The 72,089-nt window shown below is 48.9% G+C and overlaps 1 protein-coding gene and 1 long non-coding RNA gene across 2 annotated transcripts; one reads left to right on the top strand and one right to left on the bottom strand.

Annotated features, from left to right (window-relative positions):
• Positions 1 to 19,948: 19,948 nt before the first annotated feature.
• LOC141073482 (uncharacterized) lies at positions 19,949 to 40,634 on the bottom strand. Its single transcript, XM_073560717.1, has 2 exons — positions 40,364 to 40,634; positions 19,949 to 30,116 (listed from the first exon to the last, which is right to left on the bottom strand). The coding sequence occupies exon 2, from the start codon at positions 22,552 to 22,554 to the stop codon at positions 21,376 to 21,378; it is 1,179 nt and encodes a 392-aa protein (XP_073416818.1). The 5' UTR covers positions 22,555 to 30,116; positions 40,364 to 40,634; the 3' UTR covers positions 19,949 to 21,375.
• Positions 40,635 to 40,783: 149 nt separating this feature from the next.
• Positions 40,784 to 57,005, top strand: LOC141073480 (uncharacterized). Its single transcript, XR_012226970.1, has 2 exons — positions 40,784 to 40,904; positions 56,789 to 57,005. It is a non-coding gene; the product is annotated as an uncharacterized lncRNA (long non-coding RNA).
• Positions 57,006 to 72,089: the final 15,084 nt, after the last annotated feature.

The raw sequence follows: 72,089 nt of genomic DNA, 5'->3' as shown, positions 1-72,089 counted from the left end.
TGAGCTCTAGACCCGAGGTCCAGTGCTCCGCAGCTCTCAGCAGTGCCCGCATGTGGTCGGTCCAGGTGTCCTTTGAGCCCCGCTGCAGGCTCCGGAACTTCCTGCGGTACGACTCCGGGGTGAGGTTGTAGTGCTGGATCAGGGCCCGCTTGATGCTGTTGTAGTCCTGCTCCTCCCCGGCAGGTAAGTCCCCCAAAACTTCCAGGGACTTACCCCTTAAACGGGGGTCAGGTACCTTGCCCACTGATCCAGGGCCAGATGGTGTTGGAGGCAGGTTCTTTCAAAGGCCAGCAGAAAGGAATCCAGGTCTACATCCTTTTCAAGCAGAGGGAAGTCCTCCGCCCGAACCTTGGAAGCCTTGGTCCCTGGTGGGGCTGGAGCGTCCAGCGGGAGCCCGTGCTGAGCCATCTCCAGTCGGTGCTGGCGCTCCGCAGCTTCACGGCGTTCAGTATGCTCACGCTCCGCTGCTCTCTCGGCCGCCGCTTGCTCACGCTCCGCTACTTTCTCTGCTGCCACTAGGAGTCTGTCATGGGCGGCGGCATTACCAGCCTCGAGCTGTGCCATAGCCGCTTGGAATAGGGCCTCCGATCTGGACAGGCTGGGGTGGGCAGGTGGTGGGCAGTCCACTGTGGGACTGAGCACAGGGGTCTGGCTCCTTGGGGAGCCCTGGCTGAGCTCCCCCTCGCCTTCATTGGTATTGTCCTCCACCACCTCCTCTGGGGGTTCTAAGATTCGTGATTAGAGTAAAAGCATCAGCCCAAGATTAAGTTTATAGTTTAATTGCCTTAAGGGCGCACTAGATAATTACAGAAGTGTACAGTAAATTTGCAGTCAGAGAAAAGATATAACAATAAGGGTACAAGACTTAAGATATTAAGCTGGAGGTCAACTTACCAGATTGTAGGGTCATGTGGGTGCTGGGGAGCTCTGCAGTCCACAGGTACAAGAATCTAAGTTGCCGGACAGACCCCCAAAGCATGGGCCGCTGCTCCCCTCGGCAGGTCTGTCCCCAGGTCCTTCTTAGATCGTCATCGTCTGGATCTTCTGTGTGAAAGTATGAATGTCTGCCAGGGGCTGCTAGTCCTTAAACACGCTAGGTTCCTCCCCCTGTGTCAGAGGGTGGGCTAATAATCCATGCTCCTAGGATGGAGCCAAAGCGTCTGGGACACACAAAGGACGTATATTCCTGCGTCTGCTAGCAAGTACATTCTAATTGAAGCCCTAGGCTTTTTTCCGGCCCCCTGCTGGCACGGCTCCGCACCTGAGCTTTGAAGCTCTGTTTTGGGCCTATCCTCATTATCACACCAATGGCCCTGGCTATTTAGCATTGGAACACTAAATCCTGCTTGTATTTACTAAGTACACAGCACCTGGGGGTATAGAAGCCGTTAGCTGCCTGTAATTCCTGAACTTAGACCAAAATGGATGCCAAGCTCAGACATGTGGCCCCATATCTAAGATGGCGGCTGCTCCTTCATCACACCTGCTCTCTGTGAGAAAGCTAAATCTCAGTTGCCTAAAGGACCAGGTCCTTCTGCCAACTAGAATTTAGCTTGCACTTCTGTGAAAAAGCTAAATCCCAGTTAATTAAAGGACCAGGTCCCTGTGAGTAGTTTTAATACTAGACCTAGCAGGCTAAAGGACCAGGTCCTTCTGCCAGCTTGGATTTAGCCTGCTCTCTGTGAGAAAGCTAAAACCCAGTCGCCTAAAGAACCAGGTCCTTCTGCCAACTTGGATTTAGCCTGCTCTTCTGCGACAGCTAAATCCCAGTTGGCTAAAGGACCAGGTCCCTGTGAGTTTTTTAATAATAGACGTAGCAGGCTAAAGGACCAGGTCCTTCTGCCAGCTTCGATTTAGCCTGCTCTCTGTGAGAAAGCTAAATTCCAGTTGGCTAAAGGACCAGGTCCCTGTGAATGTTTTAATACTAGACCTAGCAGGCTAAAGGACCAGGTCCTTCAACCAACTTGTATTTAGCCTGCCCTCTGTGAGAAAGCTAAAACCCAGTCACCTAAAAGACCAGGTCCTTCTGCCAACTTGGATTTAGCCTGCTCTTCTGCAACAAAGCTAAATCCCAGTTGGCTAAAGGACCAGGTCCCTGTGAGTGTTTTAATACTAGACTTAGCAGGCTAAACGACCAGGTCCTTCAGACAACTTGGATTTAGCCTGCTCTCTGTGAGAAAGCTAAATCCCAGTCGCCTAAACGACCAGGTCCTTCTGCCAACTTGGATTTAGCCTGCTCCTCTGTGAGAAAGCTAAATCTCAGTTGGCTAAAGGACCAGGTCCCTATGAATGTTTTAATACTAGACCTAGCAGGCTAAAGGTCCAGGTCCTTCAGACAACTTGGATTTAGCCTGCTCTCTGTGAGAAAGCTAAATCCCAGTTGACTAAAGGACCAGGTCCTTCTGCCAACTTGGATTTAGCCTGCTCTCTGTGAGAAAGCTAAAATCCAGTCACCTAAAGAACCAGGTCCTTCTGCCAACTTCGATTTAGCCTGCTCTTCTGCGACAGTTACATCCCAGTCGGCTAAAGGATCAGGTCCCTGTGAGTGTTTTAATACTAGACCTAGCAGGCTAAAGGACCAGGTCCTTCAGCCAACTTGGATTTAGCCTGCTCTCTGTGAGAAAGCTAAAACCCAGTTGCCTAAAGAACCAGGTCCTTCTGCCAACCTGGATTTAGCCTGCTCTTCTGCGACAGCTAAATCCCAGTTGGCTAAAGGACCAGGTCCTTCTGCCAACTAGAATTTAGCCTGCTCTTCTGTGAAAAAGCTAAATCCCAGTTGACTAAAGGACCAGGTCCTTCTGCCAGCTTGGATTTAGCCTGCTCTCTGTGAGAAAGCTAAAATCCAGTCGCCTAAAGAACCAGGTCCTTCTGCCAACTTGGATTTAGACTGCTCTTCTGCGACAGTTATATCCCAGTCGGCTAAATGATCAGGTCCCTGTGAGTGTTTTAATACTAGACCTAGCAGGCTAAAGGACCAGGTCCTTCAGCCAACTTGGATTTAGCCTGCTCTCTTGTGAGAAAGCTAAAACCCAGTTGCCTAAAGAACCAGGTCCTTCTGTTTCTGGATTTAGCCTGCTCTTCTGCGACAGCTAAATCCCAGTTGGCTAAAGGACCAGGTCCCTGTGAGTTTTTTAATACTAGACCTAGCAGGCTAAAGGATCAGGTCCTTCTGCCAGCTTCGATTTAGCCTGTTCTCTGTGAGAAAGCTAAATCCCAGTTGGCTAAAGGACCAGGTCCCTGTGAGTGTTTTATTACTAGACCTAGCAGGCTAAAGGACCTGGTCCTTCAGCCACCTTGGATTTAGCCTGCTCTCTGTGTGAAAGCTAAATCTCAGTTGGCTAAAGGACCAGGTCCCTTGGGGTAGTATAACACCAGACTTAGTAAGCTAAAAGACCTGGTCCTTCTGCCCACTTGGAAATAGCCGACCATCAGTGAGAAAGCTAAATTCAAGTGGCCAAAGGGACCTCTGGTCTTTCTGCCCACTTGGAAATAGCCTGCTCAAACTGAGAAAGCTAAATACAAGTGGTTTAAATGATTAGGTCCCTCTGTCCACTGGGAAATAGCTGGTTCTCACCGAGAAAGCTAAATCCAAGTGGTTTAAAGGACCAGGTCCCTCTGGCCACTTGGATTTAGCTTTCTCACAGTGAGCAGGCTAAATCCAAGTGGGCAGAAGGACCTGGTCTTTTAGCTTACTAAGTCTGGTATTAAACCTCTCCAAGGGACCTGGTCCTTTAACCCACTGGGATTAAGCTTTTCTCGGTGAGCAAGCTAAATCCAAGTGGGCAGAAGGACCTGTTCCTTTTGTCCACTAAGCCTGGTGTTAAACCACTCCAAGGGACCTGGTCCTTTAGCCCACTTGGATTTAGCTTTCTCAGTGAGAGTCGGCTATTTCTAAGTGGGCAGAAGGACCAGGTCCCTCTGGCCACTTGGTTTTAGCCTGTTCACTGTGAAAAGCTAAATCTCAGTGGGCTAAAGGACCAGGTCCCTTGGAGTGGTTTAATACCAGACTTAGTAAGCTAAAAGACCAGGTCCTTCTGCCCACTTGGATTTATCCTGTTCACCGTGAGAAAGCCAAATCCAAGTGGTTAGAGGGATCTGGTCTTTCTGCCCACTTTGAAATTGCCGGCTCACAATGAGAAAGCTAAATCCAAGTAGCCAGAGGGATCTCGTCCTTCTGCCCACTTGGAAATAGTCAGTTCACACTGAGAAAGCTAAACCCCAGTGGCTTAAAGGGTCAGGTCCTTTGGAGAAGTTTAATACCAGACTTAGGTGGTGGCTTCCATGCCACCCTTAGTGTGTACGGCAGACATGGGTAGAGGTCATGTTTTATGATGTCTCTGTGGCCTCTATGTATTGGAACCGGGGATCGTCTTGGGACATTGATGTGGATTACGCAAGACTTTGTGCATTACATTGGACCTGCAGGTGTTTTTTTTGGTAAATATATGGGTGAAAGATGGTGTCTGATTTTATATTTAAAATCCTTGTTTTTTTATCTGTGTGTTTATTTTTACTTACAGTGTTATTAATCGGGGTGTTTCATAGGCACCTCTCTTACTAACCCTGGGGTTGATGTAAGCTGTGATTTTTTACAAATAACAGCTGGAATTATACTTATAGATTACCTCAATTGCTACTGCACAAAAGCAATCAGGAAGAGCTGAGGTAAAGCACAAGAATCAGCACATCTAATAGATCATCCATTTATCGTGCAGCTGAGGACTAGCTTTATTAGTGTGGGAAGGGGCCAATATCCACGGCCCGTCATAGATTTTTAATATCAGCCCTTAGCTGTCTGTTTTGCCTTAATTGTTTATTAAAAATGGAGGGGACCCTAATTAATTTTTTTGGGGAGTCCATTCATTTTTTAATAACAAGCAAATAAAAAGCAGACAGCTGTTGACTGATTAATAGGCTGAAAAGGTTCATGTTTATTGGGCCATTCCCAGCTTAATGAGACCAGATCTCAGCCAATAGACGTCAATGTGGTCTCGAACTTTCGTGCTGCAAAATGGGGGTATTAAGGGGTAAAGCTGAAAAAGGGAACAAAATGGGGGTAAGCAGGACAATAGACCTGAAAACAAATGTGGATATTGAGATTACTTAAAATAACAGAGAATAGAATTTTTTTTATAGAATTTAGAAAAAAAGAGGCGTAGGTCCAAATGTAGGAGACGGTATAGTGGGTGGATAAGCTTGAGGTGGACGTGGCGATGAAGGTGGAAGAGGCAGGGGATGAGGTATCCAACACAGTTATTGCGTTGTTTTTTTTTATTACTTTATCTTTTAGGGACAGCACTTAAAAGAACATAGTATAAAATAAAATAAAAAAGAACAATGTAGATACAGTAGTCGGATGTCCAAGTGGAGGAGGAGGTGGTGTAGGTGGACGAGCAGTAGGTGGACATTGCGGTGTAGGTGGAAGAGGCAGGGCAGATGGTATCCAACATTATTTTTGTTGATTTTTTTCCTCTTCATTTTTGGTGAGACCCTAAAATAAATTGAGTGGCAAAGAGAGTATAATAATGTCTGGGTGCAGATGTACATATGTCTAGTCAACCAAAGGTACAGACAAGTCCTGTGTGCTCCACTTCTGGTTTATTTTAGTGAATGCGAGAGTGCCCACGTTGGCTTTGGACAGGTGGATGTGCCTATGTGTGATTACATCCCCCGCTGTGATAAACACACGTTCCGACATTACACTTGCCATGGGGCTTGCCAGGACTTACAAGTAAAAAAAAGGACAAGCCTAGGCCATGTGTCCAGTTTGGAAAACAACAAGTTAAATGGGCAGACCCATCACTTAGTACCTGCAGACATGTGGACATGGACAAGTACTCTTTCACCATGTTGTTATAACGCTGGCACCTGGTTGTACGGACACCGTATCAGATGGTGGTGGTAGATGTTGTGGCGTGCTGATTAATTTTTTTTCATATTTCAGCCATGCTTACCCTCCCTTCCAAGGTGGTTCCCCAGGTGTGTTGGCGACTTCCTCCTCATATGCCATGTGTTTCATCTGTCAGGTGGGAACGCCGTTGTCATGATTTGTAGTTTTGCCCTGTCCTGTATTTTGTATAATATATCATTTAACTTTTCTCTGGTTGTATTTGCTGTAAATTAACCATGTCTCCTTCCCCCAATACATTGCAATGTCTTATGATGTACCTGGACCATAATCTAATTTAGGCTTGTGTCAACAGCTAGTGGAACTTTGGCTATTGTTTCCTAAGCAGAAGATAACCTACAATACACATCCTGTAGACTCAGTGGAGCCCTTACATTTCTATAAATCTCGTTGGATCGTCCCTCGGCCTGTTGTCCCTTCTTGCTCTGTCGTATACCCCGTCACAAACTGGTGGCAGCGGTGGGATCAGAGCAGAAGGAATGGAGGACAACGGCCCATCAACATCTGGAACCAGCACCGCAGAGTACAAGAACTGGACTGCGGTGAACCTACAAACAAAGGCCCGTGAACTGGGAGTCAGCTACAAGGGACTCTTCAAGGAGCAGCTGATTGAGGCTTTGGAAGGAGTTCGCCTGCAAGATGACGCTGAGGAAGGATCTCCCAGCAAACGGAGGAAAGACTGCAGCCGGAGGTAAATACCCAAAAAAGTCAGTGGGTTGTGTGGTATGAGGAGGAGTTGGCATAGCTGGGAGAAGAGGCTACCATAGAAGATAAGAGGGAGGTCATGCACGGAGCTAAGGAGAGGGCATTGCTGGAGAGGCAGATGGCATTGCTGGGAGAAGATGCTACCATAGAAGATAAGAGGGAGGCCATTCATACAGCTCAAGAGAGGGCATTGCTGGAGAGGCAGCTCGCTGTGGAAGCAGCTAGAAGCTCCAGACTGTAACCCCAGCACCCACCATGAGGGAACTCCCCAGAGTGTCCCGCAAAGACTTCAAGCCATTTAATGAGGCTTCAGGTGACATTGAGGGCTTCTTCCAGGACTTTGAGCATCAGTGTCGATTAATGGAAGTCCCGGAAAGGGAGCGAGTCCGACATCTGGTGGGGCTCTTAGAGGGTGGAGCTGCCGCAGCCTATAGAGCTATGGACCCTGGGTGGAACTGTGAGTATGTGGAGATTAAGCAGACTATTCTAGAACATTATGCTGTGACCCCAGACACTTACAGGACCCAGTTCCGAACTTTAGCCTGTAATGAGGAAGTGTCCTTCAAGATGTATGCCCACAGACTCAAACAAATATGTCATCGCTGGCTGGAGGGAGAGGAGGCTTTAACTTGGGAGACCTTCCTCCAAGTCATCCTAAAAGAGCAGTTTTACTTCAAGTGCCCCGCTGAGATCCGGGAATGGGTGCATGAAAGGAGACCAGCCACTGTGGAGGAAGCTGCAGCTCTAGCTGATGAGGCTCTCACCATCAAGCCTCAGTGGAAAAAACTAATACTCAGTGAGAAAAAAACTACCAGCCCCCCAACGCTGGCGGCCCCTGGTCCTTCGGCCTCCAATATTCACCATCCCACTAGACCATCAACTCATGGTGACCTTCGTGTGACTGTGCCTCGCATTACTCCTGCTCCACCTTCGGGACTACGACGTGGAGGAAGAATCCCAGAGCGCAGATGTTATAGATGTGGGCAGCCTGGGCATCTGCAATTCCAATGTCCAGGTGTTCAGAGGCAGGACAGCTACAGACCGCCTTTGCCTGTTCATTATCTACAGACACCCTCACCAGGAGAAGAGCTGGATTCAGTGCCTGATGACTTGCCAAATGACTCTGATATCCTGGCTCCCCTACCCGGAGTCTATGGGGTGCGAGCCCCAGCCACCTGTTCTTCTGATCTTCAGCACAAACATCTACAGGAGGTCGTGCTGGATGGCCAAAAAGTTGTTGGCTTCCATGACACTGGAGCTTTTCTCACCATAGCCGATCCCCGAGTAATTCAACCAGAAGCAATTCAAAAGGGACCAGGAATTGCCATTGAATTGGCTGGAGGTACCCAGAGATATATTTCAAGAGCGAGTGTGACCCTGGATTATGGCTTTGGGGCAAAACAATGCGTGGTCGGTGTGATGAGCGGCCTCCCTGCAGATGTTCTTCTAGGAAATGATGTGGGAAATCTTCATTGCCACTTTGTCGGTGCGGTAACCAGAAGTCAAGCCAAGAGAGCAGCTAATGTGGACGTGTACAACCCATCCATGGAAATGAGGCCACCAGGACTGCCGTCACAGCCAGTGAGTGGTTCTTCTTGTGGGGACAATGTGAGTGTTACTTGGGATAAAGTTCAGTTTAGACAAGAGGTAGATACTGACCCCACCCTAGCTAGTTTTAGAGCTCAAGCTGAGATAGGGCACTTGGGGGAGAATGGGGAAAGAATTATCAGAGAAAATGGACTTCTGTATCGGGTTACCAATGCTGACTCCCTAGATAAGCCCTGGACTTATAGCAAACAGCTGATTGTTCCTCAGAAATACAGAATTCCCCTATTACACCTTGCTCATGACATTCCTACTGCTGGCCATCAAGGCAAAACCCGCTCTGAGAGACGATTGACTCAATCTTTCTATTGGCCTGGGATTTCCCAAGCCGTGGCGCATTTCTGCCGAACTTGCGACATATGTCAGCGTAGAGGGCGACCCGGAGATCACCCAAAGGCACCCCTGCAACCACTCCCTATAATAGAAGAACCCTTTCAAAGAGTAGCTGTCGATATCATTGGACCTCTAAACCTTTACTCTAAACCAAGTAAATCTGGAAAGCAGTACATCCTCACTGTTGTTGACTATGCCACCCGATATCCAGAAGCTGTGGCCTTGTCAAGTATTTCTGCAGCCAAGGTGGCCGGGGCCCTGGTTACCATTTTCACCAGAGTAGGATTCCCCAGTGAGATCTTGTCAGACCAAGGCTCCCAGTTCATGTCAGAGCTGGTCCAGTGTCTGTGGCGCACCTGTGGAGTACGAGCGATCCGAACGACCCCGTATCATCCCCAAACAAATGGTCTTTGTGAACGATTCAAAGGCACTCTGAAGAATATGCTGTCCACCGGGTTATCCCCCTTTGAACTACTCTATGGAAGAAAGGTCCGAGGACCCTTAACCCTGCTAAAAGAATATTGGGAGGGACAAGTTGAAGATACAGGAGCCCCTGTTGTCCCTTATGTCCTAAAGCTGCGAGAAACCCTGGCTCAACTTGCTAGTTTAGCCCAGAGTCATGTGCGTATGGCTCAAACCAGACAGAAGACATGGTATGATCGTAAAGCACGATATCGGGAGTTTGTAAAAGGACAACAGGTCTTAATGATTGTTCCCCATCGGCAGAATAAACTGCAGACAACATGAGAGGGTCCCTTCCGGGTTCTCAGAAAACTAAATGATACAAATTATCTTCTTGCTTTAGATGATCAGGGGCTAAGACAAAAGACTGTCCATGTGAATATGATTAAGGAGTACCATGACCGGAACCTTCCAATGATAGCAAGCTGTCAGCTAGCTTCAGAAGACAGTCAAGAGGATGAGGACTCCCTACCTGATCTCGTGGAAGCAGCAAGAGCCCCATCCACTGTGGAACAGGTTCCTCTGGGAGATCACCTGGATTCCTTGCAGAAAAACCAGATGCTGGGAGTGCTTCAACAGAGACGGGCTGCTTTCTCATCCAAACCAGGTTGAACCACCGTCACCCAACATCATGTGGACACTCAGGGTATCCGTCCCATACAACAAGCTCCTTACCGGGTACCTGAATCTGTTCGAAACACCATGCAGCACGAACTGGAGGAGATGTTACAGCTTGGGGTAATCTAGGCCTCCCATAGCTCTTTTGGCCTCTCCTGTGGTGTTAGTACCCAAGAAGGATGGGAGTACTCGATTTTGTGTGGACTATCGACGACTAAACGACCATACCGTCAGCGATCCTTACTCAATGCCCCGTATTGACGAACTTCTAGACCGACTGGCTGGGTCCCGATATGTCACTACCTTGGATCTCAGTAAGGGATACTGGCAAATCCCTCTCACGGAGGAAGGGAGAGAACGGTCCGCTTTTTTAACCCCCTTTGGTCTGTATGAATTTCTAAGCATGCCTTTTGGAATGAAGAATGCCCCGGCAACCTTCCAGAGAATGGTGGACCAGATCCTCCGGGGATGTGGTGACTTTGCTTGTGCCTACTTGGATGATATCGCCATCTTCAGCCAGACGTGGGAGGAACATCTGAATCAAGTAACCATTATTCTTGACCTGATTCTTGCAGCCGGCCTTACCATTCGACCCGATAAATGCCAATTGGGGATGGGTGAAGTCCAGTACCTAGGGCACAGAGTAGGAGGAGGGAAGCTCTGTCCTGAACCTGTCAAAATCCAGGCTATTAGAGACTGGCCTGTACCCCAAACTAAGAAACAAGTTATGGATTTTTTGGGCACTGCCAGTTATTACCGAAAATTTGTTTCGCATTTCAGCACTGTGGCCAAGCCTCTTACCGACCTGACCAAGAAAACGATGCCCCGGCTGGTGATATGGACTCCAGCCTCTGATGAGGCTTTTAACCGGCTGAAGGACGCCCTTGTCTGTGACCCTGTTCTGGCTGCTCCAGATTACAAGAGGAGATTCATTGTGCAGACGGACGCCTCTGCTTATGGACTGGGAGCTGTCCTCAGCCAGGTGAATGCAGCTGGGGACGAACACCCCATCGCCTACCTTAGCAGGAAACTGCTGGACCGAGAAGTGGCCTATGCAACTGTTGAAAAAGAATGTCTGGCTGTAGTCTCTGGGGACAATGGACGCTTACTACGATGGAGCCTGGCTCTGCAGCTCTATAACTTTAACATACAGCATAGAAGAGGCAGCCAACACCAAAATGCAGATGGACTGTCCAGGCAGGAGGAGCCCTGAGTCTGGTCAGCCATGCCTGTGTGTACTTAACAAGCGACCTGTAGAGGTCCCTAGTACGTACACAAATTGGGAGGGGAAGGGATTGTCATGATTTGTAGTTTTGCCCTGTCCTGTATTTTGTATAATATGTCATTTAACTTTACTCTGGATGTATTTGCTGTAAATTAACCATGTCTCCTTCCCCCAATACTTTGCAATGTCTTGTCATGTACCTGGACCATAATCTAACTTAGGCTTGTGTCAACAGCTAGTGGAACTTTGGCTATTGTTTCCTAAGCAGAAGATAACCTACAATACACATCCTGTAGACTCAGTGGAGCCCTTACATTTCTAGAATCTTCTGATGGACCAAACCATTGAATAGTAGGTGTGACCCCTACCCCCCTTCAGATGGGCTGATCCCAGGAGCCCTGACAATACATTCTTGTTTTAAGATCAGTTGTGATTTGAGTGCGGACGTGAAGGAGTCACGAACTGAGTTGAGGCCAGCTCGTGACGTCCGTGGGATTGTGTGGAATCCTGTGGACTATTGCAAGGATTATTGTTATCGCATCTGGCACAAGGACTATCATGAGGTGCCCGGATTTGTTTCCATTGTGTGGACTTATTGTGGACTTCTCATGGACTCCAAGGACATAATGGATATTTGATGTTGTATGCTCCGTGCCTTTATAAATCTCGTTGGATCGTCCCTCGGCCTGTTGTCCCTTCTTGCTCTGTCGTATGCCCCGCCACAGCCGTCAGTAGTGCCTCTACCAGCGTGTGCTTGTATTCACACATTTTGCCATCCCGCTCCATTGTTGGAAGTAATGATGGTAGTTTGTCTTTGCATCAGGGATCCATCAGGGTGGCAACCCAGTAATCAGGAGGGGTACGATCGGGCAACTCTGCGGTCATTGCACAGGCACAGCAGCATGTATTGGCTCATTTGTGCCAGGGTGCCCAGAGGCAAAGACAAGCTGTTACTCTGTAGGAGGTGTTTGGTCTGTGTCCTATATCCTCCATGCCATGCTCCAGTGATGCTCGTGAGCGACTTTGAGGGCCACCCTGTTGTGTTCACCACATGATGGTGAAGTGGTGTTGTTCCGCAGAGACTCACCCGTGCGTGCTGCAGTTGAAACTCCATTATTGCTTTCTTCTGCTTACAGTGTCTACAGCGTATTCAACTCTTGACTTCCACCTTGTTGATATGTCGCATATGAGGCGCTGGGCAAGAAGGCAGAAGTGATGCTGCAGTGCAGACAGGCGAGCAGCTGCAGGGTGTGAAAGCCATAAGCGTGCACAGACCTACAATTTCTGCAGCAGCTCTAACATATGGGTAATTTTTAATAATGATTTGCACCATTAAATTTAACACGTGGCAGGCAAGGGATGTACATCAAACAGGCGAGGCCTAGAGCTGCTATCAGATTTCGCACATTATCACACGCCACCAGGCCAAGACTTATGTTCAGCGGCCCCAACCATTCATCGGTCTCTTGTTTAATCATTATCCACAGCTCCTGCGCTGTAACGTCCCTGCCCGTGCTTACTGTTCCACGTATCGGTAGTTATCTGTACCTTGCCACTGTTGGCGTTGCCCAGTGCACAGGGCCAGTGGGCAGGTAGGGTATTTACTCTTTCTCTATAGGGCTTGGGTGATGGAGAGCTGAACACTTCCATGGGACGGGGTGGAGATGCTCGGTGACACTGCTGGTGGTGGTGCTGTTGTAAGGACGAAGACCGAGCTGTGGGTACCTGTACCGAGCCTGGTCCGGAACTGTTGAGGCTGCCTCCCATGTTGCATGGGGCAGTAATGAGGAGCCGGACCAACCTCATGATCCGGGGTGGCGGGGTAAGATAAAAGGAAAAGCGCGGGCTGCAGCAGTTTGGCGATAACCAGCAGCAGCGCACAGCTGAGAGCAACGAGCTCCATCCACCAAGCATCGGTGCTGCGGCAGGCTGCGTTCGCTGTCTACAGCGGGACCGCGGGAGATAAAGGTGCCTTGCGCCCCATGACAGAAACCGAGAAAGGTGCTGTGAAGAAACCAGAGTATATCTTAAGTGCCCAGATGGCTATGTTTTTGCAGGCCTGGAGGAATTGACTTTGTATATTTGGCTTGTGTTGGGTCAAGAAGACCGACTTGCACAATGATATATCATGCAACATAGTGTGTGCTTATCTGATGTTTGTTTATATTCTGGAATCAGTTTGTTGACTTTGAATGTAGATCGGTAAATGTTGTGAGGGTGTACTGAAGGAAACTGGGTAATTCTAAAAATAGCTTACCTGCCTGAGGTATAAAAAGACCCTGAGACAGAGAGACGGGGTCTCATCTCATCACAAACAGCCACCAGCCGGACATTCTGCTAAACACTCCACAGACAAGAAACTCTTCAAGATCCCAGCTGAGGGTATGTCAGACCCGGCTGGAAGAACACAGGACTGCTTTTGGTTATCTCCCTATGCCTGTTGTGACCTCTTTTATGAGTTATCACATGTGGAATAGCAGCCCTGAGAGCTCTGACATAACATCCACTAGCATCCCTATGAGCCAGCGGAGGGGAGAGACCTTGTAATGTGCACCATCTTGGGGAAAGTGTTGGAATTGTTGTTTACTAGTGGGTGTTGTGGTTCAATAAAGCTTGGCCACACTATTTTACCCTAACCCTGTGTTGTCTGTGTAGTGTTCTTCCCACAGATAGAGCGGGCGTTCAGTGTTATGAGCCCTGGTCCATGCAGTCTTGCTAATGACAGCTGGGCCAGTGGACAAGAGCACCCACTAACCCCGTTTCGCCACAGGTGCTGTGCACTCCGTCACTGTGAATACCGCACATAGCAGAGAAAGCCGAGCACCGGACATACGCTTGCGGCCTTCCCTGCACTGCTATTTATGCATCACTCTGGGAGTGCTGCATGTGTTTATGGACTAGAGCAGTATTTCTCGACTCCAGTCCTCAAGACCCATCAACATGTCATGTTTTCAGGATATCCTTAGTATTGCTCAGGGTACAATTTCAACACCTGCTCAAGCATTAATGCCATCACCTGTGCAATACTAAGGATATCCTGAAAACATGACCTGTTGGTGGGTCCTGAGGACTGGAGTTGAGAAGCACTGGACTAGAGGCTCAGCGGAAGGTACCCGAGACCGACCGCTGCCGCCAGAAGATGGACCATCATTTAAAGGACCCCATGGACTATGGAGTTTTGGAGATGTAAGATGGGGAAATTGTGGACTGAGGACATTACATGTTGGCCATCTACATGGATTTGTTGTACAACCCTGGATTTATGGAATAAAAATAGTTGCATCGGTAACCTGCCTAGGTGATTATTACACCCCACAACCTCAGATCTTCACAGGGATGATTTGCTCTCACTTCTCATTATTGTGCTAACCCAGTTTTTGTTAATCATGTGCTATTAATCTTTTACAGAACCATTTTCGTTTTCCATATTACAGAATTGTATCTTTATAAATGTCACACTGATGGGCCGAATGGCATCCAATGTTTTCTGCTCAGACCCATCTGAGTTCAGTCACATTGCAAGCGAGTCCAGATGAGAAAACCCCACAGAAGTGCCCGGCCTGATAGACTAATATTGCTCCGAGTGCAGGCCAATTTGCAGAGAATTTCACTCATCTGATTATTATGCCAGCATGACTGAGACACAAAATGTCACATATTATACAGAACAGTACTGGCAGTAAAATAAGACAAGGGAAGCAGAACTATCTATATGGAAGAGTGATAAGCAGTGGTGGCCATAAATATTGGGAAAGTTCATAGATAAGGAGTGTGAGGTTTTAGGGTCTGTGCACACGCTGCAGATTTCCTGCAGATCCACAAGATATTTACAGTACAATGTTATTCTATGGAGAAAAAAAAAACCGCTGTGCACATGCTGCGGGTTTTTTTCCGCAGTATGTCAATTCTTTGTGCGGATTCCGCAGCGTTTTTACACCCATTCCATTATAGGAATCCGCAAGTGAAAAACTGCAGGTCAAATCCACACTAAATCAGCATAAAAAAACGTGAGGATTTTGACCTGCGGATTCTGCCAAAAGATGCAAATTCCGCACAGCAGTCCGCAACGTGTGCACATACCCTTATTGTCCTGTGATTTTTAGGTCTGATCCAGGGCTGTGAAGTCTCCAGGAGGTCTGAGGAACACATTCCTTCATTGAAGGAGCAAGACATAATCCATGTCACACATTCCTTCCAGCTCTGTCACAGGTCGTCAGAATTTTGTAAACCATTAGTATCAAAAAAATAAAATGTGAATATTGCCTAACATTACAAAGATATTTTTTCCTCTAGAAAATCTGCCATAGCCTGTCCCATCAGTGGTAACAGCAGCAGTCAAACCCTCAGAGAAACGCAGCTTATGTATTTTTAAGAAAAACAATTAAGGACTAAAAAAAAAAAAACAAAAAACATACAGCTGTTCCAGCTGTATGGGCTCAATGGAAGTGCGGGTCTGGTCTACTGGTGAGGACTTCCATGTAGATAGTTCCCCAATAAACCGCAATGTGTGGACACAGCCCGATACAGATCCAGAAGCAGTTACCGTATTTTTCGGAGAAAAATAAGAAAAACATTTTTTAATAAAATGGTGGTGCTTCTTATAATCCATGCATCTTATTGCTTACCCGGGAGTCGGTGCTGCGGTGAAGCGGTGTCCCAGGGTCGCTGCTGGGGGAGGCAAGAGTTGGGTGATTTTGCAGGTCACAGGCATGGATGAGGGGGGTGCTCTGATGTGCAGCGAGCTGGTGCGGGGGTCTCTGGCAGTTGCTGGCCGCTGCTGCTAGTCTCTCCGGTGCCCAGCGGTGCTGCGTGGGTGTCCGGCACTGCCCGGGGCTCTGCCGACATTTTGCGACATGCCAGAGCCCCGATACTTCCAAGTTTCCCTGTGTGTGTGCAGTGGACTCCGCTAATTTGTCCATCCACGCAGCACCGCTAGGCACTGGAGACACCCGCAGCAGTGGCCAGCAACCGCCCCCCCCCCCCCCCCCATCCCAGCCTTCGGCCTACACCCACAGTATCAGTAAGGCATGTATGCTTTATAAGACGCACCCGAATTTTCCCAACTATGGAAGAAAAAAGTGCGACTTACAAAGCGAAAAATACGGAAATCCACTAATGTCATACCAAGCTTTATCATTCTAGAAATGAAAATTCAACTCATCTGTCAAACTATTTTATTACAAGTCAAATAGAACTAAAATATATAAATATATGTATACATACAAATGAATGATAATGAGTTTTAGAAACCAAAACAATGAATTAAGGCACATTAAAGATTAATGACAAAAAAAAAACCATTTTGTACCAAACAGGGCTGTGGAGTTGGAGTCGTGGAGTCGGTGCTCATTTTGGTGGAGTCGGAGTTGGTATAAAATGGACCGACTCCTAAAATATATAATAAATTGGGTACAGTAATTCAATGCAGAATGTGCTGAATATTTTTTCATAGGGATTTGGGAAAGTTATGAAATGTCCTATAAATGACTGTTCTATTCCTGATCTAAGGCTACATTCACACACAGCGTTTTTCCTGTGTTTTTTGAGGATACGTTTTTCAGTTGCAAAAGCAGATCGGCTTTTTAAAAAACTGCATCACCTGAAAGGTTTTTGAGCTCATAGATAATGTTTTCAATAGCAAAAGCAGATTAGAAATCTGCTCTATATATCCATATCTGTCTATTCATATCATATCTGTACCAAAAAGAATGAAAGCCGGGTAGCACACAGACTAACACTCCTTTTTTTTTTTTTTAGCACCAGTCAGGGACACCTCATAGCTGCCCAAAAGGACGCCCAGGACAGGCATTGCTCGTCTTCAGTAACACAACATCAATTGATAGTTGGAATAAATAGACTGCATTCACCACATCTTCTTAAGGTGCAGGCTTTATTTTCAAGTGTAGGGGTGTGAAGTATGAAGTTATGCGGAACAGTATGAGGTTCTGCCCTCCCCCCCCCCCCGCCAGCTTTGATCCTGGCTACGCCCATATTGTCAATGTAGCCTGAGGATCTAGGCTTTATCTTAGCTAAGTCATAGTGAGTGTGTGTGTGTGTGTGTGTGTCTCCAGGATAGGCATCCGCACCATCGCAGATACAGCCACAAAATTTGGCACAGTCACACAACTGGATCCCGAGAGCGTCCTAAGCTATGTTGTGAGGTAAAATTTTAACCCCGCGCGTTCCAATTCACCAAACAATTTTGCCCCTATCTACATACTGGGGAAAAAGTGTGTGCGCGTCAAAACCCGCCCCTCATTGTCAAAATGGTTGCCATGGCGACGCTGATGTCATCATAGGTTGCAAGCCCCGCCTCTCATTATGTCATAATGGTTGACTATGGAATGGAGGATGGGTATATGGGCACTCGACTATGGGATGGAGGATGCGTGATGGGTATATGGGTACGGGCCTATGGGATTGTGGATATGTATGCTGGGTATATGGGCACGGGACTATGGGATGGAGGATAATTATAATTTGCTATAACTAACCACAGTTACTTACTATGCCCGGGCAGCGCCGGGCTCTTCAGCTAGTGTGTATATATATATATATATATATATATATATATATATATATATACACATATACACACATACATACACACACATACATACATACATATACATACACACACACACACACACACACACACACACACAGTACAGACCAAAAGTTTGGACACCTTCTCAATCAAAAGAGTTTTCTTTATTTTCATGACTATGCAAATTGTAGATTCACTTTGAAGGCATCAAAACTATGAATTAACACAAGTGGAATTATATAATTAACAAAAAAGTGTGAAACAACTGAAAATTCTGTATGTCTTATATTCTAGGTTCTTCAAAGTAGCCACCTTTTGCTTTTATTTCTGCTTTGCACACTCTTGGCATTCTCTTGATGAGCTTCAAGAGGTAGTCACCGGAAATGGTTTTCACTTCACAGGTGTGCCCTGTCAGGTTTAATAAGTGGGATTTCTTGCCTTTTAAATGAGGTTGGGACCATCAGTTGTGTTGTGCAGAAGTCTGGTGGATACACAGCTGATAGTCCTACTGAATAGACTGTTAGAATTTGTATTATGGCAAGAAAAAAGCAGCTAAAAAAAAAATGAGTGGTCATCATTACTTTAAGAAATGAAGGTCAGTCAGTCTGAAAAATTGGGAAAACTTTGAAAGTGTCCCCAAGTGCAGTGGCAAAAACCATCAAGCGCTACAAAGAAACTGGCTCACATGAGGACCGCCCCAGGAAAGGAAGACCAAGAGTCACCTCTGCTGCGGAGGATAAGTTCATCCTAGTCACCAGACTCAGAAATCGCAGGTTAACAGCAACTCAGATTAGAGACCAGGTTAATGCCACACAGAGTTCTAGCAGCAGACACATCTCTACAACAACTTTTAAGAGACTTTGTGCAGCAGGCCTTCATGGTAAAATAGCTGCTAGGAAACCACTGCTAAGGACAGGCAACAAGCAGAAGAGACTTGTTTGGGCTAAAGAACACAAGGAATGGACATTAGACCAGTGGAAATCTGTGCTTTGGTCTGATGAGCCCAAATTTGAGATCTTTGGTTCCAACCACCATGTCTTTGTGCAACGCAGAAAAGGTGAACGGATGGACTCTACATGCCTGGTTCCCACCGTGAAGCGTGGAAGAGGAGGTGTGATGGTGTGGGGGTGCTTTGCTAGTGACACTGTTGGGGATTTATTCAAAACTAGCTGAAGAGCCCGGCGCTGCCCGGGCATAGTAACTAACTGTGGTTAGTTATAGCAAATTATAATTATCCTCCATCCCATAGTCCCGTGCCCATATACCCATCATACATATCCACGATCCCATAGGCCTGTGCCCATATACCCATCATACATATCCTCCATCCCATAGTCGAGTGCCCATATACCCATCATACATCCTTCATCTCATAGTCCCATGCCCATATACCATCATACATCCTTCATTTCATAGTCCCGTGCCCATATACCCATCATACATATCCTCCATCCCATAGTCCCATGCCCATATACCCATCATACATATCCTCCATCCCATAGTCCCATTCCCATATACCCGTCATACATATCCTCCATCCCATAGTCCGGTGCCCATATACCCTTCACACATCCTCCATCCCATAGTCAACCATTATGACATCATAATGAGCGGCGGCAGGGCTTGCAACCTATGATGACATCAGCGTCGCCATGGCAACCATTGTGACATCATAATGAGGGGCAGGGCTTGATACGCACACACTGCTTCCCCAGTATGCAAATAGGGGCATTATGACATCACGTATGAGGGGCAAGGCTTGACGCGCACACACTTTTTCCCCCAGTATGTAGATAGGGGCAAAACTGTTTGGTGAATTGGAACGCGCGGGGTTAAAATTTCGCCTCACAACATAGCTTAGGACGCTCTCGGGGTCCAGACGTGCGACTGTGCCAAATTTTGTGGCTGTAGCTGCGACGGTGCGGATGCCTATCCCGGACATACACACACACACACATACATACATACACACTTTGAGCTTTATATATTAGATTGAAGGCATACTGAACCAGCATAGCTACCACAGAATCTTGCAGCGGCATGCTATTCTATCCGGTTTGTGTTTAGGTGGACCATCATTTATTTTTCAACAGGACAATGACCTCAAACACACCTCCAGGCTGTGTAAGGGCTATTTGACCAAGAATGAGAGGGATGGGGTGCTACGCCAGATGACCTGGCCTCCACAGTCACCAGACTCGAACCCAATCGAGATGGTTTGGGGTGAGCTGGACTGCAGAGTGAAGGCAAAGAGGCCAACAAGTGCTAAGCACCTCTGGGAACTCCTTCAAGACTGTTGGAAGACCATTTCCAGTGACTACCTCATTTAAAAGGCAAGAAATCCCACTTATTAAACCTGACAGGGCACACCTGTGAAGTGAAAACCATTTCCGGTGACTACCTCTTGAAACTCATCAAGAGAATGCTAAGAGTGTGCGAAGGGGTAATCAAAGCAAAAGGTGGCTACTTTGAAGAACCTAGAATATAAGACATATTTTCAGTTGTTTCACACTTTTTTGTTAATTACATAATTCCACATGTGTTAATTCATTGTTTTGATGCCTTCAGAGTGAATCTACAATTTTCATAGTCATGAAAATCAAGGCAACTCTTTGAATGAGAAGGTGTGTCCAAACTTTGGTCTGTACCGTATGTAATCGATATTATACAGTGTATTACATATTTACAATTTATTACAGTTTGTGTTCTAAAGTTGTATTCCAATAGATATTATGTTCTATCTAAATATCTTGATTATTGTATCATAGAAATGATTAAATGTCTGATGTTCACATTGTACTACAATAAATTATTCACTTAAATATAAGCAATATATATGGGAGTCGGAGTCGTGGAGTCGGTGTAAGGGAAATTGAGGAGTCGGAGCCGCAGGTTTGGCTTACTGACTCCACAGCCTTGGTACCAAAGGCCCCGGCACTTTAGCTGCAAAAATAAGGATTTTTGTGTACTCACCGAAAAATCCTTTTCTCTGAGCCAATCATTTGGGGGACACAGACAGTGGGTGTTATGCTGCTTGCCACTAGGAGGACACTAAGTAAACCAGAAAAAGAGTTAGCTTCTCCCCTGCAGTATACACCCTCTCGCTGGATGAGATTTCTCCAGTTCAGTGAAAAAAAGCAGGAGCATAAACAGTGAACAATAACCATAACTATGTCAAAACCTAAGAATGCTACAGTGAGCCAATAGGCTAAACAGGGTGGGTGCTGTGTCCCAAATGATTAGCTCAGAGAAATAGATTTTACGGTGAGTACACAAAAATCCCTATTTCTCCTACGCCTCATTGGGGGACACAGTGGGACGTCCTAAAGCAGTCCCTGGGTGGGGAGCATACATCGGCTAATACCCCATGTACCACTGAGTCAAAACTGTGGCACTGCCGATTGCAGGATGCGTCTGCCGAGAGCTGCATCTGCAGAGACCTGAGAATGAATTTGGTAATGTTTTGTAAAAGTATGCAGACTGGACCAAGTCGCAGCCTTGCAGACCTGTTCTGCTGAGGCCTGGTGCCGAATGGCCCAAGAGGCGCCCACTGAGCGGGTAGAGTGTAGCTCAATTCCTGCTGGGACAGGCACGTTCCTGACACGGTAGGATTCCTGAATCGCCAAGCGAATCCACCTGGCTAGCATTGCTTTTGAAGCGGCTAGACTCTTCCTTTGCCCCTCTGGAAGTATGAACAGGGCATCTGACTTGCGCAATGGAACTGTCCGCGAGATGTACCGACTCAGAGCCCTAACCACATCCAGGGTGTGGAGGGCCTTCTCAATGCGATGGACTGGTGCCGGACAAAATGAAAGCAAAACAATTTCCTCATTGAGACGGAAAGAGTAGATGACTTTGGGCAGGAAGAACGGGGACGTCATGAGAAAGGCCTTGTCCTGATGAAATTCAGGAACAGAGGACGGCAGGACAGGGCCGCCAATTCCGAAACTCGCCTAATTGACGTAATTGCTACTAGAAAGACCAGTTTCCAAGAGAACGGTCAGTGGCACGTCCTGCAGCGGTTCTAAAGGAGCCTCCTGTAAGAACCAGGTTAACGTCCCATGATTCTAGTGGCCTTCTATAAGGAGGCCCCACAAGGGAAACTCCCTGAATGAACGTCTTGACCTGAAGTTTGGTGGCAATTTGGCATTGTAATAGCACTGACAAGGTCGAAATTTGGCCCTTGAGCGAGCTAAGTGCGAGGCCTGACTTTAATACGGATTGAAGGAATTCCAATATGGCCGGAATGGAAAACACCAGAGGGGATCGACCATGATCCTTGCACCACGAAAAGGTTTTCCAGATGCGGTGATAGATGCGCATGGACACAGGCTTCCTAGCACTAATCATGGTGGAAATCACGTCGTGAGAGAACCCAGCCTGTGCTAAAATCCAGGATTCAACGGCCACACCGTCAAAGACAGGGCCCCGTAGACCTGGTGGTAAATCAAGCCCTGTGAGAGTAGATCCATGCGATCTGGAAGTCGCCAGGGAACATCGGCGACTAGTTGTATTAGTTCTGCGTACAATGCTCGGCGCGGCCAATCTGGCGCGACTAGGATTACTGGTACTCCCTCCATTCGGATCTTCTTGATGACCCTCGGAAGCAAGGGAAGAGGGGGAAAGATGAACGGGAGCCGGAACGGGTGCCACGGCAGAACTAGGGCATCCGCTCCGATGGTGCATGGATCGCACGATCGGGCAATGAATTGAGGAACCTTGTTGTTTAGTCTTGAGGCCATGAGATCCACATCTGGAGTCCCCCAACGATGACAAATCTGCTGAAAGACTTCCGGATGAAGAGACCACTCTCCCGAGGCAAGGCCTTGGTGTCTGAGAAAATCTGTTGCCCAATTCTTTACTCCCGGGATGTGGATTGCTGAGATGGGCGAATGGTTGATCTCGGCCCAATGGAGGATGTGACTCACTTCGTGCATGGCCATCCAGCTCAGAGTACTTCCCTGGCGGTTGATATACGCTACAGTCGTGGCGTTGTCGGATTGGATCCTGATGGGGTGACCTGCGAAGAGATGGTGGAAACTCCGTAGAGCTAATCTGATCGCTTGTATCTCCAAAATGTTGTTGGGGAGACGTGACTCTCGAGTTGACCAACGACCCTGTGCTGTGTGGTGACGAAAGACCGCACTCCATTCCTAGAAGACTTACATCGGTGGTTACTACCAACTATCTTACTGGGAGAAAATACCTCCCTTGATTCAGGGAGGACTTCAGTGTCCACCACTTGAGGGCTTATGTGACCCGCAGGGACAGAAAGAAGGAACCGACGGTCCAGGGAGAACGGGTTCTTGTCCCAAGCTAACAGCAACACATGTTGTAAGGGACGGAGAGGGAACTGTGCGAATGGGACTGCTTCAATCGCTGCCACCATCTTTCCGAGAACTCTCATGCTGAAACGAATGGTGTGAGAAGTCGGTCGGGAAAGAGTCCGCGCTGACTGTTGTAAGGCTTGGGTTTTTTCTGGAGGGAGAATGACCAACCTGTGGGAAGTGTTCAAGATTATTCCTAAAAAGGAAATCTGTTGAGCCAGTTTTGGGGAAGACTTTTCGAAGTTTATCTGCCATCCCAGGCGAGAAAGTGTATTTACTGTTATATCCATGGATTCCTTGCAGGCTGGAAGGGACGGACCCTTGATGAGCAGGTCGTCCAGGTATGGTAACACCACCACTCCCCGAGAGTGGAGAATGGCCATGACCGCCGCCATGACCTTGGTAAAGACCCTGGAGGCGGTGGCGAGTCCAAAGGGCAAGGCAACAAACTGGAAGTGTTCCTCGTGAATTGCAAAATGCAGGAAATGCTGGTGGGATGGGCAGATCGGAATATGAAGATAAGCGTCATTGATATCGATGGATGCTAGGAACTCTCCTTTTTCCATGGAAGAGACAACTGATCAGAGAGATTCCATTCGGAATCTCCGTACCTTGACAAACTGATTTAACAGTTTGAGATCCAGAATGGGCCACATCGTCCCGTCCTTCTTTGGAACCACAAAAAGGTTTGAATAAAAACCCCTGAACCTTTCGTGCTGAGGGACCGGAGTGATGATTCCGTTCCTTTGCAGAGCCTGAACAGCCCGAAGGAAGGCTCATCTTTTTCTTGGGGGGGGGGGGGGGGAGAAATGGGAAAAACCATGTTGGAGGGGGAGAAGAAAATTCTATCATGTATCCGGAGGCCACCAGCTCCCTAACCCGCTTGTTGTTGACGACCACGAGCCGGGTGTGACTGAAGGAAAGTAGACGAACGCCTACTTTGTCGGTGTCCGCCGGATACCGCAACAAGTCAATGCGTAGAAGATCTATGAGATCTGGCTCCCCTAGATCCAGATGCCCTAGGCCTGGGCTTCCAAGAGCGGTTAGATCTGGGATCCTCTGTCTCCACGCGGGGACCAACCTGAACCGGAAGAGAAGGTAGAAGAGGACCAACTGGAGTTGTTGCGAAGAGATCGAAAACGCGTCGGCTGTTGGTTCCGAAACTGCCGAACAGCCTTTTGTTGAGGAAGGAATTTACTTTTTCCCCCCGGTAGTATCAGAAATGAGCTGGTCCAGTTTCTCTCCAAAAAGACGACCAGTTTGATAGGGCAGAGAAGTCAACGATCTTTTAGATGTGGCATCTGCCCGGCAGTTTGAGCAGCGCAATTGGCGTCATCTAAAGCGTCCACTACAAAGTCCACTGCGTGAATTATCTGCCTGGTGACACTTTTTGCCTCCGGGAGGAAGATTGGTGCCCTGGAAGGGCTGTAATTAAGACTTATGCCCAAGCGGCCATTGCCTTAGCGACCCAAGTCGCGGCGAAAGATGGAAAAAGCGCCACTCCTGAAGGTTCAAAAACTGAGCGGGCAAGGTAGTCAATTTGACAATCGGAAGGGTTTCTGACTGAGGAGCCCTCAGAAACGGATAGGAGCGTCCACCGAAGGGGACTGTAACCAATCCTTCATTAGGTCTGGAACAAAAGGGTATTTAGCCTCAGTAGACTTTTGCCCTGTGAACCGCTAATGTGGCTGATCCCTGTTTCTGGACAATGTCCTTAAACTCTGGATGGCTGGTAAATAACCTGCATACACGTTTGGTTCTCTTAAATGAGATAGCGTGTGCTGGAGCGGAATATTTTCCTCATCCAGCTCCAGAATTCTGTTGACTGATTCTATAAGAGAATCAAGCAACTCTTGGTCATTTGGGGGATTCTGAGGGGCTGATGTGTCAGATTCAAATTCAGAGTCGTGCTCACTGCGAACATTAGGAGGGAGAGCGAGAGACAGAATTCGCCGATGTTGAAGCGTGACTAGGGGACGAGTCATGGGTCCGCTTTCTAGAGACCTAACCGTCCCTTGAACGAGTACGGACCCTGCTGGTGGACGGTTCCCTCCTCCCGGAGTGAGTCTATAGCCTGGGTCAGTGACTCCACCGACCGTAACAGGGACGCAGCCCACTCAGGGGGATTAAACGCAGGAAGTCCGTCAGCGGCGGCGGACGTTTGAGCGCAGGCGGGGTCACAGCCCATGCATAACGGATTAGTCTGGGCACTGGGCAAGGCATTCTTGCAAGTGGTACACAAGGTAAAAGACGTGGTGTGCTTCTTAGCAGCCAGTTTAGCCTCCTTAGATTGGGACATAGCGCTCCTGAAAGGGTTAAAAGCAGAGTCTGGTCTGCAGCTGCAGGGAATGTGCCGGGAAGGGGTTAAGCTTTGTTCTGAGGGCAGATGCAGCTTACCCCGGTCCTATGCTGTGTCCCCGGGAGGAATAGCGGTGGCCCTGTGGTGTCACCCGATATCCGGCAGAGTGCGCGCCTCACAGTCCGAGTACAGAGAAGGCTGAAGTAAATGACATGGCCCCCGAGACTAAGATTGCGCGTCTCGTAAGGGACGAGAGGCGCCAAGGAGGGGGGCCGGTGGTGCTAGCGTGGGTGATACTATTCAAATTGCAGCCTAGTAGGCCGGAAAAGCCAGGGACTAAATTTTTGGCCTACCCGCGGTAAGCGCCGAGAGCGGGGGGGTCTTCGCCTGTGCACATCCGCTGAGACAAAGTCAGCACCTCTCCCGGGAAACAGGACCCGACCCCATACCTCTACTCCAGTGCTCAGGCCGGCCACACTGTCTGGGGACATCCATGCAGGTCTTCTCATCCTCCTGGGCTGATGTAGCAGAGCTGGAGGAGTTCTTAACCCCTTCACCCCCAAGGGTGGTTTGCACGTTCATGACCGGGCCAATTTTTACAATTCTGACCACTGTACCTTTATGAGGTCATAACTCTGGAACGCTTCCATGGATCTCGGTGATTCTGAAATTGTTTTCTCGTGACATATTGTACTTCATGTTAGTGGTAAAATTTCATTCAAATAACTTGCGTTTATTTGTGAGAAAAACGGAAATTTGGCAAAAATTTTGGAAATTTCGCAATTTTCCAACTTTGAATTTTTATGCCCTTAAATCACAGAGATAAGGCACACAAAAAACTTAATAAACTAACATTTCCCACGTTTACTTTACATCAGCACAATTTTGGAACCAAAATTTTATTTTTGTTAGGAAGTTATAAGGGTTAAAAGTTGACCAGCGATTTCTCATTTTTACACCATTTTATTTTTAGGACCACATCACATTTGAAGCCATTTTGAGGGGTCTATATGATATAAAATACCCAAAAGTGACACCATTCTAAAAACTGCACCCCTTAAGGTGCTCAAAACCACATTCAAGAAGTTTATTAACCCTTTAGGTGTGTCACAGGAATTTTTTTGAATATTTAAAAAAAAAAAAAAAAAATGAACATCTAACTTTTTTTCACAAAAAAATACTTCAGGTTCAATTTTTTTTTATTTTACCAAGGGTAACAGGAGAAATTGGACTGCAAAAGTTATTGTGGAATTTGTCCTGAGTACGCCGATACCTGATATGTCGGGGGGAACGACTGTTTCCGCGCATGGCAGAGCTCAGAATGGAAGGAGCGCCGTTTGACTTTTTCAATGCAAAATTGGCTGGAATTCAGATCGGACGCCATGTCACGTTTGGAGAGTCCCTGATGTACCTAAACAGTGGAAACCCCCTACAAGTGACCCCTTTTTGGAAACTAGACCCCCCAAGGAACTTATCTAGATATGTGGTGAGAACTTTGAACCCACAAGGGCTTTACAGAAGTTTATAACGTACAGCGGTACAATTAAAAAATCATATTTTTTCCACAAAAATGATCTTTTCACCCCAATTTTTAATTTCCCAAGGGTAACAGGACCCTAGAAGTTATTGTGCAATTTGTCCTGAGTACGCTGATACCTCACATGTGGGGGTAAACCACTATTTGGGCGCATGGCAGAGCTCGGAAGGGAAGCAGCGCCATTTGACGTTTTTGGCTGGAATTGAGGTCGGACACCATGTCGCGTTTGGAAAACCCCTGATGTACCAAAACAGTGGAAACCCCCACAAATGACCCCCACAAACTAGACCCCTAAGGAACTTATCTAGATGTGTGGTGAGCACTTTGAACCCCCCAGTGCTTCACAGAAGTTTATAACGCCCGGGCGTGAAAATAAAAAATTTGTATTTTTTCCACAAACATGATCTTTTAGTCACCATTTTTTTTATTTTTCCCAAGGGTACCAGGAGAAATTGGACCCCAAAAGTTGTTGTCCAATTTGTCCCGAGTATGCTGATACCCCATATGTGGGAGAAAACTACTGTATGGGCACACGTCGGGGCTCGGAAGGGAAGTAGTGACGTTTTGGAATGCAGACTTTGATGGAATGGTCTGCGGGTGTCATGTTGCCTTTGGAGAGCCCATAATGTACCTAAACAGTGGAAACCCCCCACAAATGACCCCATTTTGAAAACTAGACCCCCTAAGGAACTTATCTAGATGTGTGGTGAGCACTTTGAACCCCCAAGTGCTTCACAGAAGTTTATAATGCTCGGACGTGAAAATAAAAAAATCATTTTTTTCCACAAAAATGATATTTTTGCCCCCAATTTTTTATTTTCCTAAGGGTAACAGGAGAAATTGGACCCCAAAAATTGTTTTGCAATTTGTCCTGAGTAGGCTGATACCCTACATGTGGGGGTAAAACACTGTTTGGGCGCATGGCAGAGCTTGGAAGGGAAGGAGCACCATTTGACTTTTGCAACTCAGAATTGGCTGGAATTGAGATCAGACGCCATGTTGCATTTGGAGAGCCCCTGATGTGCCCAAACAGTGGAAACCACCAATTCTAACTCCAACCCGAACCCCAACACACCCCTATCCCTAATCTCAGCCCTAACCCTAGCGGAAAAATGGAAATACTTTTTTTATTTTATTATTTTTCCCTAACTAAGGGGGTGATAAAGGGGGGTTTGATTTACTATTTATGGCGGTTTTTATATTTGGCAGCTGTCACACGCTAAAAGACGCTTTTTATTGTAAAAATAGTTTTTGCATCACCACATATTGAGAGCTATAATTTTTCCGTATTTTGACTCACTGAGTCATATGAGGTCTTATTTTTTGCGGGACGAGTTGACGTTTTTATTGGTACCATTTTTGGGCACGTGACATTTTTTGATCGCTTTTTATTACGATTTTTGGAACGCAGAATGAACAAAAACCAGCGTTCCATGAATTTCTTTTGGGGGGGTGCGTTTACACCGTTCCGCGTGTGGTAAAATTGATAAAGCGGTTTTATTCTTCGGGTCAGTACGGTTACAGCGATACCTCATTTAGGTCTTTTTTTAATGTTTTGTTGGTTTTATGCAATGAAAACTATTTTATATAAAAAATAATTATTTTTGCATCGCTTTATTCTGCGAGCTATAACTTTTATGTGTGGCGGCTCGTTTTTTGCAGGACAAGATGACGTTTTCAGCGGTACCATGGATATTTATATGCGTCTTTTTGATCCCGCGTTATTACACTTTTTGTTTGGCGGTATGATAATAAATTATTATTTTTTGCTTCGTTTTTTATTTTTATAGGGGTTCGCTAAAGGGGTTAACTAATGGGACAGTTTTATAGGATGGATGGGTCGTTACGGACGCGGCGATACCTAATATGTGTACTTTTATTGTTTTTTTTATTTCCAAAAAATGGATTTATTTGGGGAATATTTTTTTTTTTTCTAATTTATTTGGCGATTTTTTTAAAAACACTTTTTTTTTTTTTTTTAACTTTATTAAATAGTCCCAGGTGGGACATCACTGTCCTGTGACAGATCGCTGATCTGTCACATCACAGATCACTGTGACAGATCAGCGATCTGTCACAGGCAGTGCAGAAGGCTTTCTCATGCCTGCGCTTTGCAGGCACTGAGGAAGCCAGCTTCCTGCAGGCCCCCGTCGCCATCTTGGATTCGGGGGCCTGCAGGAAAGGAGCCCCCCGCAGCAGCGCTGCACATTGCGCTGCCGTGGGGTGCTCAGGGAAGCACGGAGGGAGCCCCCTCCCTGCCGATGCGTCCCTTTAACCCCCGGTACACCGCGATCATGTTTGATCGCGGTGTGCAAGGGGTTAACGTGTCGGGGGCGGTCCGTGACCACCCCTGACACATTGTGCCGGGTGTCAGCTGTGATAATCAGCTGACACCCGGCCGCGATCAGCGGCGCTCACCACGTGGGCGCCACTGATCGCGGTAGACGTACTATCCCGTCCATGGGCATAGGGTCCCGGGTCCCATGGACGGGATAGTACGTCGGATGTCAGAAAGGGGTTAAAGGGGTATGCTTAATCGACCCTCCCTATGGGCAGTGGGATGGAGAGCTATTGGGTTGATTCAGGGCATTCGGAAGCGCTGTTCCAGTCTTTTCCATTGCACTCCATGCTTCGTCTGTCGCGCTCCAGAGCCCTCCTCGTATCTGTGGATTACCGGGACAGTAAAGGAACCATCGCCAGAGGAATCAGCCCCGTTCGTCGCAGGAAAGTGTACGGGGAGGTATACTCCGCGTGCTTGCCTGTTGTTGGTACGGAGGAGAGCGGGCCGTAGAAAGGAACAGTCGCCCCCTTCACTCCGTAATTTAAAAATAAAAATTTACAGAAAAATCAAAAAGGAAAATAAAAACGATGGGGTCTGAAGCCAGATCCAAGTGCCTCCTACAAACACTAAGCAAGAACTGGAGAAATCTCATCCAGCGAGAGGGTGTATACTGCAGGGGAGGAGTTAACTTTTTTTCTGGTTTACTTAGCGTCCTCCTTAGTGGCAAGCAGCATAACACCCACTGTCTGTGTCCCCCAATGAGGCGTAGGAGAAATTGTATTGCGTTACTTAACACAAAATTCATTTCTCATTGAATACCCTATAGGACACGAGCGTGGGTAAAGGGAAGGGGATCTAAGTGGGCCCTGTACCATAGATAATACGTCCTAGGATGACTCAAAAACCAAAAAAAAACATAAAACAAAGCCCCGAAAAAAAGACGTAGAGAAGCATCAAAGTACAGACAGTATGTCAGGCAAATATGGTAAAGGTGAGAACTAAATATTGGATAAAGGAAATCAAAAGGTGGTAGACCCCCAAAGGACCAACCCTAGCAAGCCGTCGGAAGAGGGGAGGGTAATTTCAGAGATCTTAGACTCATCTATTGGACATCGGAGGGGCGCTGGGTCACACCTATTTTGGCAGAACATGGATGGTGGAGGCACCAGCACTCCACTTGGTGGAGAGATGACAAATGATGAATTGGCATCCAAAGAGGTCACTACTGTGGAGGGCACGGGGAAAGAAGATGGAGGAAACCCACAACACCTAGAAGAAAACAAAGACATTTATGTAAGAAAAATCCTGCCTAAGTTGTACAAAAAGACATGGCCGCCCCTCCCAATATTCACACCGTGATCTAATGCCCATCAGCTAAAATGTACAACCTGAACATGAGGTTATTACTTTACATTCTGATCAGACTGTATGAAGCCACTACCACGTCACAGCGACCAAAACAGGGGGGCCCCTAGCCTTAAAGGTGGAGCGCCGGGGGAAAACCTTGGTTACAGCAGCAGCGCGAGCGGCAGCGCACTTCCTTCCCTACGCAGACCCCGAGCACGCAGTCCCATGCAACCTACACCCACTTCTCCAGGCAGACTCCCAGCATGCAGTCCCATGCAAGCATCACCCCCTTCTCCCCAGGAAGACCATTCAGCATGCACACGGAGCCCCATGCAAGCATCACCCCCTTCGCCACAGGCAGTCCCTGCTCCAGCATGCACACGCAGCCCCAAGTAAGCAAATCACCCTCTTCTCCCCAGGCAGACCTTCCTCCAGCATGAACATGCAGCCCCATGCAAGCATCACCCGTTCTCCCCAGGCAGACTCCCCTCCAGCATGCACATGCAGCCCCATGCAAGTATCATCACTCCCTTCTCCCCAGGCAGACCCCCCCAGCATGCACATGCAGCCCCATGCAAACATCATCACCCTTCTGCCCAGGCAGACTCTCCTACAGCATGCACATGCAGCCCCATGCAAGCAACATCACCCCCTTCTCCCAGGCAGACCCCCTCCAGCATGCTGCCCCATGCAAGCATCATCACCCTGTTGTCCCCAGGCAGCCCGCCCTCCAGCATGCACATGCAGCCCCATGCAAGCAACATCACTCCTTCTCCCCAGGCAGACCCCCTCCAGCATGCACATGCAGCCCCATGCAAGCATCATCACTCCCTTTTCCCTAGCCAGACCCCCCCAGCATGCACATGCAGCCCCATGCAAGCATCATGACCCCCTTCTACCCAGGCAGACACCCCTCCAGCATGCAGCCCCATGCAAGCAACATCACCCGTTTCTCCTCAGGCAGACCCCCCCTCCAGCATGCACATGCAGCCCCGTGCAAGCAACATCACCCCCTTCTCCCCAGGCAGACCACCCAGCATGCACATGCAGCCCCATACAATCAACATCACCCCCTTCTGCCCAGGCAGACCCCCCTCCAGCATGCACATGCATCCCCATGCAAGCAACATCACCCCCTTCTGCCCAGGCAGACCCCCCTCCAGCATGCACATGCATCCCCAAGCAAGCAACATCAACCCCTTCTGCCCGGGCAGACCCCCCCTCCAGCATGGACAAGCAGCCCCATGCAAGCAACATCACCCTTCTCCCCAAGCAGACCCCCCTCCAGCATGCACAAGCAGCCCCATGCAAGCATCACCCCTTTCTCCCCAGGCAGACTACCCAGCATGCACATGCAGCCCCATGCAAGCAACAGCACCCTCTTCTGCCCAGGCAGACCCCCCTACAGCATGCACAAGCAGTCCCATGCAAGCAACATCACCCTTCTCCCCAAGCAGACCCCCCTCCAGCGCACACAAGCAGCATCACCCCCTTCTCCCCAGGCAGACTACCCAGCATGCACATGCAGCCCTATGCAAGCAACATCACCCCCTCTGCCCAGGCAAACCCCCCTCCAGCATGCACAAGCAGCCCCATGCAAGCAACATCACCCCCTTCTCCCCAGGCAGACACCCCTCCAGCATGCAGCCCCATGCAAGCAACATCACCCGTTTCTCCTCAGGCAGACCCCCCCTCCAGCATGCACATGCAGACCCGTGCAAGCAACATCACCCCCTTCTCCCCAGGCAGACCACCCAGCATGCACATGCAGCCCCATACAATCAACATCACCCCCTTCTGCCCAGGCAGACCCCCCTCCAGCATGCACATGCATCCCCATGCAAGCAACATCACCCCCTTCTGCCCAGGCAGACCCCCCCTCCAGCATGGACAAGCAGCCCCATGCAAGCAACATCACCCTTCTCCCCAAGCAGACCCCCCTCCAGCATGCACAATCAGCCCCATGCAAGCATCACCCCTTTCTCCCCAGGCAGACTACCCAGCATGCACATGCAGCCCCATGCAAGCAACATCACCCCCTTCTGCCAAGGCAAACCCCCCTCCAGCATGCATAAGCAGCCCCATGCAAGCAACATCACCCCCTTCTCCCCAGGCAGACCACCCAGCATGCACGCATCACCCCCTTCTCCCCAGGCAAACCCCCCTCCAGCATGCATATGCAGCCCCATGCAAGCATCACCTCCTTCTCCCCAGGCAAACCCCCCTCCAGCATGCACAAGCAGCCCCATGCAAGCAACATCACCCCCTTCTCCCCAGGCAGACACCCCTCCAGCATGCAGCCCCATGCAAGCAACATCACCCGTTTCTCCTCAGGCAGACCCCCCCTCCAGCATGCACATACAGACCCGTGCAAGCAACATCACCCCCTTCTCCCCAGGCAGACCACCCAGCATGCACATGCAGCCCCATACAATCAACATCACCCCCTTCTGCCCAGGCAGACCCCCCTCCAGCATGCACATGCATCCCCATGCAAGCAACATCACCCCCTTCTTCCCAGGCAGACCCCCCTCCAGCATGCACATGCATCCCCATGCAAGCAACATCACCCCCTTCTGCCCGGGCAGACCCCCCCTCCAGCATGGACAAGCAGCCCCATGCAAGCAACATCACCCTTCTCCCCAAGCAGACCCCCCTCCAGCATGCACAAGCAGCCCCATGCAAGCATCACCCCTTTCTCCCCAGGCAGACCCCCCCTCCAGCATGCACATGCAGCCCTATGCAAGCAACATCACCCCCCTCTGCCCAGGCAAACCCCCCTCCAGCATGCACAAGCAGCCCCATGCAAGCAACATCACCCCCTTCTCCCCAGGCAGACACCCCTCCAGCATGCACATGCATCCCCATGCAAGCAACATCACCCTTCTCCCCAAGCAGACCCCCCTCCAGCATGCACAATCAGCCCCATGCAAGCATCACCCCTTTCTCCCCAGGCAGACTACCCAGCATGCACATGCAGCCCCATGCAAGCAACATCACCCCCCTTCTGCCCAGGCAGACCCCCCTCCAGCATGCACAAGCAGTCCCATGCAAGCATCACCCCCTTCTGCCAGGCAGACCCCCCTCCAGCATGCACAAGCAGCCCCATGCAAGCAACATCACCCTTCTCCCCAAGCAGACCCCCTTCCAGCGCACACAAGTAGCATCACCCCCTTCTCCCCAGGCAGACTACCCAGCATGCACATGCAGCCCTATGCAAGCAACATCACCCCCCTCTGCCCAGGCAAACCCCCCTCCAGCATGCACAAGCAGCCCCATGCAAGCAACATCACCCCCTTCTCCCCAGGCAGACCACCCAGCATGCACGCATCACCCCCTTCTCCCCAGGCAAACCCCCCTCCAGCATGCACATGCAGCCCCATGCAAGCATCACCTCCTTCTCCCCAGGCAGACCCCCCCCTCCAGCATGCACATGCAGCCCCGTGCAAGCAACATCACCCCCTTCTCCCCAGGCAGACCACCCAGCATGCACATGCAGCCCCATACAATCAACATCACCCCCTTCTGCCCGGGCAGACCCCCCCTCCAGCATGGACAAGCAGCCCCATGCAAGCAACATCACCCCATTCTGCCCGGGCAGACCCCCCCTCCAGCATGGACAAGCAGCCCCATGCAAGCAACATCACCCCATTCTGCCCGGGCAGACCCCCCCTCCAGCATGGACAAGCAGCCCCATGCAAGCAACGTCACCCTTCTCCCCAAGCAGACCACCCAGCATGCACGCATCACCCCCTTCTCCCCAGGCAACCCCCCCTCCAGCATGCACATGCAGCCCCATGCAAGCATCACCCCCTTCTCCCCAGGCAGACCCCCCCTCCAGCATGCACATGCAGCCCCATGCAAGCAACATCACCCTCTTCTGCCCAGGCAGACCCCCCTCTAGCATGCGCAAGCAGCATCACCCCCTTCTCCCCAGACAAACCCCCCTCCAGCATGCACATGCAGCCCTATGCAAGCAACATCACCCCCCTCTGCCCAGGCAAACCCCCCTCCAGCATGCACAAGCAGCCCCATGCAAGCAACATCACCCCCTTCTCCCCAGGCAGACACCCCTCCAGCATGCAGCCCCATGCAAGCAACATCACCCATTTCTCCTCAGGCAGACCCCCCCTCCAGCATGCACATGCAGACCCGTGCAAGCAACATCACCCCTTTCTGCCCAGGCAGACCCCCTCCAGCATGCACATGCATCCCCATGCAAGCAACATCACCCCCTTCTGCCCGGGCAGACGCCCCCTCCAGCATGGACAAACAGCCCCATGCAAGCAACATCACCCTTCTCCCCAAGCAGACCCCCCTCCAGCATGCACAATCAGCCCCATGCAAGCATCACCCCTTTCTCCCCAGGCAGACTACCCAGCATGCACATGCAGCCCCATGCAAGCAACATCACCCCCTTCTGCCAGGCAGACCCCCCCTCCAGCATGCACAAGCAGCCCCATGCAAGCAACATCACCCTTCTCCCCAAGCAGACCCCCTTCCAGCGCACACAAGCAGCATCACCCCCTTCTCCCCAGGCAGACTACCCAGCATGCACATGCAGCCCTATGCAAGCAACATCACCCCCCTCTAGCATGCACAAGCAGCCCCATGCAAGCAACATCACCCCCTTCTCCCCAGGCAGACCACCCAGCATGCACGCATCACCCCCTTCTCCCCAGGCAAACCCCCCTCCAGCATGCACATGCAGCCCCATGCAAGCATCACCTCCTTCTCCCCAGGCAAACCCCCCTCCAGCATGCACAAGCAGCCCCATGCAAGCAACATCACCCCCTTCTCCCCAGGCAGACACCCCTCCAGCATGCAGCCCCATGCAAGCAACATCACCCGTTTCTCCTCAGGCAGACCCCCCCTCCAGCATGCACATGCAGACCCGTGCAAGCAACATCACCCCTTTCTGCCCAGGCAGACCCCCCTCCAGCATGCACATGCATCCCCATGCAAGCAACATCACCCGTTTCTCCTCAGGCAGACCCCCCCTCCAGCATGCACATACAGACCCGTGCAAGCAACATCACCCACTTCTCCCCAGGCAGACCACCCAGCATGCACATGCAGCCCCATACAATCAACATCACCCCCTTCTGCCCAGGCAGACCCCCCTCCAGCATGCACATGCATCCCCATGCAAGCAACATCTCCCCCTTCTGCCCGGGCAGACCCCCCTCCAGCATGGACAAGCAGCCCCATGCAAGCAACATCACCCTTCTCCCCAAGCAGACCCCCCTCCAGCATGCACAAGCAGCCCCATGCAAGCAACATCACCCTTCTCCCCAAGCAGACCCCCCTCCAGCATGCACAAGCAGCCCCATGCAAGCATCACCCCTTTCTCCCCAGGCAGACCCCCCCTCCAGCATGCACAAGCAGCCCCATGCAAGCATCACCCCTTTCTCCCCAGGCAGACCCCCCCTCCAGCATGCACAAGCAGCCCCATGCAAGCAACATCACCCTTCTCCCCAAGCAGACCCCCCTCCAGCGCACACAAGCAGCATCACCCCCTTCTCCCCAGGCAGACTACCCAGCATGCACATGCAGCCCTATGCAAGCAACATCACCCCCCTCTGCCCAGGCAAACCCCCCTCCAGCATGCACAAGCAGCCCCATGCAAGCAACATCACCCCCTTCTCCCCAGGCAGACACCCCTCCAGCATGCAGCCCCATGCAAGCAACATCACCCGTTTCTCCTCAGGCAGACCCCCCCTCCAGCATGCACATGCAGACCCGTGCAAGCAACATCACCCCTTTCTGCCCAGGCAGACCCCCCTCCAGCATGCACATGCATCCCCATGCAAGCAACATCACCCTTCTCCCCAAGCAGACCCCCCTCCAGGATGCACAATCAGCCCCATGCAAGCATCACCCCTTTCTCCCCAGGCAGACTACCCAGCATGCACATGCAGCCCCATGAAAGCAACATCACCCCCTTCTGCCCAGGCAGACCCCCCCTCCAGCATGCACATGCATCCCCATGCAAGCAACATCACCCTTCTCCCCAAGCAGACCCCCCTCCAGCATGCACAATCAGCCCCATGCAAGCATCACCCCTTTCTCCCCAGGCAGACTACCTAGCATGCACATGCAGCCCCATGCAAGCAGCATCACCCCCTTCTGCCCAGGCAGACCCCCCCTCCAGCATGCACAAGCAGTCCCATGCAAGCATCACCCCCTTCTGCCAGGCAGACCCCCCTCCAGCATGCACATGCAGCCCTATGCAAGCAACATCACCCCCCTCTGCCCAGGCAAACCCCCCTCCAGCATGCACAAGCAGCCCCATGCAAGCAACATCACCCCCTTCTCCCCAGGCAGACACCCCTCCAGCATGCAGCCCCATGCAAGCAACATCACCCGTTTCTCCTCAGGCAGACCCCCCCTCCAGCATGCACATGCAGACCCGTGCAAGCAACATCACCCCTTTCTGCCCAGGCAGACCCCCCTCCAGCATGCACATGCATCCCCATGCAAGCAACATCACCCTTCTCCCCAAGCAGACCCCCCTCCAGGATGCACAATCAGCCCCATGCAAGCATCACCCCTTTCTCCCCAGGCAGACTACCCAGCATGCACATGCAGCCCCATGAAAGCAACATCACCCCCTTCTGCCCAGGCAGACCCCCCCTCCAGCATGCACATGCATCCCCATGCAAGCAACATCACCCTTCTCCCCAAGCAGACCCCCCTCCAGCATGCACAATCAGCCCCATGCAAGCATCACCCCTTTCTCCCCAGGCAGACTACCTAGCATGCACATGCAGCCCCATGCAAGCAGCATCACCCCCTTCTGCCCAGGCAGACCCCCCCTCCAGCATGCACAAGCAGTCCCATGCAAGCATCACCCCCTTCTGCCAGGCAGACCCCCCTCCAGCATGCACAAGCAGCCCCATGCAAGCAACATCACCCTTCTCCCCAAGTAGACCCCCTTCCAGCGCAAACAAGCAGCATCACCCCCTTCTCCCCAGGCAGACTACCCAGCATGCACATGCAGCCCTATGCAAGCAACATCACCCCCCTCTGCCCAGGCAAACCCCCCTCCAGCATGAACAAGCAGCCCCATGCAAGCATCACCCCCTTCTCCCCAGGCAGACCACCCAGCATGCACGCATCACCCCCTTCTCCCCAGGCAAACCGCCCTCCAGCATGCACATGCAGCCCCATGCAAGCATCACCTCCTTCTCCCCAGGCAGACCCCCCCTCCAGCATGCACATGCAGCCCCATGCAAGCAACATCACCCCCTTCTCCCCAGGCAGACCACCCAGCATGCACATGCAGCCCCATACAATCAACATCACCCCCTTCTGCCCAGGCAGACCCCCCTCCAGCATACACATGCATCCCCATGCAAGCAACATCACCCCCTTCTGCCCAGGCAGACCCCCCTCCAGCATGCACATGCATCCCCATGCAAGCAACATCACCCCCTTCTGCCCGGGCAGACCCCCCCTCCAGCATGGACAAGCAGCCCCATGCAAGCAACATCACCCTTCTCCCCAAGCAGACCCCCCTCCAGCATGCACAAGCAGCCCCATGCAAGCATCACCCCTTTCTCCCCAGGCAGACCCCCCCTCCAGCATGCACATGCAGCCCTATGCAAGCAACATCACCCCCCTCTGCCCAGGCAAACCCCCCTCCAGCATGCACAAGCAGCCCCATGCAAGCAACATCACCCCCTTCTCCCCAGGCAGACACCCCTCCAGCATGCACATGCATCCCCATGCAAGCAACATCACCCTTCTCCCCAAGCAGACCCCCCTCCAGCATGCACAATCAGCCCCATGCAAGCATCACCCCTTTCTCCCCAGGCAGACTACCCAGCATGCACATGCAGCCCCATGCAAGCAACATCACCCCCCTTCTGCCCAGGCAGACCCCCCTCCAGCATGCACAAGCAGTCCCATGCAAGCATCACCCCCTTCTGCCAGGCAGACCCCCCTCCAGCATGCACAAGCAGCCCCATGCAAGCAACATCACCCTTCTCCCCAAGCAGACCCCCTTCCAGCGCACACAAGTAGCATCACCCCCTTCTCCCCAGGCAGACTACCCAGCATGCACATGCAGCCCTATGCAAGCAACATCACCCCCCTCTGCCCAGGCAAACCCCCCTCCAGCATGCACAAGCAGCCCCATGCAAGCATCACCCCCTTCTCCCCAGGCAGACCACCCAGCATGCACGCATCACCCCCTTCTCCCCAGGCAAACCCCCCTCCAGCATGCACATGCAGCCCCATGCAAGCATCACCTCCTTCTCCCCAGGCAGACCCCCCCTCCAGCATGCACATGCAGCCCCGTGCAAGCAACATCACCCCCTTCTCCCCAGGCAGACCACCCAGCATGCACATGCAGCCCCATACAATCAACATCACCCCCTTCTGCCCGGGCAGACCCCCCCTCCAGCATGGACAAGCAGCCCCATGCAAGCAACATCACCCCATTCTGCCCGGGCAGACCCCCCCTCCAGCATGGACAAGCAGCCCCATGCAAGCAACATCACCCTTCTCCCCAAGCAGACCACCCAGCATGCACGCATCACCCCCTTCTCCCCAGGCAAACCCCCCTCCAGCATGCACATGCAGCCCCATGCAAGCATCACCCCCTTCTCCCCAGGCAGACCCCCCTCCAGCATGCACATGCAGCCCCGTGCAAGCAACATCACCCCCTTCTCCCCAGGCAGACCACCCAGCATGCACATGCAGCCCCATACAATCAACATCACCCCCTTCTGCCCGGGCAGACCCCCCCTCCAGCATGGACAAGCAGCCCCATGCAAGCAACATCACCCCATTCTGCCCGGGCAGACCCCCCCTCCAGCATGCACAAGCAGCCCCATGCAAGCATCACCCCCTTCTCCCCAGGCAGACCACCCAGCATGCACGCATCACCCCCTTCTCCCCAGGCAAACCCCCCTCCAGCATGCACATGCAGCCCCATGCAAGCATCACCTCCTTCTCCCCAGGCAGACCCCCCCTCCAGCATGCACATGCAGCCCCGTGCAAGCAACATCACCCCCTTCTCCCCAGGCAGACCACCCAGCATGCACATGCAGCCCCATACAATCAACATCACCCCCTTCTGCCCGGGCAGACCCCCCCTCCAGCATGGACAAGCAGCCCCATGCAAGCAACATCACCCCATTCTGCCCGGGCAGACCCCCCCTCCAGCATGGACAAGCAGCCCCATGCAAGCAACATCACCCTTCTCCCCAAGCAGACCACCCAGCATGCACGCATCACCCCCTTCTCCCCAGGCAAACCCCCCTCCAGCATGCACATGCAGCCCCATGCAAGCATCACCCCCTTCTCCCCAGGCAGACCCCCCTCCAGCATGCACATGCAGCCCCGTGCAAGCAACATCACCCCCTTCTCCCCAGGCAGACCACCCAGCATGCACATGCAGCCCCATACAATCAACATCACCCCCTTCTGCCCGGGCAGACCCCCCCTCCAGCATGGACAAGCAGCCCCATGCAAGCAACATCACCCCATTCTGCCCGGGCAGACCCCCCCTCCAGCATGCACAAGCAGCCCCATGCAAGCATCACCCCCTTCTCCCCAGGCAGACCACCCAGCATGCACGCATCACCCCCTTCTCCCCAGGCAAACCCCCCTCCAGCATGCACATGCAGCCCCATGCAAGCATCACCTCCTTCTCCCCAGGCAGACCCCCCCTCCAGCATGCACATGCAGCCCCGTGCAAGCAACATCACCCCCTTCTCCCCAGGCAGACCACCCAGCATGCACATGCAGCCCCATACAATCAACATCACCCCCTTCTGCCCGGGCAGACCCCCCCTCCAGCATGGACAAGCAGCCCCATGCAAGCAACATCACCCCATTCTGCCCGGGCAGACCCCCCCCTCCAGCATGGACAAGCAGCCCCATGCAAGCAACATCACCCTTCTCCCCAAGCAGACCACCCAGCATGCACGCATCACCCCCTTCTCCCCAGGCAAACCCCCCTCCAGCATGCACATGCAGCCCCATGCAAGCATCACCCCCTTCTCCCCAGGCAGACCCCCCCTCCAGCATGCACATGCAGCCCCATGCAAGCAACATCACCCTCTTCTGCCCAGGCAGACCCCCCTCTAGCATGCGCAAGCAGCATCACCCCCTTCTCCCCAGGCAGACTCCCATCTTGTGCATGAAAATCCACTTACCTTATCTGTGACCCCAAAATACTCCAATCCCGCTATGACATCTGCTCTATGGAGAATAACCCCCCAAAACACTCCATATCCGCACAAAATGCTCCAATTCCCGCCATGACACCCACAGCTTCCTCTCTGCTCTGCCCGCCCCTTCTGGTCACATGGGCATGACGTCAGCAGAGGTCCTTTAGCCGACTTGGATTTAGCCTCTACCCTACAGCCTTACAAGGCATTTCCAACCACGCATGTGCGGGCGTCCAACCGCTGCCATGACGACGGCACTTTATACGCAGATGGCAACTGCTAATGCGCATGCATCTCGCACTTTATACGTAGTTGGCAACTGCTAATACGCATGCGCCGGCATCTCGCCGCGACTATGACAACTGGAGAATGACTCACGTGAAACGTCACGCGCGATTACGCACTTCCGGTGATGACGCACTTCCGGCGCTGGCGTTCCCGCGCTCTATAAATACTCGTCACGTGCATTGTTATGCCTGACAGAAATAGCTCGGGAGCCTGCGTGTGAGGATGCCGACAGCAACAGGTAATTATCTTCATTGTCTTCATTTTGCTATGTAGGTGATTGCATTATACTATGTATGGTCTGCTTTATACTGTGTGTGTCTATTATGCTATATGGGATCCGCATTATACTTGGGGCTCTGCATTATACTGTATGTAGTTATGAACCTGTTCTACGCCTGTGTGGCAAGCATTTTTATTGGTATATGGTCTCCCATCCTGGTATGTGCTGCACCCCCCCCCCCCCCAATCCTGGTAAGCATGGCACCCTATTCCTCATCCTGGGATGCATGGTTCTCTCACCCCCCAATCCTGGTATGCATGGTCCTCTCCCTTTCGTATCCTGGTATGCATGGTCCTCTCACCCCCCTTCTCCTGGTATGCATGGTCCTCTCACCCCCCTTCTCCTGGTATGCATGGTCTTCTCACCCCCCAATCCTGGTATGCATGCTACCCCTCACCCTCCCTATCCTGGTATGCATGGTCTGCTCACCCCCAATCCTGGTATGTATGCTACCCCTCACCCCCTTTTCAGTGGTATGCATGGTCCCCTCACCCCCCTTTCCGTGGTATGCATGGTCCTCTCGCCCCCCTTTCTGTGGTATGCATGGTCCCCTCGCCCCCCTTTCCGTGGTATGCATGGTCCCCTCTCCCCCCTTTCCGTGGTATGCATGGTCCCCTCTCCCCCCTTTCCGTGGTATGCATGGTCCCCTCTCCCCCCTTTCCGTGGTATGCATGGTCCCCTCTCCCCCCTTTCTGTGGTATGCATGCTACCCCTCATCCCCCTTTCCGTGGTATGCATGGTCCCCTCACCCCCCTTTCCGTGGTATGCATGGTCCCCTCTCCCCCCTTTCCGTGGTATGCATGGTCCCCTCTCCCCCCTTTCCGTGGTATGCATGGTCCCCTCACCCCCCTTTCCGTGGTATGCATGGTCCCCTCACCCCCCTTTCCGTGGTATGCATGGTCCCCTCTCCCCCCTTTCCGTGGTATGCATGGTCCCCTCTCCCCCCTTTCCGTGGTATGCATGGTCCCCTCTCCCCCCTTTCCGTGGTATGCATGGTCCCCTCTCCCCCCTTTCCGTGGTATGCATGGTCCCCTCTCCCCCCTTTCTGTGGTATGCATGCTACCCCTCATCCCCCTTTCTGTGGTATGCATGCTACCCCTCATCCCCCAATCCTGGTATGCATGGTCCTCACCCCCCTTTCCTGGTATGCATGGTCCCCTCACCCCCCTTTCCTGGTATGCATGCTACTTCTCACCCCCTATCCTGGTATGCATGGTCCCCCTCAACCCTATTAAACTACACACATACAAAAAAAACATTTAGACTCACCCTTCTTTCCTGTTCTCCAGCGCTGTCACGTTCTGCTGGAGGCTGGGAGAGGAGTGTGGCGCCGGTGTACGCGCTTGCCCATAGTGCTGTCCGGCGCCATATTGCTGAAGACACTGCAAATGTGTCTTCAGTAAAATGGCGCCGGATCGAGCTATGTGCGATTCTGGCCGCACTCCTGCCCCTGTCTCTGGCCCAAGAGAAGTGCCGCGGCAACGCTCCCGGTCAAGTAAGTATGGCACCCGAGATCAACGTATGCCGTGTACGCGTAACGCCATCTCCGACGCCATACACACCTCACCGCTGGATGCCTCATTCTGACTGGAGCCAGACTGGGCAGGCGTGTCGTGCTTGCGCAGTCCATGAATGCTTCGGACAGAGTGACGCTTAGAGCATTATATTATAGATGGTGTCTTCATATTCTGGGGTTTGCATTATACTATATGTAATATACTATATGTGGGTCTGCAATTTGCTGTGTGGTGTCAGCATTATACTATGTGGGGGGGTCTGCATGCTACATGGGGTTTGCATTATACTATATGGGTTTTTGCATTATGTTATGAGGTCTTTATACTATGTGGGGTCTGCTTCATGCTATACGGAGTTCTGCATTATACTTTGTGGGGTTTGCATTATACTATGTGTGTGACTGCATTATGCTATTTGGGGGTCTGCATTATACTATGTGGGGTGTGTATTATGCTATGTGTGGGTTTGCATTATACTACGTGGGGTCTTCATTATGCTATATGGGTTTTGCATTATATTTTGTGGGGTCTGAATTATGCTATATGTGGGTCTGCATTATGCTCTATGGGATTCTGCATTATGCTATATGTGGGGTCTAATATATCCCACAATCTGATGATGGATCAACAGACAAGAAGAGATCTAGAATATTAAAATTTAAATATTTGATAGTCTATTGAAAACACAATGGAAATTCCCAGAAGAAGCCAGCGGTGAAACGCATGTCAGGATGGGGAGCCATCACTTTACTATCAGGTAGTTATACATTATTTTTATGGATATTTTTTGGCCACTTGGGTATTTCCCTCTTTACTGTTTAGTTGTCATGCTAGCGCAACATTTTGGGAATTTCATGTCAGGTTGCTTATTTATGGACATTTTCTGGTTACTTATGTGTTTTCTCCGTTTTCACTATGCAGACCATCACAGCATTCTATGTATCTTTTTGCCTGGTTGTTACATAATTGTTCTATGGATACGTTCTGGTAACTCATAGGTCTCTCTCTTCACTGATAAGTTCACATGCTAAGGCCTTTTTCACATTTCAGTCATTTCATGTCAGTCAAAATCTGCCAGAGTGTCAAAAAACGGATCCGTTTCCGTCTTGGTCCAAACGGATGCCACCGGACCTGTTTTGTGGACGGATCCGCTGTAGCTGGGAAGTGGATGAAATTTAAAGGAACCGCGGTCTGGCGAGAGAGAGATTATTCACGCCGTTTCCCGAACGCTATTGAGGGTTAAAATGCTCTACCGGGCATGCTCACTTGAAAATAGCAGTCCGTCGCTACAAAAAAGTTTCATAGTCCCTCTCCTCCGCCTGGGAGACGCTACAGTTAAAACGGATGGAACGGACGACCATCAGTCAAAATCCGCAGCGAATGCTAGTCTATGGGGGGAAAAAACGGATCCACCAAAAAAGGGGCGGATCTGTTTTTTTCTAAAACTGGTGGATTTTGACTAACGTCAAAAAACTGAAGTGTGAAACAGGCCTAATATAGCACTTTGGGAATTCTGTGGTGCCAGTCTAGAGAGTATATCTATTTTTTCTTGGATAATTGCATATTATCTTCACATTATTTTTCTATATGCGAATATAGCATTAGGGGACACTTTTTGTGCTAGATTTTCTTGTATGTGGTACGCTATTGTTATCCATATCTTGTATACCTCTTTATTACCATGAAGTTTCATGTTTTTAGTGGCGGCTCTCTTGTCAAGACATTACTGCTTTTTTACATTTTCATTGTGTTTTTGATAACTATCAATAAGTAATTAAATTTTAACATTCTGGATCTCTTCTTGTCTGTTGATTACTATCATCAGATTGTGGGATATATTAGTTCATTTGAAGTGCGAGTCCCATATGTTTTCTGGATTTTTTGCTAAATTTATAAGTGGGGTCTGCATTATACTATGTGAGGCCTGTAAACTAAGGAGGAAATGGAGTACCAGGTGATAAATAAAAATAAGTATAAATTAGATATCCAGAAAGTGCAATTAAAATAGTACAATACAATCACATAGACTTCAAGACCATACAGATAGATGGTGATCAGTCATTGGTAGCCAAAGGATCAAATATTCATTAAATGCCAATATAGAGCCATGGTAAAACCAGGGCTGTGGAGTCGGTAAGCCAAACCTGCGACTCCGACTCCTCAATTTCCCTTACACCGACTCCGACTCCACGACTCCGACTCCCACACATATTGCTTATATTTAAGTGAAAAATTTATTGTAGTACAATGTGAACCTCAGACATTTAATCATTTTTATGATCCAATAATCAAGATATTTAGATAGAACAGAATATATATTGGTGTACTACCCGGTTTTCATTCTTTTTGGTACAGATACGATATGGATAGACAGATATGGATAAATGGATAGATAGAGCAGATTTCTAATCTGCTTTGGCTATTGAAAACATTATCTATGAGCTCAAAAACCTTTCAGGTGATGCGGTTTTTTAAAAAGATGATCAGCTTTTGCAGCTGAAAAACGTATCCTCAAAAAACACAGGAAAAACGCTGTGTGTGAATGTAGCCTTAGATCAGGAATAGAACAGCCATTTATAGGACATTTCATAACTTTCCCAAACTTCTATGAAAAAATATTCAGCACATTCTGCATTGAATTACTGTACCCAATTTATTATATATTTTAGGAGTCGGAGTCGGTCCATTTTATACCGACTCCGACTCCACCAAAATGAGCACCGACTCCATGACTCCGACTCCGACTCCACAGCCCTGGGTAAAACACTGTGACATAATTAACAAAGTGTAATCTATAATAATAAATGCCCTAACCAGCTTCCGGTTGTAACAACTTCCGTCCAGTTGTAACCGGTGATGTCACCACACACGCGAGATTACGCCGACGCCATTTTGGATCCCGAAGTCGCCCATGCCAGCGACATGTTGTTGCGGCGACGCCATCTTGAATATCGCGGGACTTCACGACATCCAAGATGGCGTCCCGCAAGAAATGGTCGCTGGCGTGGGCGACATCGGGATCCAAAATGGCGTCGGCGTAATCTCGCGAGATTTCGCCGACGCCATCTTTTTGGATCCCGATGTCGTCCACGCCAGCGACATGTTGTTGCGGCGACGCTATCTTGAATATCGCGGGATTTCACGAAATCCAAGATGGCGTCCCGCAAGAACATGTCGGCGGCCTGGAGAACGTCTGGATCCTGGATCGCGGCGGCGGAGGAAGATGTCGGGGCAGCGACGATGACGGTGTGGGTATGAGAAACGGAGTGAGAGAAAGGAACGTATGTGGAGTGAAAGAGTGAGTGGACATGAGTGGAGGTGAAAGGTGAGAGGAGTGTGTGTTGAGGCGGTGTGGTGTGTTGAGGGTTAACATGGCAAGAGGTGTTAACGACGTCCGCCGACGCCATCTTGCATTCGTGAAATTACGTCATTTACCTCACGCCGACTTGCTGTGCGGACGCTTGGCATTGCCTCTACCACCATAACTACTGCTGCCTTGGTCCTATGCCTGTTTACTGCCGGTGTCTAATTACTGGACCAATTTGCCTGTACCGCAATAACTACTGCTGCCTTGCTCCTCTGCCGGTGTCTAATTACAGGGCCAATTTGCCTATACTGCCATAACTACTGCTGCCTTTGTCCTCTGCCAGTGTCTAATTACAGGGCCAATTTGCCTCTATCGCCATAACTACTGCTGCTTTGGTCATCTGCCTGTTTACTGCCGGTGTCTAATTACAAGGCCAATTTGCCTCTACCGCCATAACTACTGCTGCCTTGCTCCTCTGCCGGTGTCTAATTACAGGGCTAATTTGCCTCTACCGCCATAACTACTGCTGCATTGCTCCTCTGCCGGTGTCTAATTACAGGGCCAATTTGCCTCTACCGCCATAACTACTGCTGCCTTGCTCCTCTGCCGGTGTCTAATTACAGGGCTAGTTTGTCTCTACCGCCATAACTACTGCTGCCTTGCTCCTCTGCCGGTGTCTAATTACAGGATCAATTTGCCTCTACCGCCATAACTACTGCTGCATTGCTCCTCTGCTGGTGTCTAATTACAGGGCCAATTTGCCAATACCGCCATAACTACTGCTGCCTTGCTCCTCTGCCGGTGTCTAATTACAGGGCCAATTTGCCTCTACCGCCATAAGTACTGCTGCCTTGCTCCTCTGACTGTTCACTGCCTGTGTCTAATTACAGGGCCAATTTGCCTCTACCGCCATAACTGCTGCCTTGCTCCTCTGCTGGTGTCTAATTACAGGGCCAATTTGCCAATACCGCCATAACTACTGCTGCCTTGCTCCTCTGCCGGTGTCTAATTACAGGGCCAATTTGCCTCTACCGCCATAAGTACTGCTGCCTTGCTCCTCTGACTGTTCACTGCCTGTGTCTAATTACAGGGCCAATTTGCCTCTACCGCCATAACTACTGCTGCCTTGCTCCTCTGCCGGTGTCTAATTACAGGGCCAATTTGCCTCTACCGCCATAACTACTGCTGCCTTGCTCCTCTGCCGGTGTCTAACTACAGGGCCAATTTGCCACTACCACTTCATAACTACTGCTGGGCAATTACAGGGTCAATTAGTATCTGTTTACTCTACAATACTCCAGGACGCCTTCTTCACTGCCAGATAACTGCCAAATAGAGTCCTTTACCTGTGCCAACATGAGTCATAACAAAAAGTATGCCAATGCCAGTGAAAGGAAAGCAGCTTTAGCACTACGACAAAAACAACGCCGTGCTAATGAGACTCCTGAGGAAAAACACCATCGCCTTGAGAAGATTAAGGCTTATAAACGCCGTCGTCTCACACACGAATCCCCTAACTCTAAATCTATTACATTGGCTGAAGAAGCCTCTACACGCCATCACCGCCAACAACAGACGGCTTCTTCCTCATCATCTATAATAATAGATGCCCTAACCAGCTTCCGGTTGTAACAACTTCCGTCCAGTTGTAACCGGTGACGTCACCACACACACACGCACGTTAACCCTCAACACACCACACCGCCTCAACACACACTCCTCTCACCTTTCACCTCCACTCACGTCCACTCACTCTTTCACTCCACATACGTTCCTTTCTCTCACTCCGTTTCTCATACTCACACCGTCATCGTCGCTGCCCCGACATCTTCCTCCGCCGCCGCGATCCTGGATCCAGACGTTCTCCAGGCCGCCGACATGTTCTTGCAGCGACGCCATCTTGGATTTCGTGAAATCCCACGAGATTCAAGATGGCGTCGCCGCAAGAACATGTCGCCGGCGTGGACAACGTCTGGATCCAGGATGGCGCCGGCGGAAGAAGATGTCGGGGATCGTGGAGCAGCGGCGATGACGGCGTGAGTATGAGAGACGGAGTGAGAGAAGGGGTCGTATGTGGAGTGAAAGAGTGAGTGGAGATGGTGAATATGGCTCTATATTGGCATTTAAGGAATATTTGATCATTTGGTTACTAATGGGTGATCACCATTTATCTGTATGGTCTTGAAGTCTGTGTGATTGTATTTGGCAAACTTTCCAGATCCCTGATATTTGAAGGGTGCCTTCTCCAAACTGCCATTTTTAGATCTCTCCACAGGTGTTCTATGGGATTCAGGTCTGGACTCATTGCTGGCCACCTTAGAAGTCTCCAGTGCTTTCTCTCAAACCATTTTCTAGTGTGTTTTGGGTCATTGTTCTGCTGGAAGACCCATGACCTCTGAGGGAGACCCAGCTTTCTCACACTGGGCCCTACATTATGCTGCAAAATTTGTTGGTAGTCTTCAGACTTCATAATGCCATGCACACGGTCAAGCAGTCCAGTGCCAGAGGCAGCAAAGCAACTCCAAAACATCAGGGAACCTCTGCCATGTTTGACTGTAGGGATCGTGTTCTTTTCTTTGAATGCCTCTTTTTTTTCTCCTGTAAACTCTATGTTGATGCCTTTGCCCAAAAAGCTCTACTTTTGTCTCATCTGACCAGAGAACATTCTTCCAAAACGTTTTAGGCTTTCTCAGGTAAGTTTTGGCAAACTCCAGCCTGGCTTTTTTATGTCTCGGGGTAAGAAGTGGGGTCTTCCTGGGTCTCCTACCATACAGTCCCTTTTCATTCGGACGCCGACAGATAGTACGAGTTGACACTGTTGTACCCTCGGACTGCAAGGCAGCTTGAACTTGTTTGGATGTTAGTCGAGGTTCTTTATCCAACATCCGCACAATCTTGCGTTGAAATCTCTTGTCAATTTTTCTTTTCTGTCCACATCTAGGGAGGTTAGCCACAGTGCCATGGGCTTTAAACTTCTTGATGACACTGCACGCGGTAGACACAGGAACATTCAGGTCTTTGGAGATGGACTTGTAGCCTTGAGATTGCTCATGCTTCTTCACAATTTGGTTTCTCAAGTCCTCAGACAGTTCTTTGGTCTTCTTTCTTTTCTCCATGTTCAATGTGGTACACACAAGGACACAGGACAGAGATTGAGTCAAATTTAATCCATGTCAACTGGCTGCAAGTGTGATTTAGTTATTGCCAACATCTGTTAGGTGCGACAGGTACGTTACAGGTGCTGTTAATTACACAAATTAGAGAAGCATCACATGATTTTTCGAACAGTGCCAATACTTTTGTCCACCCTCTTTTTTTATGTTTGGTGTGGAATTATATCCAATTTGGCTTTAGGACAATTCTTTGTGTTTTTTTTTTCATTTAAGACAAATTAAATGTTGGTAATAATAACAAAGAATTTGTGTTTGCAATCATTTTCAGTAAGAAACTGAGTATTATCTGACAGAATTGCAGAATGTGTTTTTTTGCGCATTTCGTGCGCTAACGTGCGCATGCATTTTTTTGAAGACCGGACGGACCAAAAATGCGTCCGGCTCGCCTAGGCGCACACTACAAAAAAAAAACATGCGCACGAAAACGCATGCATGCGCTAGATAATGCGCACACATGTTAAAGATAGGGGAGAAATGCGCACGAGGCACAGCGCTAAAAATGCAAGTGTGAAACCAGCCTAAGTTACGATACATAGTAAATCGTAAGGAATTTTACCTTGACTTCAATTACAAAAGTTATTTGTTTTTAAAAATTTATTAAAATACGGATGAATGTTTTTGACGCCCGAACAGGGGACAGTGGTAACCTGCCTATTCGGAATCAGTATGTGGGAGCGACCTGGGAGGTTGGACATGCAAAATCCAGCAGCTTGCAGCAAGGTGAGAAAATTTAGTCTTAAGCGGGAGTCACACACAGCAATCTCGCTAGCGATATCGCTGCTGAGTCACAACTTTTGTGACGTAACAGCGATCTCACCAGCGAGATCGCTGTGTATGACAGCGAGCGGCCCCCCTGCCGGTATCGCTGATCGCTGTAAGAAACCTCTGGACATATTTTTCGTCGCTGGTCTCCCGCTGGCCAGCATGCATCGCTGCGTGTAACAGGCGGGAGACCAGCGATCAGCTGTAAAAAATAGAATTAAAATAAAAAATATTGTTATTCTCACCTTCCGACGTCCCGCGCAGCATTCCTCTCTCCACGCTCCGGTCCCAGTGATCCTTTGCACGAATGACCGCGAGACTTCGCGCTCCCGCGAGACCGTGACTCTCGCGGTCATTCTAGCAAAGGATCACTGGGACCGGAGCGTGGAGAGAGGAATGCTGCGTGGGACGTTGGAAGGTGAGAATAACAATATTTTTTATTTTAATTCTATTTTTTACAGGGATGGCAAGCGATGCCGGGCGCTCGGCATCGCTGTGCTGATCGCTGGTGAAGCTGTCTGTGTGATAGCTCACCAGCTATCACATAGCGACTTACCAGCGATCCTGACACCTTGATATCGGTGTCGGTATCGCTGGTAAGTCGCTATGTGTGACTCCAGCTTTACACTTTGATTTTGCAGTGCAATCTCTCTCTGGATCTCTCCATATCTCTGGGTAAGGCTGTACAACAGGGTTCAAAAGAACCTACATCACCAGTGAGCAGTGAGTATGTCTGTATGAGAGTTGAGTAATAAGTTATTGTCATCTGTATTATCTGTCAATTTGTTCTAGCAATATACTAACTGGTTGTGTACTGTGTAGCACAGAGCTGGGATAGACTCCGTGCAATGTTATTTTGGTCATTTTGGATTGGCAGTAAAATCAAATGAGGCTGTATTTTGTATAGGGTTGTGGTTTTTGTTCTTGTTTAAGAAGTTGGCTTTGGTGTTCTCAGAGTGTCAATGGACACTGCTGTAGTTTCATAAGGTGTTAATTTCAAAGTGCAAAATAGGCAGGCTGTGTGAATCCTTGTATGTCTATGAGAACCTCTGAATGAAATGAGTAATTGAGTATAAGAGATATAAATAAGTCCCTTATTGATGAGGGGTTCCATCAGGTGTGGTCCTCTGTATGTGACAGAGGACATTATTCAACTCGAGCTGAATTAGGCGGGGTGATTGAGATAAGGGATTTTTGTTCTCTTTTTGTAAAATCAACTAACCACTGAAAAGTGAAGAGAAAAAAGATTAAAAATCCCTGAATGAGCATGTATGAATGAATCATCACACATCATTTTGTGTCAAGAGATTGTTGCCTTTTCTAGTTGTGGGAGATCACGGACAGATGCGTTAGATATTTCAATCTACATCTGAGACTGAATAAATTGAGTAATGATATAGCTCGTGTTATATGTGGCATTACATTGTAAAGTTTACTGGATGCATTTGGCCAGAAAAGGGCAAGGCTCGATTACTCACATTATACAGTTATCTGTTCTTAGTGAAATACCGTGGTTTTGAGGGTTTTGTAGAAATTGATTTTGTCCAAGAACTGCTGCATTCTGTTTCTGTATGAAGGACACGAAATTTCTAAAATTCTAATGGGAGGGGTGAATGATGCCCATGCGCGTGTTTTTCTCCTCTCCGTTCTTATCTACGCTGAGTGTCTAATGGCAGGGGGCACAGAGCTGCACTTAAAATTCTGTTTTTCTGTCCTTGGTGTAATGCTCGCTAGGAGATTTGTGCATTTTAAAGCAACAGTACTTAATTGAAGTGGAATTAAATTTTGTAAGTTGAAGTTGAAATTAAAATATGGTGCCTAATTTAGAAGGACACTTGTAAGTAGTTTGGTCATTGATGTGTTTTTACCTGCTTCTAGTTGTGTGATTAATATATAGCAAATTGAGGATCAGCAGGAGGAGGTAGCCAACTGCACGGCTGATATAGTAGGTTAGAGACCTATCACATCTGGGCCTTCTTACTTTAGTCAGTGGGTTTTTTGTTGTGGGTGTGAGACAAGGGCAAGGAGCCTTCCGGCTTCACCTTGGCAGGCTCATTCTGACTTGCTATGTGTGGCCTGTAAGACAAGGTCCAGGCACACTAGAAGGGCATTTCAGAATAAAGGTGAGCTGTCTAAGTTGAAGCAGCCTTCCCACGTTCCATGGAGCTGGACTAGTAGTTAAAAGGCCTCTTCCTATTCTATACAGCTGATCTAACTGGTGAGAGGTAAAGAGCCTTCCAGTTACATCCTGTAGGTCTATCGGGAGAGAGGCAAGGAGCCTTCCCGCTACACTTTGGCAGGCTCGCTCTGACTTGCTTCGTGTGGCCTGTAAGACAAGGTCCAGGCACACTAGAAGGGAATTTCAGAATAAAGGTGAGCTGTCTGACGAATAAGTTGAAGCCATGGCAACTCATTCTGTGTGTGGCAGGGCTGTGGAGTCGGAGTCGTGGAGTCGGAGTCGGTGCTCATTTTGGTGGAGTCGGAGTTGGAGTCGGTATAAAATGGACCGACTCCGACTCCTAAAATATATAATAAATTGGGTACAGTAGTTCAATGCAGGATGTGCTGAATATTTTTTCATAGGAGTTTGGGAAAGTTATGAAATGTCCTATAAATGGCTGTTATATTCCTGATCTAAGGCTACATTCACACACAGCGTTTTTCCTGTGTTTTTTGAGGATACGTTTTTCAGCTGCAAAAGTTGATCATCTTTTTGAAAAACTGCATCACCTGAAAGGTTTTTGAGCTCATAGATAATGTTACTCAATAGCAAAAGCAGATTAGAAATCTGCTCTATCTATCTATTTATCCATATCTGTCTATCCATATCGTATCTGTACCAAAAAGAATGAAAACCGGGTAGTACACCAATATATATTCTGTTCTATCTAAATATCTTGATTATTGGATCATAAAAATGATTAAATGTCTGAGGTTCACATTGTATACTACAATAAATTTTTCACTTAAATATAAGCAATATGTGTGGGAGTCGGAGTCGTGGAGTCGGAGTCTGAGTCGGTGTAAGGGAAATTGAGGAGTCGGAGTCGCAGGTTTGGCTTACCGACTCCACAGCCCTGGTGTGTGGTCAGGGCCCCCAAATGGGATTCCGAACCGCTATGCAGATAGTAAAAGACAGAGAAGAAAGGAAGCATTAAAATAGTTGGGACAAATATTGAAAAAGGCTAAAAAAGCCAGAGTGTGAATGTTTGGATGTACAAAAAAGGCACAGACAAAGGGAAGAAAATAGCAAGTGAATAAATGATGTTTGAGAATGTGCGGCAGTATGAAGGTAAGGTGCATTGTGAATGTTTTGATTGACAAAGTTTAACCAGAGACCCAGACAAAACAGACTTATAAACACTGTGGTCAGATTCAGACAAACCCAGACTGAATAGCTACTTGTGTGACCTGTGCTACTGACCTAAGCGAGTTGCGCTAAATCCTGTCCGAACAAGATAATATTATAGTGACATAAGAAACAGACATAATAGTGTGGTTAGTGGGGACGTTGACCTTTGAAGAGTAAGCTGATAGTAGACACCAGACGACCAACCACATCAGGAGCTAGAAAGGTGACTAGAGTAGGAAAGATGCTGGAGTGTTATACCTGGAGCCCCTCTGACCAGCTAGCTATGCTGAAGCAGCTGCCTGACCCTGAAAACCAACCATTCCCTTTTTACAGAAAAAGGAAATACAGTGGACATATAAGTGTACCTGGGCAGACCTAGAGAGGTTTGTGAGTTTAAAGGCAGGTGACTTACTAGGACACATAAGACAAATACAGATGTGGCAAAGAATGAAGCTTGGGGCATGGATGATAAATCTGCACGGTCTGGGGATACGTACTGTGAGTCACTAAAACAGTGGGCTACAGTGGAACAATCAGAGCAGTCTGTACTCCTGACTAACGTGACACAGCAAAAAGGAGAGGGGTGTAGAGATGTACTTTGGACGGTTGCAACTGAAATGGGCAGATATGGGGTACAGTCGTATAAACCCACTGGATAAAATGCTGGTGAATGCATTCATTGTATGAACAAAGACTTACGAGACGCAGGACAGAGACGTAGATCCGAAAGACCTTCTTAAGGTAGCTAAAGGAATTGAACAAACAAGAACGATAAGACAGCCTGTCATGTATACTGGAGCACAAGGAAACCAGTGGAGATGTAATAAGGGACCTAGAAACAGTGAGGTGCTGGAATTGTGGTGCTTACAAAACTTATTGTTAGTGACAATACCCCTATGAATTTACTGTCATGATAAATTGAAAGAAGGTACCACTCCTCCTTATTTAAAGCAATACCCTTTGAGCCTAGCCAAATCAATGGCCCTGAGCAGAGATATTAAAGAGTATGTTAAGGCAGGGGTTCTGGTGCAAAGACTTTCTCCCTGCAACACCCCTTTGTATCCCATTATAAAAAAAGGACCCAATGGTTCGCTGACACTTACAGAAAGGTTCATGACTTAAGGGCTATTAATGATGTTAGAGAGTGTGCCCTCAATTGTCCCTGATCCACACACATCTGTCACAAATCCCAGCAACATGTTTCACAGTTATTGATTTGGCAAATGCATTTTTCTCTGTACCCCTGCACCCTGACTGTAGGTATCTTTTTTTCCTTTACTCATGAAGGTAAACAATATTGTTGGACAGTACTCCCAAAAGGGGGAAAGAAATCCCCTGCCATCTAATTCAGCAGCAATGGCAGGGATCCTTTAGTAGAAACCACCTCATCCGCAGATTGTACTATTACAGTACGTGGATGACCTTTTGCTCTTCTGCCCGGACCAGATGTTCTGCAAGGAAGCTACAGTTTCCTTGATATGTTTTTTGGCAGAAAAGGGTTGCAAGGTCTCACGTGACAAATTACAGTATTGCAAACAAAAGGTGACATTTTTGGGACATTGTGTTGCCGAAGGTACAAGACACCTGACTGAGGACAGGAAACAGGCAATTCAAAATCTTCCTCTACCCAGGTCACATCAGCATCTACACTTTCTTAGGCTTGGTGACCTACTGTAGGCCTTGGATAAAGTCTGCTTCACAAATGATGCAACCACTTAATGACTGCTTGTCATCAGACCCCTATGATCTCAAGAGAAGGAAGGCCATTCTCTCAAACTGCTCATTGTGTCAGCCCCGGCCTTAGGCATTCCAAACTATGACCAGCCATTTTTCTTGTTTTGCACAGAGCAGGGAGGATATGCTACCGCAGTACTGACACAACAACATGAAGGGAAACGGAGAGACCAATAGCTTACTACTCAGCACAACTAGACCTAGTGATCAGGGGGTCACCTACGTGTGTCCGTGCGGTAGAAGCAGCTGCACTACTACTAGGAAAGGCATGTGAGCTCACACTGACTTTTCCTTTGACAATTTATTCCCCACATGACATCCATTCCATACTCATACAAGTTCAACCAAAACATCTGTCTATGGCCAGACAGCTCGACTTGAATGCGCTCTATTAATTCCTGAGTATGTCACCCTCAAAAGATGTAACGTTCTGAATCCAGTCACCATCCTGCCTGTGGATTCAGAAAAGGGGGAATTGGTGACAGCTTAGCAAGTGAGGAAGAATACTTTGACATGACTGCATAGAACTGATGAGTCAGGAGACAGTGGGTTTTGCACACATTCATGAAAAAAACCTGGTCCTAATGCAGATTTTGAGGGGTTTTTTGTACATGCTCCAGGTACCACCAGGATGGGCGATTCTACACTGGATTTGCAGTAGTATCCTCACATGAGGTAATCCGAGCTGAACCACTCCCTCCTCACATGTCGGCACAGGAGGCAGCGTTGAAGGTGCTGACTGAGGCGTGTAGAGCCGCTGCAGGTAAAGTCGCTAATATTTACAGATTCGAATTATGCATGGGGCATAGCCCATGATTACGGCCCTATCTGGAGAAGCAGAGTGTTTTTTACATCAGCCGGTAAGCCCATTAAGAATGCAGAGCTGGTGAAACAATTGATGGAGGCATTGATGTTACCAGTCCAGGTTGGCATTGTCAAGTTAAAAGCAACGCACAAAAGGTGACTCCGTGGAGGTAGAGGGCAACAGAAGGGCGGACAAGGCTGCTAAAGTAGCAGCAAGACGGCCTAGGGAGCCGTAGACGGTGGCGGGGAGTCAGCGTATTCCAGCCACACTGAGCCTAGATGTCCTGAAATCCCTCCAGCAACAGGCTGCCCAAACAGAGAAGGAACACTGGGGGAGACTGGGAGCTGAGCTGAACTCTCAAATGGAGTATGGGAGAATAAGGATAAATTGTGCCTACCGAAGTCCCTGTTTCAAATCATGGCGCAAGCAACATATGGCCCCACTCACGCCTCAAAAAGTCACATGTGTGCCATTGTAGATGCCTTCTGGATTGCTCCTGGTTTCAGTTACGCAGCTGCGAAACTTGTACAATCATACCTCATATGTGCACAGCACAACCCAGGTAAAACAGTAAAAGTCGCTAAGAAAGCGACACATAGGCCTCTCTACCCCTTTCAGAGACTGCAGATTGACTGCATACTGCTACCAAGGTAGGAGTGTATGAATGCGTCCTAGTATGTGTAGATCTCTTCTCTGGTTGGCCGGAAGCCTATCCGGTAAAATGTGCAAATGCTAAAACAACTGCAGACAAACTTATGAAAGAACTGATCTGCGGGAATGGTGTCCCAGAAACCATATAAAGCGATAGGGGTATACACTTCACAGGAGAAATAATGAGGGAAGTCATGCAGGCCCTGGGTGTACAGCAAGCATTTCATACACCATATAGGCCACAAAGTAGTGGGAAAGTGGAAAGACTAAATGGGACACTTAAACTGAAAATTCAAAAGGCCCTGGCAGACAGGAAAGAGCTGGGTAGAGTGTTTGCCTCTTGCACTCTTTTCAGTCAGACACACTCCAAATAGAAAGACAGGTTTGTCTCCTTTTGAAGTCCTGTTTGGTAGTGCACCAAAGACTGGTCTGTACTTCCCACAGGTGCTACAAATGCAACACGGTTCTACGACAGCCTATGTTCAGGCCTTGCAAAAAAGACTTAATGTGGTGCATAAACATGTGTTTTCATCCATTCCAGATCCTAATGAAAGTGCAGATGGGCATCAGCTGAATCCAGGTGATTGGGTGGTTATACGCAGACACGTGAGAAGGAGCCTGGACCCATGGTTTGATGGCCCCTTCCAAGTCCAGCTGACCACATCCACCTCAGTAAAACTTGAGGGAAAGCCCACCTTGATCCACGCCAGTCACTGCAAAAAGGTCCTTTCAACAGCAGAATGACTGTTCTAATCACCTTGCTGGCAGTGACAGGATTACTGCACTCTACAGAGACACAGGATAAACTTTTAAATGCTTATTGGGACAACAAACTTATTCGGCATCATGGTCTTCTTGTAAAGGACATGGAAGGACAGAAACCGAAAGACTGTTGGATCTGTACACACAGCCCAGTATCAGCAAGGACTATGCCATACTTAGCCTTACCTCTGGAGTCATGGGAGGTATTAACCCCACACTGCATACACAATGAGACTTGGACTCAATCAAGGTTTTGGGGAAAAGATGTGCCCTGGTACAAATGTGGTGGCGGGAATATGATTCAGACGTCGGAAATATGGTCGCCAGGAGGAGGACTGAAATCCCTCACTCAGACCCCATTCCCAATCTTGGACTGTGCTTCAGTTTTCAACACACTGGAGCAAATACCTGTGGTGGTGAGGACAATAATTGCTTATCAAACGTAGGTTAATGAGTCAGTACACCAAGATGGTGTTGAAGACTGTAAAGCATCTACGGGTAAAATACTAATAAAAGAAAGGGGTAAATGTACATTTGGTATAAACGGAAAACAAATGATTAATACTTGGTGTGCCCATAAACCTATGTCAGGACTTTTGAGTTTATACCAATGTATACAGACCCCTGGTCACGTTTGTGTTCTCCCAGAAGGAGTATTCTTAGTGTGCGGACATCGTGCCTACAGGTGGGTGAGCCCAGACATAAGAGGAGTTTGCACTCTTGACAAACTGACATCAGCCACTTTCATAGTTCCTCATAGTAAAATAAAACAAATTCAAAATGGAAAAAATCCAAAGTGGAAACAAAAGAGCCGGGCTAAATAAACCGCGCTGACCAGAAAAAAAACGCACCTTCTGCAGTCCATATAATAAAAAACTTCTTTAATAAGCCTGCGCGTTTCGTGGCAAAACAGCCACTTCATCAGGATGCCCTGATGAAGTGGCTGGTTTCGCCACGAAACGCGTAGGCTTATTAAAGAAGTTTTTTATTACATGGACTGCCGAAGGTGCTTTTTTTCTGGTCAGCGCGGTTTATTCACATTGGCTCCTTTTTTTTTTCCACTTTGGATTATTTTCCATTTTGGATTTTTCATTCACTAGCAGCGGGATACCAGCGACGACCGAACTTTTATGAGTGATTCCCAGTTTGTTGGCTCGCACAACTTCAGCAGGTGAGTCTAACTGATTGGGCTTGCTTGCTATTGTGGTTCTTCTAGACGATACACCCTATGTGCGCTTTCCATCTTTGTTTTTTCATAGTAAAATAGACACAGCAGCAGTTCCAATTCATACTTTGTATAGAAGGGCTGCAGACAATAATCCCCGACCAAATAGTAGGCCGCAACTAGTGGAGATGGGGATAACAAATAAAATATTCAGTAGTATGCTAATATACTCCTTCATAACACAAATGTGGGATAAATTAGTGGAAGCTACCGACTACCTGGACGATCAGATTTTCCAGATTCTTGAAGTTCTTAATGAAACTAATACAATACAGAGACAATTAATCATAGTTACTAACCAACATACTATAGTATTTGATTACCTGACAGCAAAAGGAGGACTGTGTCAAATAATTGGTCCCACCTGTTGTAATTATATCGACCCTGCTGGCAATCTCCAGATCAGGGCCAGTATAGAAAAAATAGGTGAACTTAGAGACCAATGGTTAAAACAACACAGTGCAAACAGACTCCTGGTGGGGTAACATATTCTCTTTTTTGATATCCAGCAAATTGGTTCAATGGCCTAGCAGGATGGATTTTTTGTGGCATTGTACAGACTTGTATGCAAATTTTGTTGTTTTGCTTATTGTTTTATGTAGCCGTAAAAGCGCGAATATAAGTATTAAGCTACTGAATAATGTATGTGTGAAAAAAGAATCTAAGGCTGAACCTTTTGTAGTGTATCATATACCCCAGGTGGCCATTGCTGATGGGGAAAGTGAGTGACCACACTGAGGGTGGATGGGCGAAGCAGGTAGGAAGCCCAGTTATGGCTACTTAGACCCATGAGACAGTAGCTCCTTTGTAGACATCAGCAGACCCTGTGGCAAAGGTTATACCTGTTACAAAAGGGGGACATTGATACACAAGGGTTAATTGTTTGCCTTTATCTGCCTTTAATTCTTCAATTGCTCTTTGCCTTTCATTGCTAGAATTTATTCTTATGACACAGCAGTTTGCAAGTCTCCTCTACAAGGAAATTATGCTTCATATCATATATGTTCTCAATAGTCAGCCACAACGTGTTCTGGGTACATGGTAAACAAGGTATGACCCTGTGTAAATGGTGGGGGCCACATGAGCTCCATAGAGTTATATATTTGTTGTAAATGGTATAAAAGATTGCCTTGTGTTTCATTACGTCAGATAAAGTGACTTGCTCACAATCTGTGTGCAGTTAGCTTTTTCTCCAAGTGCTTGTAAATTAAGGGCGTAAACTAATTTGGCCTCACTGGTGATCTGGCATGTCTGACTTTGTGTCAGAATGAAAACCGCTACAATTACTGTAAATAAGCATGTTAGCCATGAACAGCTTCAGTGTATTGTGTATTTATACTATTGCTTTGTTTTATCTGTGTGAAAAAATGCTGTGTTGTCAGGTAAATGATCCCTTTGTCTTTGTTTTATTGTCGTTAACTTCATGTCTGCATTGCACTATGTGGGGTCTGCATTATACTATATGGGATCTGGATTATACTCTGGGGGGATCTGCATTATACTCTGGAAAGGTCCACATTGTACTGTCATAGGAAGTGGGTAACAGAAACAGAACCCCAAGTTAGAGTACAAAGTGAATAGTAGGAAATTTTACCATGACTTCAATTACAAAAGTTTTGTCTTTAAAGATTTATTAACATATATCCATATGTCATAAGAGCCTGTAAAAAAAAATGTTAGCAATTAATTATTTAGTCTATTTTTACTATTGCTTTCTTTGTTTCATCTGCATGAAAATTGCTGTCAGGTAAGTGATCTTTGTCTATTGTCTAACTTCATGTCTGCATTTTACTATGTGGGGTCTGCATTACACAAGGTGGGCCATGTATATGGAAACACCTAAATAAAACAGGAATGGTTGGTGATATCAACTTTCTGTTTGTGGCACATTACTATATGGGAGGAGTAAAACTTTTCAAGATAGGTGGTGACCATGGCGGCCATTTTGATGTTGGCCATTTTGGATCTAACCTTTTTTTCTAATGGGATGAGTGTTGTGACACATAAATTATTGAGAATTTCACAGGAAAAACAATAGTAGGGAAGTTTACCTTGACTTAAATTTACATAAGTTTTGTTTATAAAGATTTATTAAAGTATATCTCGACATGGTGAAGCGTTGTTAAGAGAAACGGTCGTCATCTACTCTGCTTCTCCCTGCATGCCTCTGTAACCTCCACATCATGTTTTAGTTCTAATCCCAAAGTATGTAATAAAGGACTTTTTCACATTCATTTGAAATGAGTGCTGCATCTTTTTTGTTCAATATTGCACATTAAAATACATCTGTGTTATAATAGACTGTAAATAAAAATGATAACCATGAACAGTGTCTGTTTTTACTATTGCCTTGTTTTATCCGTATGAAAAAATGCTGTGTTGTCAGGTAAGTGATCCCTTTGTCTTTGTTTTATAGTCTTTAACTTCATGTCTGCATTACACTATGTGGAGTCTGCATTATACTATATGGGATCTGGATTGTACTCTGGGGGATCTGCATTATACTCTGGAGGGTCCACATTGTACTCTGTGTCATAGGAAGTGGGTAATAGGAACAGAACCCCAAGTTACAGTACATAGTGAATAGTAGGGAATTTTACCATGACTTCAATTACAAAAGTTATTTGTCTTCAAAGATTTATTAACATATATCCATATGTCATAATAGCCTGTAAAAAAGTTAGCAATGAATTGCTTGTCTATTTTTACTATTGCTTTGCTTCATCTGCGTGAAAAATGCTGTCAGGTAAGTTATCTTTGTCTATTGTCTAACTTCATGTCTGCATTTTACTATGTGGGGTCTGCATTATACAAGTTGGGCCATGCATATGAATGCACCTAAAATAAAACAGGAATGGTTGGTGATATCAACTTTCTGTTTGTGGCACATTACTATATGGGAGGAGTAAAACTTTTCAAGATAGGTGGTGACCATGGCGGCCATTTTGATGTTGGCCATTTTGGATCTAACCTTTTTTTCTAATGGGAAGAGTGTTGTGACACATAAATTATTGAGAATTTCACAGGAAAAACAATGGTGTGCTTGGTTTTAACATAACTTTATTCTTTCATAAGTTATTTACAAGTTTCTTTGTTTACAGCCATTGACGTATCGCAGAGGTTAACACGTGAGGAGCAGATAGAAATTGTCTTGATGTCTGGTGAACGCAGTACCTGGGTCATTGCAGCAGATTTCAATGCAAGACACCCTACACAAGAAAACTGTCACCTTTGCCATTTCACTTAGGTGTATCCATATAAATGGCCCACCCAAAAAAGTTTGCCTCATCACTGAACATAATGTTCTGTCTAAACTGGGGGTCTTGTTCCAATTTTTGTTTTGCCCATTCTGCAAGTTCAGCACGACGATCTGGCATCAGTAGAACATCCCTTTGGCGGATATTAGCTACTCACAATTGGCACCCTGACAAAATCCAGCTGCTGCAGCATCTCAATGAGTATGACCCAGATCGGCGTGCTGAGATTGCAGAATGGGCAAAAAAAAAAATTATTATTTATATAGCACCATTAATTCCATGGTACTGTACATTAGACGGGGGTCACATCAAAATACATATATGGACTCTGCGGCGCGCCGCGTTTGACTCTGTCATAGGAAATAAGTAATGTTAATAGAACCCTAAGTTAGGCTAGTTTCAAACTAGCGTTTTTGAGCGCAGCGACGGCCTGCGCACGGCCGCCGCTAAGCCCCTGCCGCGCCTCCGCCGTTAGCTCCGCCTTCCGGCGCATGACGCTGCATGCGCCCTGCGTCCCCTATCTTTATCACTGGGGGTGCAGGCCGTGCGCAGTATGCGTTTGGCATCGCATGCGCCTTTTTGACGGTGCGCCGGCGCAACCAAACTGCAGCAGGTTGCGTTTGGCGCAGGTCGGCGCACCGTCAAAAGGACGCATGCGCCGCCAAACGCATACTGCGCAAGGCCTGCACCCCCCAGTGATAAAGATAGAGGACGCAGGGCGCATGCAGCGTCATGCGCCGGTAGGCGGAGCTACCGGCGGAGGCGCGGCAGGGGGCGGGGCTTAGCGGCGGCCGTGCGCAGGCCGTCACTGCGCTCAAAAACGCTAGTGTGAAACTAGCCTTACAGTACATGGTGAATAGTAGGGAAGTTTACCTTGACTTAAATTTACATAAGTTTTGTTTATAAAGATTTATTAAAGTATATCTCGACATGGTGAAGCGTTGTTAAGAGAAACGGTCGTCATTTACTCTGCTTCTCCCTGCATGCCTCTGTAACCTCCACATCATGTTTTAGTTCTAATCCCAAAGTATGTAATAAAGGACTTTTTCACATTCATTTGAAATGAGTGCTGCATCTTTTTTGTTCAATATTGCACATTAAAATACATCTGTGTTATAATAGACTGTAAATAAAAATGATAACCATGAACAGTGTCTGTTTTTACTATTGCCTTGTTTTATCCGTATGAAAAAATGCTGTGTTGTCAGGTAAGTGATCCCTTTGTCTTTGTTTTATAGTCTTTAACTTCATGTCTGCATTACACTATGTGGAGTCTGCATTATACTATATGGGATCTGGATTGTACTCTGGGGGATCTGCATTATACTCTGGAGGGTCCACATTGTACTCTGTGTCATAGGAAGTGGGTAATAGGAACAGAACCCCAAGTTACAGTACATAGTGAATAGTAGGGAATTTTACCATGACTTCAATTACAAAAGTTATTTGTCTTCAAAGATTTATTAACATATATCCATATGTCATAATTGCCTGTAAAAAAGTTAGCAATGAATTGCTTGTCTATTTTTACTATTGCTTTGCTTCATCTGCGTGAAAAATGCTGTCAGGTAAGTTATCTTTGTCTATTGTCTAACTTCATGTCTGCATTTTACTATGTGGGGTCTGCATTATACAAGTTGGGCCATGCATATGAATGCACCTAAAATAAAACAGGAATGGTTGGTGATATCAACTTCCTGTTTGTGGCACATTAGTATATGGGAGGGGTGAAAACTAATCAAGATGGGTGGTGACCATGGCGGGCATTTTGAAGTTGGCTATTTTGGATCAAACTTAATTTTTTCTAATGGGAAGAGGGTCGTGACACATAAAACTTATTGAGAATTTCACAAGAAAAATAATGGTGTGCTTGGTTTTAACATAACTTAATTCTTTCATGAGTTATTAACAAGTTTCTCTGTCGCAGCGCATTGTGCTCTGTGTCGCGCCGCATTGCGCTCTGTGTCGCGCCGCATTGCGCTCTGTGTCGCGCCGCATTGCGCTCTCGCAGGAAATGGGTAATGTAAATAAAAAATACAGCACCTAGTGGAATACAGATCCACAATTTCTCATGACACAAAATGGCAAATCAGCAAAGAGAAAATAATTAAAACAACTTTTAATATTGTATAAAAGCTACCAAACGATAAAGTGCGATTAAAAAAACACTAAATCAGTTGCCACAGACTATACAGTGGAGTGTCTGCTTATATTTCCACACCAGATCACCCAAAGTACATACATGTGGCTAATTCCATGGTCAAAAGTGAAAAAACCTGGACAGACTGATATAACTAGATAACAGACATTGTGAATAACAACCAGAGTCTTATCATGAATGGTTACATAACCAGAGGCGTATATAGCCCCTATCATACTTGGCTTAAACAGAAAAATGACCCATTCATGTCTAGAGAGGAGACATCAAAAACCAAACCAGTAGTCCATAAATATACTCAATAAAGGAAGGATCTCACCCATATGTCTGGAAGATGTCAATAATCAGATGTCCATCGGAGTTGAGACAGGTCAGGAAGCAGGGAATTACCCTAATCAAACCCTGTAGGGACTAGCAGACCTGACACCCATGACTCCCGCTCTAACAAGGGCAGTCCACATCTGACCCTCACAAAAATAGCCCTGCAATGTCCCTATGCATAGGGATGTCCGATGGACATCTGATTATTGGCTTCTACCCGACATATGGGTGAGATCCTTCCTTTATTGAGTATATTTATGGACTACTGGTTTGGTTTTTGATGTCTCCTCTCTAGACATGAATGGGTCATTTTTCTGTTTAAGCTAAGTATGATAGGGGCTATATACGCCTCTGGTTAAGTAACCATTCATGATAAGACTGTGGTTGTTATTCACATTGTCTGTTATCTAGTTATATCAGTCTGTCCAGGTTTTTTCACTTTTGGACATGGAATTAGCCACATGTATGTACTTTGGGTGATCTGGTTTGGAAATATAAACAGACACTCCACTGTATAGTCTGTGGCAACTGATTTAGTGATTTTTTTAATCGCACTTTATTGTTTGGTAGCTTTTATACAATATTAAATGTTTTAATTATTTTCTCTTTGCTGATTTGCCGTAATGTAAATAAAACCCTAAGTTACACTACATAGTGAATAGTAGGGAAGTTTACCTTGACTTAAATTGACATAAGTTTTTTGTTTTTAAAGATTTACTAAAATATATCTGGACATGGTGAAGCGTTAAGAGAAACGGTCGTCATCCACTCTGCTTGTCTCTGCATGCCTCTGTAACCTCCACATCATGTTTTAGTTCTAATCCCAAAGTATGTAATAAAGGACTTTTCACATTCATTTGAAATGATGAGTGCTGCATCTTTTTTGTTCAATATTGCACATTAAAATACATCTGTATGTTATAATAGACTGAAAATAAAGGTAACCATGAACAATTTGTCTTTACTATTGCCTTGTTTCATCCGTATGAAAAAAAGCTGTGTTGTCAGGTAAGTGATCCCTTTGTTTTATTGTCTTTAACTTATGTCTGCATTACACTATGCAGGGGTCTGCATTACACTATGCAGGGGTCTGCATTATACTATGGGGAGATCTGTTTTATATTGTGATATCTGCATTACACCATGTAGGGGTTTGTATTATACCATATGGGATCTGGATTGTACTCTGTGGGGGGGTCTGCATTGTGCTCTGTGTTGCCCCTCGTTGTTCTCTGCATCGCCCCTCATTGTACTCTGCGTCGCCAAGCATTGTGCTCTGCATCGCCCCTCATTGTTCTGTGTCTCTGCATTGTGCTCTGTCACAGGAAGTGAATAATATGAACAGAACTCTAAGGACCCCGTCACACACAGCGACTTACCAGCGATCGAGACAACGATATGAACTTGTCAGGATCGCTGGTGTCGCTACATGATCACTGGTGAGCTGCCAAACAGGCAGCTTCACCAGTGATAAGCACCAGCGACGACGAGCGAGCGTCGCTGTGTACCTTAGTTACCAGAGAGCTGGTGCAGGGAGCTGGTAACCAAGGTAAACAGCGGGTTTCTAAGCGCCGCACGGCACTTAGAAACCCGATATTTACCTTGGTTACGAATTCCCTGCACCAGCGCGCTGGTAACTAAGTTACACATCGGGTTTCTAAGCGCCGCGTGGTGCTTAGAAACCCGCTGGTTACCTTAGTTAACAGATCGCAGGTCGTTGCTCTCCCGCCTGCCACATGCAGCGATGTGTGCTGGCCAGCGGGAGACCAACGACCCAAAAAAAGTCCACACCTTTCAAGAGCGATCAGTGACACCCGGCAAGGGGGCTGGTCGCTGATAGGTGTCACACACAGCGATCTCGCTGGTGAGATAACTGTTGCATCACAAAACTTGTGACTCGGCAGCGATCTCGCTAGCGAGATCGCTGTGTGTGCCGGGGGGGGGCTTAAGTTACAATACATAGTAAATAGTAGGGAATTTTACCTTAAATTACAAAAGTTAATTGTTTTAAAAAATTTATTAAAATATGGATGAATGTCATGATAGCCTGTAAATAAGCATGTTAGCCATCAACAGCTTCAGTGTATTGTGTATATTATTGCTTTGTTATCTTTGTGAAAAAATGCTGTGTTGTCAGGTAAGTGATCCCTTTGTCTTTGTTTTATTGTCTTTAACTTCATGTCTGCATTACACTATGTGGGGTCTGCATTATATTATATGGGATCTGGATTATACCCTGGAGGGTCCACATTGTACTCTGTGTCATAGGAAGTGGGTAATAGGAACAGAACCCCAAGTTACAGTACATAGTGAATAGTAGGGAATTTAACCATGACTTCAATTACAAAAGTTATTTGTCTTTAAAGATTTATTAACATATATCCTTATGTCATAATTGCCTGTAAAAAAATGTTAGCAATCAATTGCTTCAGTCTATTACTATTGCTTTGCTTCATCAGCATGAAAAATGCTGTCAGGTAAGTTATCTTTGTCTATTGTCTAACTTCAGGTATGCATTTTACTATGTGGGGTCTGCATTATACAAGGTGGGCCATGCATATCGATGCACCTAAATAAAACAGGAATGGTTGGTGATACCAACTTCCTGTTTGTGGCACATTAGTATATGGGAGGGGGGAAAACTTTACAAGATGGGTGGTGACCATTTCTGCCATTTTGAAGTTGGCTAATTAGGATCCAACTTTAATTTTTCTAATGGGAAGATGGTCGTGACACATAAAACTTTTAGAGAATTTCACAAGAAAAATAATGGTGTGCTTGGTTTTAACATAACATTATTCTTTCATGAGTTATTTACAAGTTTCTCTGTGTTGCACAACATTGGACTCTGTTGCGCCGCATTGGACTCTGTGTCGTGCCACATTTTGGTAATTTGGGGTCCGTGTTGCGCTGTGCATGTCGCCTCGCATTGGACTCTGTCATAGGAAATGGGTAATGTAAATAAAACCCTAAGTTACAGTACATAGTGAATAGAAGGGAAGTTTACCTTGACTTAAATTTACATACGTTATTTGTTGTTAAAGATGTATTAAAGTGTATCTGGACATGGTGAAGCGTTAAGAGAAACGGTCGTCATCCACCCTGCTTCTCCCTGCTTGCCTTTGTAACCTCCACATCATGTTTTAGTTATAATCCCAAAGTATGTAATAAAAAACTTCATCACATTCATTTGAAATGGAGTGCCGCATCTTTTTGGTCACTATTGCACATAAAAATACATCTGTATGTTATAATAGACTGTAAACAAAAAAGATACACCATGAAGTTTCTGTTTCAACTATTTCCTGGTTACATCCATATGAAAAAAAGCTGTGTTGTCAGGTAAGTGATCCCTTGGTCTGTTATATTGTCTTTAACATCATGTCTGTATTACACTATGCGGGGTCTGCATTATGCTATGAGGAGATCTGCGTTATATTTTGTGGTATCTGCATTACACTATGTAGGGGTCTGTATTATGGGAAGTGGAGTGGCCCTGCTCTGTACAACGAAGGATCTAGTCCTCAAAGTCCAAGCACACAGTAGAGGGGTTAACATTGGCTCTTCACCCCTGTGGGTGCCTCACCTTTAATGCAGAGTTATCATTATGCCTAGCCTACCCTTGGGATCCAGCCCTTCAACATATTCCTTATGCTTATCCTGCCCTGGGGCTCCTGCCTTATGCCAATCCTGCCCTGGGCACCTGCGTTTTTCCTAGACTGCCTCTGAGGCACCTGCCTTAAGCTTAAACCTCCTTTGAAGCACCTGCCTTAAGCTTTGCCCGCCTTGAGGCACCAGCCTTATACCTAGCCTTTATTAGATTTATTTGGTGTATTGTGTTTAACTTCAAGTCAGTTAGGCACACAAAACAAGGCAGTACACTCTTCGCTCTTGTCCGATCTGAAGGCGCATGCACGACAGTAAGTGGGGAAGAAGGCATTACCCATTTACGGAGGACAGACAAGAAGTGGCCTGGTCGCTTGGAGCATGAGGTTGCAGAGTGACACTGCTCTGTACAAAAAAGGATCTAGTTCTCAATGTCTAAGTGCACGGTAGAGGGGTGAAAACAAACTAATTGACAATGGGTGCCTCAACTTAAATGGAAAGAGTGCAAAGAATTAGCCTTTTGCCTAGCCCGCCCTGGGGCTCTTGCCTTATGCCTAGCCCGCCCTTGGGCTCCTGCCTTAAGCTTAACCCACTCTGGGACATCATTCCAATGCCTAGCCCGCCCTGGGGCACCAGCCTTAGGCCTAGCCCGCCCTGGGGCACAATACTTATGCCTAACCCGCCCTGGGGCACCAGCCTTAAGCCTATCCCACCATAGGGCTCCTACCTTATGCGTAGCCCGCCCTGGGGCTCCAGCCTTATGCCTAGCCCGCCCTGGGGCTCCAGCCTTATGCCTAGCCCGCCCTGGGGCTCCAGCCTTATGCCTAGCCCGCCCTGGGGCTCCTGCCTTATGCCTAGCCTGCCCTGGGGCTCCTGCCTTATGCCTAGCCCGCCCTGGGGCTCCTGCCTTATGCCTAGCCCGCCCTGGGGCTCCTGCCTTATGCCTAGCCCGCCCTGGGCCTCCTGCCTTATGCCTAGCCCGCCCTGGGCCTCCTGCCTTATGTCTAGCCCGCCCTGGGGCTCCTGCCTTATGTCTAGCCTGCCCTGGGGCTGCTGCCTTATGCCTAGCCCGCCCTGGGGCACCAACCTTATGCCTAGCCCGCCCTGGGGCACCAAGCCAATGCTTAGCCCGCACTGGGGCACCAGCCTTATGCCTAGCCCGGCTTGGGGCACCAGCCTTATGCCGAACCCGCCCTGGGGCAACAGCCTTATGCCTAGCCCGCCCTGGGGCAACAGCCTTATGCCTAGCCCGCCCTGGGGCTCCTGCCTTATGCCTAGCCCGCATTGGGGCTTATGTCTGGCCCGCCCTGGGGCTCCTGCCTTATGCCTAGCCCGCCCTGGGGATTCTGCCTTATGCCTAGCTCGCCCTGGGGCTCCTGCCTTATGTCTACCTCGCCCTGGGGCTCCTGCCTTATGTCTAGACCGCCCTGGGGCTCCTGCCTAGCCCGGCTTGGGGCACCAGCCTTATGCCTAGCCCGCCCTGGGGCACCAGCCTTATGCCTAGCCTGCCCTGGGCCACCAGCCTTATGCCTAGCCCGCCCTGGGGCTACAGCCTTATGCCTAGCCCGCCCTGGGGCTACAGCCTTATGCCTAGCCCGCCCTGGGGCTCCTGCCTTATGCCTAGCCCACCTTGGTAATCCTGCCTTATGCCTAGCCCGCCCTGGGACTCCTGCCTTATACCTAGCCCGTCCTGGGACACCATTCCAATGCTTAGCCCGCCCTGGGGCACCAGCCTTATGCCAGCCTCCCTGCGGCTTCTGCCTTATGCCTAGCCCGCCCTGGGGCTTCTGCCTTATGCCTAGCCCTCCCTGCGGCTTCTGCCCTATACCTAGCCCGCCATGGGGCTCCTGCCTAATACCTAGCCCGCCCTGGGGCTCCTGCCTAATACCTAGCCCGCCCTGGGGCTCCTGCCTTATGTCTAGACCGCCCTGGGGCTCCTGCCTAGCCCAGCTTGGGGCACCAGCCTTATGCCTAGCCTGCCCTGGGGCACCAGCCTTATGCCTAGCCTGCCCTGGGCCACCAGCCTTATGCCTAGCCCACCCTGGGGCTCCAGCCTTATGTCTAGCCCGCCCTGGGGCTCCTGCCTTATGCCTAGCCTGCCCTGGGGCTCCTGCCTTATGCCTAGCCCGCCCTGGGGCTCCTGCCTTATGCCTAGCCCGCCCTGGGTCTCCTGCCTTATGCCTAGCCTGCCCTGGGCCTCCTGCCTTATGCCTAGCCCGCCCTGGGCCTCCTGCCTTATGTCTAGCCCGCCCTGGGGCTCCTGCCTTATGTCTAGCCTGCCCTGGGGCTGCTGCCTTATGCCTAGCCCGCCCAGGGGCACCAACCTTATTCCTAGCCCGCCCTGGGGCACCATTCTAATACTTAGCCCGCACTGGGGCACCAGCCTTATGCCTAGCCCGGCTTGGGCACCAGCCTTTTGCCGAACACGCCCTGGGGCAACAGCCTTATGCCTAGCCCGCCCTGGGGCAACAGCCTTATGCCTAGCCCGCATTGGGGCTCCTGCCTTATGCCTGGCCCACCCTGGGGCTCCTGTCTTATGCCTAGCCTGCCCTGGGGCTTCTGCCTTATGCCTAGCTCGCCCTGGGGCTCCTGCCTTATGTCTAGCTCGCCCTGGGGCTCCTGCCTTATGTCTAGACCGCCCTGGGGCTCCTGCCTAGCCTGGCTTGGGGCACCAGCCTTATGCCTAGCCTGCCCTGGGGCACCAGCCTTATGCCTAGCCTGCCCTGGGCCACCAGCCTTATGCCTAGCCTGCCATGGGGCTACAGCCTTTTGACCAGCCTGCCCTGGGGCTACAGCCTTATGCCTAGCCCGCCCTGGGGCTCCTGCCTTATGCCTAGCTCTCCCTGGGACACCATTCCAATGCATTGCCCGCCCTTGGGCAACAGCCTTATGCCTAGCCCGCCCTGGGGCAACAGCCTTATGCCTAGCCCGCCCTGAGGCTCCTGCCTTATGCCTAGCCCGCCCTGGGGCTTATGCCTAGCCCGCCCTGGGACTCCTGCCTTATGCCTAGCCCGTCCTGGGACACCATTCCAATGCTTAGCCCGCCCTGGGGCACCAGCCTTATGCCTAGCCCTCCTTGCGGCTTCTGCCTTATGCCTAGCCCGCCCTGGGGCTTCTGCCTTATGCCTAGCCCTCCCTACGGGTTCTGCCTTATGCCTAGCCCGCCCTGGGGCTCCTGCCTAATGCCTAGCCCGCCCTGGGGCTCCTGCCTAATGCCTAGCCCGCCCTGGGGCTCCTGCCTTATGTCTAGTTCGCCCTGGGGCTCCTGCCTTATGTCTAGACCGCCCGGGGCTCCTGCCTAGCCCGGCTTGGGGCACCAGCCTTATGCCTAGCCTGCCCTGGGGCACCAGCCTTATGCCTAGCCTGCCCTGGGCCACCAGCCTTATGCCTAGCCCGCCCTGGGGCTCCAGCCTTATGTCTAGCCCGCCCTGGGGCTCCTACCTTATGCCTAGCCTGCCCTGGGGCTCCTGCCTTATGCCTAGCCCGCCCTGGGGCTTCTGCCTTATGCCTAGCCCGCCCTGGGTCTCCTGCCTTATGCCTAGCCCGCCCTGGGCCTCCTGCCTTATGTCTAGCCCGCCCTGGGGCTCCTGCCTTATGCCTAGCCTGCCCTGGGGCTCCTGCCTTATGCCTAGCCCGCCCTGGGGCTCCTGCCTTATGCCTAGCCCGCCCTGGGGATTCTGCCTTATGCCTAGCTCGCCCTGGGGCTCCTGCCTTATGTCTAGCTCGCCCTGGGGCTCCTGCCTTATGTCTAGACCGCCCTGGGGCTCCTGCCTAGCCCGGCTTGGGGCACCAGCCTTATGCCTAGCCCGCCCTGGGGCACCAGCCTTATGCCTAGCCTGCCCTGGGCCACCAGCCTTATGCCTAGCCCGCCCTGGGGCTACAGCCTTATGCCTAGCCCGCCCTGGGGCTCCTGCCTTATGCCTAGCCCGCCCTGGGGCTTATGCCTAGCCCGCCCTGGGACTCCTGCCTTATGCCTAGCCCGCCCTGGGACTCCTGCCTTATACCTAGCCCGTCCTGGGACACCATTCCAATGCTTAGCCCGCCCTGGGGCACCAGCCTTATGCCTAGCCTCCCTGCGGCTTCTGCCTTATGCCTAGCCCGCCCTGGGGCTTCTGCCTTATGCCTAGCCCTCCCTGCGGCTTCTGCCCTATGCCTAGCCCGCCCTGGGGCTCCTGCCTAATACCTAGCCCGCCCTGGGGCTCCTGCCTTATGTCTAGACCGCCCTGGGGCTCCTGCCTAGCCCAGCTTGGGGCACCAGCCTTATGCCTAGCCTGCCCTGGGGCACCAGCCTTATGCCTAGCCCGCCCTGGGGCACCAGCCTTATGCCTAGCCCACCCTGGGGCTCCAGCCTTATGTCTAGCCCACCCTGGGGCTCCTGCCTTATGCCTAGCCTGCCCTGGGGCTCCTGCCTTATGCCTAGCCCGCCCTGGGGCTCCTGCCTTATGCCTAGCCCGCCCTGGGGCTCCTGCCTTATGCCTAGCCCGCCCTGGGGCTCCTGCCTTATGCCTAGCCC

This window comes from Dendrobates tinctorius, unplaced genomic scaffold, assembly GCF_039654945.1.
Source record: "Dendrobates tinctorius isolate UK_male_01 unplaced genomic scaffold, ASM3965494v1 ptg000303l, whole genome shotgun sequence".
Lineage (NCBI taxonomy): Eukaryota > Metazoa > Chordata > Amphibia > Anura > Dendrobatidae > Dendrobates > Dendrobates tinctorius.
This window is presented reverse-complemented; position numbering and strand designations above follow the sequence as displayed.

What these genes read in the sequence shown, in the direction of transcription:
- LOC141073482 (XM_073560717.1), bottom strand. Translation starts at nt 22,554, where the DNA reads ATGGAGTGCGGTCTTTCGTCACCACACAGCACAGGGTCGTTGGTCAAC.